This window comes from Lagenorhynchus albirostris, chromosome 5 (genome assembly GCF_949774975.1).
Source record: "Lagenorhynchus albirostris chromosome 5, mLagAlb1.1, whole genome shotgun sequence".
Classification (NCBI taxonomy): Eukaryota; Metazoa; Chordata; class Mammalia; order Artiodactyla; family Delphinidae; genus Lagenorhynchus; species Lagenorhynchus albirostris.
In genome coordinates this window covers 19,693,747-19,764,180 of record NC_083099.1, presented here as the reverse complement: position 1 = coordinate 19,764,180, position 70,434 = coordinate 19,693,747, and the positions used below count along the sequence as shown (strand labels likewise).

The following is a 70,434-nucleotide window of genomic DNA, read 5'->3' as shown; positions in this document are numbered from 1 at the left end:
ACTATAATATGTATCACCATATATACATATAAATCCTAATATATAACATACACCACATAATATACATACATATGTCATTTAATGTACTCTTGTATAAAAAGAAAATGAAAGCATACGTTAATATACATCAAGTAAGGTGGTATTAGGTGAGGTAAATATACAATAGATATAGAAATATCTATAGATAATGCGAATATATATATATATACATAAAAATATTACACCTATGGGCACATGTTAGATGGTGCGTATTAGATACCAGGATCGGCTCTGAAGCCTCATTCCACTCTCTTTCACCAGTTGTTGAAAAGCCTGTGGCCCCCAGAAGTAGGAACCTAGCGCATTGACTCGTCTCTCTTTCTTCCCCACAAATTCAAGCTTGAGAGATACCTATCACTCCCGTGGCAATGGAAGGGAAGTCCTTGATCAAACTAGCAGACTGCACCGGGTCTGAGCCAACACCTGGTACTTCTATTTCAGAGGAGGCCGAGACAGCGCAGGCCACGGGAAAACTCCCTAGAAGTTCAACTTCTCCTGGCTAGGCTGGGTCAAAGTTCCAACTTGAGGAAAGGGTCTTAAATCTGCTCAGGACGATCGTCTGGCACCGAGGCGGGCTTACCTGGTGCGGCCAGGTTATTGTGGCTCTCAGTACTTGGGGTTGGGTGGGGAGGTCCTCCAGACTCGTTTCCCCCTGCGGCTCCTCCCCCCTGCCCCTCAAATCTGGCCCCCTTCGAAACACCTCTCCGGGCCTCCGCAGCAGATTCTGGGGAAGTGCAAAAGGAGAATTAATACGATTCTCCTGTTATTCGACTTCCATTCTCAGGGTTTTTAAGTCTGGCCTTTTCTAGGCTCTATTCTGCTCCAAGAAGAGTTAGATTTTGCCAAACACTCCCGCACCCAGGAATCTTGACCACTCGGAAGGACTTTGAGAACGGAAATTTCGTGAATTTTAAGAGACATTTTGGGACAGAAGTTGGGCGAGAAAAGGACTAGTGCTACGCTAGAAAAAGCCATGCTTGAACCCTCCGGCCCCGGCACAAAAGGTCTCCTGGGATGGGATGGAGGGAACACTTTTCCTTAACCTGCGTCGGGGAGCCTCCCTCCTGCCCTGCAGCTAAGCCATTCGGGCGAGTTTCTGCGCAGTATTGAGAACATATCCTAATGTCTCTAAAAACTTGGTGGAAAGAATTTGATGAATGTGTCTAATTGGTTTAACCCGCCAACTATTCAGGAGAAGAAAAGCTCCGTCATTAGCCTTAATTAAGTTTTTTTTTTAAGTCTCTGGCTTTAATGATCATAGAAACTGCAAAGTCCAACACCAGCATCTGTGTCATTTTAATTACCCTGTGTATTTGTTGGGGATGGGGCACCATTACCCAATATTTCCCCACATCCTTTCCAATTCATAGGGGAGCCCCGCAAGCAGGGCAGGCTCGCATCCAACGTAGAGGACAAGCACAGCGTCTGGAGAGTTGAGGCTGAATCGCTTGGCGGGGCTTCCAGTCTTTTCTACCACACGCGCCCCCGAGCGCCAGCTATTTGAAGAATCTGGACCACCGCCTGAGGAACGATTTGCCATCGGAGTTGTCCTCGGCAAATGTCTCACCAGACAAACACAAAAATGAAAAACAAAACCCTGCAAATTGCAAATAAGTGTTCTGAGAAGAGGGCTGCTGGAAAGCTTCTTCACACCTGACCGTACTGGGAGGCTCGCGGTCCCCTTGTCATCTGTCCACAGGACTCTGCACTGACTGACAAGAAAAACGAGCTTGCCGCATCCCCTCCCCAGCGGGCCGGGGCCGGAGGCGCGGGCGTTCATTCAAAAGTTTCCTTTTAATTCCTACAGTTTTCCTGGTTAGGGAAACAGGAAGACAGACTTCCTGGAATCCGGTAGTTGGTTTGAGGTTCCACACCCCCTCCCCAAACAAATCTTTTACACACATAAAAACACACACAAAAGCAATTAGAGCCAATGTCAGAATGTTTAAAACTCATTCATTCTTCGTGTTAATTAAACTTTGACGATTCAGCTTGGATGGGCTTGGGACCTCAAGGCTTCCCGTCCGCACACTTGTATCTCAGGAACTTTGTAGCTTCTGCTTCTCAAAACTCTGGCCTTCACTTCACCCTCTACTATTCTCTCGGTCGTCTAAGAAAAAAAAAAAGCTGAAAACAATACAAATTCTTGAGCACTGTTGGAGCCGTAGCAGGAGCTTGAGTGCTTGAAGCACTTGACTCTCTAGAGTCAAAGGTTTTCATTCAGTCAGGTGCTAGAGGATTTTTCAGCAGCAACACCCTGACAGCGTTTTAAATTTTTGGTACCCTTTTGCCTCCAACTTCCTAAGCCAGATGAATGGTCTTATTCTCCAATGTCCGGGAGACCGTTGTTATTCAAAATGGAGTTTAATATTTTTTTCTCGAAATGGAGAAAAGGGATCATGAGGGAATTAGCGCCAAACACCAAGAGAAGTGCAGCCAACACTTCTTTTTTTTTTTCCCCAGAGCAAGGAGGTAAGTGGCTGACTCTTTGGCAAGTGTCGTTAGCCACAGCTCTGGACTTGTGCATCACTCTGGTTCAGGCGGCTCACGTTTGACTCTCTGAGGATCTGAAACACTTTGTTGACTTTGGGTTCAGTGAGGGCCCGAAAGGCTGGCCCCAGACGGCTGGACAGGCCTTGGACTTGGCCGCTCAAAACGTAATTCCGAGAAGTGTGTCCCACAGATCCCTCTTGAGTGGGAGCCACAGAGTCCGAAGAACGTGTTTGGGTGGCGATGGGTCTGGAAGCTGTAAGAGGCGTCATCTCAGGAGCCACTCCTGTACTTCCATCAAGTTCTAGCTGCTCGGCAAATTTCCCCTCAGCCTGCAACCCCTCTTGCTCTGGGCTCTAGGAGGGAGAAGTCATTTCACCCTAGCAATCTCCTCCTGTTGCCCTGGGAGAGTTTGAACCGGACAACACCAGTTTAAAACTCTGGATCCTGTGCTCCCTTTACCCCTCCCCAGTGCTTCCAGCACCCTCCCCACCCTTGCTGGGTGGGGGGAGAGCAGGTGTTATGGGGAGAGGGTGTTGTAATTTCGATTTTCATCCTTAGCAGAAATTCAGGCCTGCAAAGTGCCACCCAGGCGGCTAAACCCTTGGGGCATTTCTGTCGCGTCCCCTGAGTGAGCCCAAGACCCGAGACCAACCATCTTACCCCACAGTTCAGGGAATGGTACTACCCTAGTCCCTTCCACCTCCCCACCCCGCCCCCCCGCTTTCTGTCTTCCGACACATACACCAACTTATCCAAGACAGACAACTCAGGATAAACAGATCCCCTGTTTAACAAGATAGTTCTTGCTTTCAGGTTTATCGGGATTTCCAACCTTCTATTCCTTTGTTCTGTAATAATGTACTTCTCACCCCCATTCTTGGGAAGGGAGGGGGTCTTTTTGCCTTCACCCACCCCCATCCCATTCTTCCCCAGGGTCTGGATTTTTTGCACCCGTGCTCAGTTACTTAAGGAGCAAAAATGTCCAGAGAGGCTGGGCTGCTGAAGGAGAGACAGAAGACAAGCCCTGGCGGCCTAGGGGGAGATGGGAGGTGATGTGTGCAGCCCGCTCTGGTCTGTTTTTTGTGCACAGAGGTGGCGCCGGGGCAGCGAAGGAGTATCCAGCCCTGGCCAGACAATGCGCGGCTGGACAGCTGCGGTCGCTACAAAGGAGCCCCTCGGCCGCGGCACTGTTTACTTAGTGTCGGGCCTGACCCTGGGGCCGCTGGCAGCCGGTACAGATGCTGATCCCACCCGGGGAACAGGCTTTCTCCCCTCCGTGGTCCGCTCCGGCCCTCGCGTGTTTGCAAACAGCTTAATTGACTTCTCTAATATTCGTCTGCTGGCGTTGGCTTTGGAGAAATTGAAGGGGGCACTCGCGGGGCAAAGGCGCACGGCCTCTGGAGGCTTAGCTCCCCACACACACGTCCAGGCCTTCTGGCTGATTTTCTTCACTTCTCTCCGGAGGAAGCGGAGAGTCTCCAGCTTTTGAAAATTTATCGTCTTAATGTCCCAGCCACAAGGTCCTGAAGAAGGACAGCAAGCCCACAAGCAGCTCCGCGGATGGGAGCAGCCCTTGTCAGAGCCCGCGCGCGCGCGCGCACACACACACACACTCACACACACACACACACACACGCACACACCCAGCGCAGGCCAGGCCAGAGAATTCTCTTTGTGCACGTGAACAAGACATTCATCTAGGACTGCTGCTGGTCTATTCCTTTCCATGCTGTTCTACTGATACACCCTGGAATCCCCAGCCCTGACTTTGCAACTTGCCTTAGATTTAAAAAGGAAAAGTGGAAGTCAGCTAGTCTTTCTTGCCAAGAGTATCCGAAAAACATTTAGAATTTGTTTCTTAGATGTGCAAATTAAGGGGCTATAAGGAAGGAGGTACCTCACTGAACTGCCCCTCTGAAAGTCTTCCCCTTTGGCCAGCCTCTCTCTTGGAAGAGCTGCCAGGAACCCACAACTGCAAAGACAACTAGTGGGGCTGCCCTAAACTCCCCAGACCCAGGGTGTTCTATACCGCACCCCAGTCCACATCTAGGTCTAAAGCTCCTGCTGTCTCCTCTGCACCCCAGAACTGCATACCACGACCTTGATTGTCCTGAGCTTAATTTGGTGAGGCAAGAAGCCAGCCTGACACAACTCCCCTTCCCCCTAATTTCAGCAGATCTCATTTTTCCTAAGTGCCCCTGTAGGACTGAGGGTGAGTGAGGGTGGATTTTTGCCAGGAGCTCCTTCTGCGAGGGGGGCCAGGAGGACGCCTCCTCTGACACCCACTCTGGAAGATGGTTGGAAACCAGGCTGGGGCAGGGGAAGCAGAGTTCCTGGTTCTCTCACTCCTCCTTTTATTCCCCTTCAAGACCGTGTTCTCAATGACGGTCTAGCTCAGATATGACGAGGCTAGTTCCTCCCTTGAAATGGAAACAGAGGACTAAATAAAGAAGAAAAAAGTACTTTGTAGTCTGCATCGTCTATCTTTAATTCAGAGACGCATCTATACTCCAGGGAGCTCTGCCTTTGATCTCTTTGATTTTTTTTTACACCAGATCTGTTATGGACTAAAATTCTTAGGTTTTCCATAGAAACATCTCCATTCCTTCGGGATATTGATGTTTTCTTCTTCCTGGGGGTTATGATATGGTAAATCAGATTCAAAAAAGAAGGGACAATGCCAGCATTCATTGGCCTGGGGGGGGGGTTCTCTTGGCCTTCCCCCTCCCTCCCTCTCTCTCATATTCTCTCTTCTCTTTCGCTCCCTCATTCATTCGTATTCTCTCCGTGTCTCTCTCTCTCTCTCTTCCTCTGTCTCTCACTCTCTCCCCCCCACCCCCCCTTCCCCTCGTCCTCTCTTTCTTCCTTTCCTCCTCCTTTCTTTCTCTGCTTCATTTTCGCCCCGTTGTTCACGGGGAACTGAAATAGGGTTGTGATTCTGGTCTCTTCAAGCCCTTTCAAGCGCCTTCAACTTTGGCGGCGGCAGCAGCAGGTTGCGTTGCCATGGTGACTCTACTGTATGGTGGTGGCGGCAGCCGCCGCAGCTCGGATCTCCCGAACAATGCCGCGCCGAGCGCAGGTTTCTCGCCCTTTTACGTGCACTTTTCCCTTCTAATGGGGCTAGTGGCCTCAAATGGGCGCTGCATCTTGACACGACAACAATCCCTACCCCCTCTCTTTTTCCCCCTCCCCTGCTTTTCCTTCCTCCCTCCACGTCTTTGATCTATTAAAAATCAAAAGAACAAAGTCACAGAGGAAAGTTGGGTTTTGTTGTGGCTGCCACTGCACAAAATGGGGCTCTTCAAACAGAGTGTGGTGGAACCGAGGTCTGACAATACTGATCCAGGATTGGTTGTAACTACAGGTCAAACTGGACAGCTCTATACACGAGGACGCAAATTATAACCAGGCCCGCCAAGGGGCAGCCAGACTTTCCGTCTCAAACTGGCTGTAGCTAGGAGCTTCTGGTGGCCAGAGATGCATCCTGTCAGGCTCCAAGTGCAACATGGGTGGGATCAGGGTTCTGAAGAGACCCCCAGGTGAGGAGCCACGAGGACCCAAAGCTAGAATATAAGCTCAATCCTAAAGCATCTTACAAAGCCCCTGCGTGGCAGTGGACTCTGCCCAGATCTGGACACTCTTCAGCTTCCTCCACAGTGCTTGGCACACAGCAGCGGATCCATAAATAATCACTGGTTGTCCTGCTCCTGGTGCACCGTCAAACCCTCCGCTAGGGGGCAGAAGAGGGGTTTACCCAGCCCGGAGGGAATGGTTAGACACCAGAAGTCAAGAAACAATCAACAGCCATACTTTGTCATAGAGGATGATTAGAGAGTTGGGGGAAATGCCAAACCATCTATAAATGGACACTAAATTCAGCGAGGTTTTTTTCCCAACGTGACAGTAACAATATTATTATAATGGTCAGATGTCATTTGCCACAATATATTTCTGGAGAGACATCTCTGAGCCAAAACATACCTGGGCCATTTTCCCCATACCAAGACCACTGTAAGAACCTCAACCTTGAGATACTTGAAGCATTTCTTTAGATAATACTTTCATCACTCACGACTTAAATATAGTAGCAATATTAATTGAACTGGTTACATCTGGGTCTAATACGCAAACAACATGTTTATAGATTGATTTTGTCCCAATGAATATTCTAGTTAGATAGAAGAAAACACAAATAGGTTTGTATTACATTCATCTCAATTTAAAGTTAATAAGTGAACTTTATATACTTCAAAATTCTACTCAGTTTGGATTAAATATTAAGTATCCAATTCCTTTGGCAACCTCTGGCTTTCTATATTTAAAAGCTCCAATTTAAAATAAAGTTGGGGGCTTCCCTGGTGGCACAGTGGTTAAGAATCCGTCTGCCAAAGCAGGCGACACGGGTTTGAGCCCTGGTCCGGGAAGATCCCACATGCCGTGGAGCAACTAAGCCCGAGCGCCACAACTACTGAGCCTGCGCTCTAGAGCCCGCGAGCCACAACTACTGAGCACACGTGCCACAACTACTGAAGCCCGCGTGCCTAGAGCCTGTGCTCTGCAACAGGAGAAGCCACCGCAATGAGAAGCCCGTGCACCGCAATGAAGAGTAGCCCCCACTCGTTGCAACTAGAGAAAGCCCGAGCGCAGCAACGAAGGCCCAACGCAGCCAAAAATAAATAAATTTATTTTAAAATAAAATCGGGTAAAGCTCCAATTTTCAATAAAATAGAGAATAATATACAGAGATCTTATAGCGGGAGAAAGGAAAGCAAGACCAACTTGAAATCTTTAAAAATCTGAATGATTGGATTGTTTCGGTAGTTGATGTCTAACAGCATTTCTCAAGGAGCTGGTATGCTGCTGATCGCTTGAAACATTTTAGTAATGTCTGTAATGTTTTGGGCTAGAATACAACTAAGAAAATGTGCTAGCAAAGGGACGTTTGACAAGATTAACTTTTTTTCAAACCAGGAAAAAAAGCTATGCATTAGCAAAATTCCAGTCATTTTTAATAACAGGATTATAAGAGAAACATGTTAGTACAATTAGGTTTTTCCTAATGCATATTGGAACAGTATAGTTATTTGTAACATGAGGAGATACGATGGGAAATTTGGGGGTGTTGAAGTGTTGCTAAGGATTTATGAACTCAGAAAGGGCTATACAAACTCTAGTCAAGATCACAGAACTCTAATCCCTAGACCAGACCCATAGTCGCCAAAGGCAGACTAGAAATTTCTGCCTTGGTCACTAAACCTAGAGAAAATGAGATTGAAAACAGTTGGCCAAATCAGCTGGGAGCAAATGTACAGAGATATTCTTGACCCAAGTGACCAGGATTGGGGATTTATATTGTCAAGTAAACCCAAATCTAAAATAAACTATTGCCTAGCATCATAACCGCTTATGGTACGTATTCTCTAACTGGTTAAGCATATCATATAGACACACACATATCCACACTAAGAAAGTTGAATTTGAGGGATTTTCTTTTTTTTATGTTTTTCCTCCTTTATACACATACATTTGCAGTTCCAAATAAATTAAGACAACCATTCCCTAGAACATGAACTGGCTAAAAGTTTCTGGGCCACGTTCCAGCCTTCAAGAAGGACCGACGAAGGGAGAGGTCTATGATGCTTCTTCACAAGCAGATGGCGAAGGACCAGGAAGTAACCATGGTAACCACTACCCAGGCTAGAGAAGGTAATTCTGTAGGGCCCGAGTCCTCCTATCCATTTAGAATGAAGCTTAACCACAAAGGTAGTCAGCAAACCCTTTAACACACATACACACCCCAAGGCTCACAAACAGTAAAGCTACCCAGAGTGACTAGCATTTCAGTGACCCAAGACCCAATTCCCCCCAGTTCTAAGCACCATTAGCTTCATGAAAAATGTACACTGAGAGCTTAGGAAAAAGACGTGTCCTGGACACAACCTGTTTTTCTTTTTCCCCTTCCTCTCATGGAAGAAGCCCTAACCATGAAGATGATTTGGTCATTTTCTGAGAAACTAAACCTTCATCAGAATGAATTCATACTTCCAAAGTATCTTCTGGCTTGGGCAAAGTTTAGTGCACTATTCCCGTCTAGACAGCACCATTCTGCTCTTGAATGTCTATGTTCTTTGGACCTCCCTCTGTCTTCTAACTGTACAACAGGATTCCCTTCATACTGCTGAGACATTAAATTTCCTCAAAATGTGCTTCCAGAGCAGCAGCCTCAGCAGCACCTGGGAACTCATTAGAAATGCAAATTCTCTGGTTCTATCTCAGGTCTACTGAATCAGAAGTTCTGGGGGTGGGGCCCAGCAATCTCTGGTTGTTTTATTTTGTTTTGTTTTTTAACAGACTGAGTCATTCTGAAGCTTGATCGAGTTGAAGAACCATCAGTTTAAAGGACCCTATCTCCCACCCTGATGATGGAAGGGTTACAATTTTGAGTCTGTGTCTCTGAATTCGGGAGACAAATCTGGAAGGAGAGTCCAGGAAAAGCTCCCTGAAGCTGAAAACTGCGAGCAGAGAAGCCAAATCAGAGGACTGGCTTCCAGCTGCTCCTCATGGGTGAAAACGGAGGCAGCCATGTCCTCTTCTCCAAAGACAAGTCCAGAACGGGACAGGGGAGATACTAACCTCTGGTGTGGAGGGAGGAGGGATTGGAGGGCAAGAGGCTGGAAGTTAGCTTCTCCAAAACAGAGACAGGGGTGCTCAAATACCTCAAAAACTGCGAAAAGCAGTTTGAGGGTCTGGCTTGTGTACCTGAGTGAGAGTAGGAGTCTGAGTATGGGGTACGCGTGAGTGGTGTGGGAGATGCGAATCAAGCGGGTACACGAAGTGGGAGCAATGCCAGGAGGCATGTGCGGAGTGTGGAGGATGAGGTGTGAAGGCAGGAGAGCGGAGAGACCGATGTAAAAGGATCAGGGAGGTGCAGAGGTCAGAGGGTAAGGGGAGTCTGGGGGGTTGTGAGAGGGTGTGTAGGAGTACGACGGGGTATGGCGCGAAGGGGGGTGAGGTGGTGAAGAGTATGAGACAGGTGAGAGGAGTAAGGAGAGTGCAGGACATATGCGGAGCTTGTGGGTTTGCGTGGAAGGGGGTGAGAGGAAGAAAAAAGTCAAAGGGCTGGGGGGGGCACTGGGGAGAGCTGGGAAGGAGCGTGAGAAGGAGAGGGTATGTGAAGGACTGAGGCGGTAGGAAAGGGTGAGAGGGTGTGAGGTGTCGGAGAAGCTGAGTGGGGAGGTTGGAGCCGGCCGGGGTGCAGGGTTGGTCTCACGGGCTGCTGCGGGGGGCGGGGAATGCAAATGAACAGGGATCCGAAAAGCGTGAGCGCGCGCGTCGGGAGCCAGGAGAACCTTACTCCCGGCCCCTCGCTCCCCCACCAGCTGGCACTGAGATAAATCCGAGAGGGAGCCCCACCTCTCCGCACGCTCGCTGTACCCACCTCGCTCGCTCCCTGGGGGGATGTGCGTCTGAGAGTAACTGATTGACGCAGGCGCTCCGCTGAGCGCTGCTGGCAAATTAAGGGAACTCCTGAAATGTCAGGTGGGAACGTGGTTCCCAGACCGTGCAGGTGTGGGCGCTTGCCCGGGGCCCGGGGCTTGGGCCCCTGAGCGCCCCTCCGATGATTTTACCGCTCCCTCCTCCTTAACTCTGAATTCACAACTTTAACAAAAAAAAGAAAGAAAGAAAGAAAGAAAGGAAGGATTAAAATGGGGGCCCAGACTGCTCGACGTCCGGGATTTTCCACGACTGTCCATAGGAACAATCTCTGCTTATCCAGGTCTTAAATCTCACTTCTTGGGCGAAGCTTGGCGTGGCCCCTTCCAAATGCCCTCTGGCACCCAAGCCCGGCTCAGCATTGCCCCAGCCTCGCTGTTCTCTTTGCCAGGACTAGGTTATTAGGGCCTGATGTCGGATGCAATAGGCGTTGGAAATAGGAGCACAATTTATTTGGTCAGAGGTTGTGTATCAAGATGGAGGTGAGAAGGACTCTCTTTTTCTGTACCAAGAAAACCTAGACTTGTCACCAACCAGGTGGTCTCTGAACCCCGACTTTAACACAGCCTGACTATTCACATGCACGAACACAATGCCTGGAGGTGGCATATTTGGGCTATTTCAACTCAAGTTCGGTCGTTAATAGTAAAATTCACATGCCTCCAAACCATCTGTGAGATTTCACGCGCTGGGTAGAATGGAATTTAATAGCAAGTAATTTTTGAGGATTATTAAGACAATATAAACCATCTCTGCACATATTAGTGGAAAAGAATTATCTGTGAGGGGATAGAATGGGAGGAAATTCTGGGGTGCTATCTCCAGCACCTGAAACCTAACTTTTCTTTTTCACTTTAATCTCACTGCAGAGTAAAATAAAAACTTTCACAGATTCTGGCAGATGTCATTTTATAGTTGTCAGTAAGAATATTATTAACAGAAGTTAATGAATACTATAGAACCATCTAAAAGATGTTACAGTTTTAGTGTCAGCCAAATGCAATCATCTTACCTTTAATGAATGTGAATTTCATATGCAAATAAATTTTCAGCAGAGATTTTCTGAACTACTCAACACAGAAGAATAAACCAGTTAACCTTAATTTCTCAAATATAGTTATAAACTAATTTTACATATTTTCTTTTGCTCTAAGGAAAATAACATTACTATAAAAGCTCTATTATTCTCAGAAATGATAAAAAATTTTCCTCCTTCTCCATTAAAGTTGTGTTATTCACTTGAATAAGAATGGTTTTGGCAATTATGCTGTGTCTTCATTTGTATCAATAAATTACTATATGTTGTCTTGAACACTGCCAGATAAAACCACCTACAGATTTCACAGTATAAATATTTAATGGTATTTTAGCTTTGGCCAGAAATGCACACTTTCTAGATGTCGTCCAGCAATAGATCGAATTGATCATCTCTCTTCAATTTGATTCATTATACTTGAATAACTAAATGAACACATAGACTAAATAATTTTTGATAACTAGAATATATGTGAAATATATTTTATATAACAGATATTTTTTCTAACTAGATGTGTTAGATGTTATCTATTTAAAACTAAGCAAACTGGAAATTTCTTGAATTCCTAAACTGATTTTTACAACAACTAGACTTGAACCTAAGTCTTTTCTATTCATTATCATGGGTTGTGGATTCTAGGTCCCAATTCACCCATGAGCCTGAACAAACTTCATCTACAACATGTACACTTCTAAGTACAACTATAGGATGGCTGGAAACATATTGCTGGAGGCTAGAAACATGTTACTGCCTTGCTTCCTCCATGTCATTGTAGAATATCTCAAAAGACAGAGCCCTAAAATGTGCATTTCTATATCTTTAATTTCTAAAGTCTCTAAAAGATTGGGGAATGGGTGAGAAGGGCAGGGAGAGAAAAGAGAATACCTAGAGTCGTTTTACTTTTAAATGAAACAATTTTTTTAAAATCGTTAAAATGATTATAAGTTTAAGAAAACAAGTATATATCCTCTGAGGACTTAAGTATGATTTCTATGTGTATCCAATTTCCTACATTTCTAAGCCTAAAGTCAAAATACACATTCACATTCTTTTCTGTGAAACTTACAGAACTGTTTTGAAATGGCTCAGACCCACCACATTATTAATTAAATAATAAGGATAAACTAACAAATCTACCTATTCATGAAAAAATTCTTAAGGGGAAATTATTCAAAAATAGAGGTAGTCTCCTTCATTTTCTTCTATATCACTTATGTCTACTATTCTTTTAAGCCTCTCCTGATTCCAATTCTCTGCAAGGTGCTTGTTCTCAAATATACCTTTCTCTTTTGCATTCTGGACTTGTTTATACCTTTCTGCTACTTTTGTGCTACACCAAAATTCTATGTGGAACAAAGCTTTTGTTAAGCAAACTTCCCCCTGCTCTGACCCACAGCCTACCAGGGAGAGAAAGTAAATTCTGCCCAGAGACCATGAGAAGGGGCTTCCAAGGAGAACTGGTGACCCACCCTCCTCTCTACCTGCAGACGGCTAAAAGAAACATGAAAGAGACCTGGCCAGTGTTTGGAGAAATCATAGAGGCTCTCAGACATTAAAATCTTCATACCCGGGTCGTGGCATGAGTTGGTGCTGCCCTGGTCAACTCCACCCTTTTGGAACAAAGTAAGCACTCCTCTCACCCAAAGGAATGACACTCCTTAAAGAGAGTATTGCAAATGACCCTGTTCTTTTTAATTTGTCCTCTGCATTTCTGCAGCTCTATCTGCCCCAGAAATTAAGCCGTGGAAATTGGTGAGGTTTTGCCACCTTGATGGTAAAGAAAGGAATGTGGAAAATTCTGAACCCAGCTAGAAAACACAGCCAAGGGAAGTTCATTTTTTCCTCTATGTCAAAGTTCAGAGAAAGGCAGCCCAGCCCTCTAAATCATTTCTGATCTACAATGCGGGGCTTAAAAAGAGGGTTTAAACCAATTTTAGACTTTTACAAGATGTTCTTCTCCACCTGCTAAAGTATTTAGTTTTATTGGAGGAAGTATTCAGAACCATAAAGCTCAGGAATTGGGAAAACTTCCCCAGTCCCACAGGGTTCCCAGGGGCCCCAAGAGCTTCTGGACTCTCATGGCTCCTCCAGGAACAATAAATCCTCCAGGATCTTCGGGTTCATTTCCCAAACCTCCCCATTACCAACTGTCTTGAGCATTAGTCCCTCAGTTCTCCCCACCATTCCTCTCCCTCCATCTACTCTCCATCCTTGTGGAAAAGTCATTTGTAAGACAACTACAGTCTTGTGCCATAGATGTGATCAAACTAGAATCTGTTGATTCCCCCAAATATAAACTTTCCGCCACTACCAATTTTGTTTCCTGATTATATTATCGACTTTTTTGAAGGAAAAAAAAAAAAAAGACCAGAGAGAGATGTGTATCCCACACCCAAATTGTCTTCTATTTAACCAGCAACTAGCAATCATCCGACATTAATTTATACGGTTTGTACAAATACCTAAGCTATTTAAAAGGCTGCTCTGGGTCGTGTGTGGCAGGGAACATCTATCTGGTGAATAGGCAGTGTCACACGGTAGCATGCTCCCTTGTCAAGGCCGATTGTGTTTTAGGCAAACATTTGTGCAAACATAAAGGCAAAGGTCAAGGACTGTTCAGTCCCAGTATGTGCTAATTCACCTAGCGAACCAATGGGGCAAAAGTTGCATTTTATATGCTCGCCCCGCCAGACCCAAGCGCAGGAGTCGCGCCTGCTGATGAAAAAATCGCCTCCGCTCCGCGATCAGCTAGCTCTCTTGTCAACTTCTCTCTGGCTGCCTAAGTCCATTTCTCTGGGCTTCCTCGGCAATAACTGGCAAAGACGTGTTTGCCAACATGTGGATCACCTCTGCCCAACCTTTGGCGCAGCACGTGTTTATTCCACTTTCCTGAGTAGGGGGTGACCTAAAAATAATAAATAAAATCTGGCTCACGGCAGATGCTTCCAAGTCGCTGTTTAGTGCTTGAATGAACGACCACTCTGTCCCGGTGCCTAAATATTGGTGTCATGAAATATACAGCAGACCAATAATATTATTCAAACCACAAAACCGAATCCCAGAGCCGCGGGTTCGTGACAGGAAAGTGCACAAAACTACGCATTTGCAACACATGTTTGTGGAAAAGGGCGCGCGCGCGCTGGGAGCCGCCTTTCCAGTTTCTTTGGGGCCACTTTCAAACAGTTCAGCGAACACGGGGCATCGCTTTCCGGTGAGATATGCCTCTCACTAATACATGTCTACGCCATCTCCCACAGATCATTCCTAGTTATTTTTCCAACCTCTGGGAAAAAAAATACAAACGATTTCGAGTGGATGTCAGCTTGAGCAACTCGGAAGTGGAATACTTTTAGGGTTAAACAAACGCGCGCGCGCTCCAACCCTAGGGTTTACTTTGCATCAATAATCATCTGGCGAGAACCAATGGCTGAGTTTTTCCAAACCGTCCATTTAAGGGAAGAGTTTTTTCCGCTGATCAACCCGAGGGTCGCAGCTGTGCGCGTCCACAGGCAAAGAGTTTACACGTGCAAAATTCATTCCTGCGAGGCGGGCCCCTGGCTCAACAGCGGAGCGGAGCGGCGCGGCTCTCGCCCGGGGCTAGAGGCCAGGACTTGTTGCCTCTGCCGCCGGAGAGGCTCTCCAAACCCCGGCACTCAGGGCTCCAGGGCTTCAGGGACAGTGATGACAGGGCTCGAGAAGAAAGCGCCTCCCTGTAAAACACCCGCAAAACCAGAGCAAAGTCGCGGGAGGCAACCAACCCAGGAGGGAGCCTGGAGTTAGTTTTATCTTCCCTAAAACCAACAGGAAAACTCTCCCCGAAGTGCATTTTTACTGCGTTCCAAAACCAAAGAGAAAACAGGAAAAAAAAAAAAAAAAGTAACTTACCCCGACCTGCCACAATACTACATTCTGAGCGTCCTTTTAACACTTTGATTCTTCCTTTAGTGCTGCAGCCTTTTCTTTCCTCTTGCCAGAAACCAACTTTCAAACTAGCTGCAATGTAAAAATAAAAATAAAAATAAACAAACAAAACTAAATAAAACCGGCTTTTACCCTTCTCCCATCTTGCCAGCTAGAATCTGCCTCAAATACTTCTTCATTCTTTCTTTACCAAAATTTGCTAAACACCACCTGGGCAGCTTCACAAGGCTTAAAGTTTGTGTGGTTTGTGTGCGCAAATGTGCTAGTGTGTGTGAGTGTGTGTGTGTGTGCGCGCGCGCGCGGGGGTGAGAGTTAGTTGCTTTTAAAAAGATGTCGTTGTCATTCAGAGTAATAAAAGTGTGGCCCCCATCTTTGGGTGTGAATTCTTACATGCACCTCTCATTCCAGTTAACTTTTTTCGAGCTGAGAAAAGCTGCTAGCTTACTTTCGGGAGACTTTGCTCGTTATTCATCTGTTTAGTCGCCTCAGAGGCACAAAAGCGGATCCGCGGCGTTATGAAAAATGGCCTGGGCGCGGAGAATGTCACAGTGGTCGGCGTATTATTTTAGCCTTCTTAAAAAAAACTCAGGGAAAGTTTGCTTTTGATGAATTCAATAAAAGCGAAACTGCAACGGAAGAGATTTTCAGCTAAAATCATACAGCATGGGGCAGAGCTTAAAACAGCCAGATGGCCAAAGGTAGAGAGACCCTCTCGGTTTCAAAACCCAGATCTGGAATTCCGCCGGCTGGACTTCTTAGTTTATTTAATCCCGCGTGTATCTTTATTTTTTTTTCAATTGATTTCCCCCGCTCTTTTTTCCACCTCTCTTTTGGTTCCCCACCCCAGAGCTGCTGGTGAGACCCTGTCTTGGGATTTGCAGAAGTCACTTTGCAATTTCCCCTTTGATAATAGAGTTAAACTTTCCAGCGCACGCAGTCTAGAGAGAAGCTAACTTGGAAGGCGGTAGGCCTGCTTGTTGTGGCCCATCATCAGGTTCTTGATTCAAATGCCGCAGCCTTTGACAGCTAAGGTCTTTGAATATAAGGACAAATATTCATCCCACCCCGCCTGACCACCCCTCACCCCGCACCCCACAATCGTGGAATATCAGAAGAGTTTGGCTCATTCCTCAGCTTTGTGCCCTCATGGATTCCTCCCTTGCGATCCCAACCCACATGGAGTTAGTTAGAGTCCCAGCAGATTTCTTAAAGATTCCCTAAAATATCCTTGGGCGTCAAAAAGGAACAGACTGGAGTGGCCACAGTGGCTCCTTACCGACTCGGAAAGGGACTTGTGAAATTAATATGCATCCTATATGAACCTTGTTCTTGAAGTCAGATGTTGGCTAAGCAGAGAAATGGGGTGGGGCGGTAAAAACAGATGATAGGACTTAACACCTGGGGCTCTTCCTCTCGAGATGGGAGGTGGGGTCGGAAGGCACCCAGGACCCCATCCCTCAGAGTCAGCCCTGACAGGATTTAGTTTGGTTTGCAAGTTAGGCCACCACCTCCGGGAAGGCCTCCGGATGGACTCTGTCCTAGAATCACTGCAACTCTCTAGGCTGAGGAACTGGTTGTGAAGGGGCAGGTTTTCAGAAGGATTTAGCGAGTTGGGCCTGGCCCATCCTAGTCTAAATCCAAAAGACAACCCCTCAAATTGCAGGGGGTTTGGGGCATGGGTGGGAAAGAGGACAGAGAGATCAGGGAGAGCAAGGATTAGTACTGGAGACTTGACTTCAGCGATCCTGAGGGGGAGGAGAAGGGGGAGGCACTATCTGAACTGCCCCAGCCTCCCCAAAGCCGAAGGGGAGAAGCAGCTCAGGCAAGGAGAACAGTGGGTCCTTCGGGGGCTCGCTGATCCTGTTATCTGCTGTGCCGCTTCCTAGCTGAGGGATCCTAATTAACGTCCCAGCCCTCTGTTTCCTCATCTCTAAAATGGACATAAAAGTACTATCTGTTTCAAATGAGGGTTTTGGTTCGTTCGTTTTATATGGGACTGTGAATGCAAAGCGCTTAGAGAAAGAGCACGATAAACATTTACTAGTGTGTTGTCAGTGTTCCTTCCGCTGTTGTTTTTATTATAGGCTGACGTAGGCATTGCGGTGACAACACCTCGAAGCATAGGCTCCAAACAAGCGGGTCTCCGGACCCACGTTCTCACTCTCTAGGCTCTAGAGATCCAGACTCAGGCCCCTGGCACCCTACAGAAATCTCGACAGTCCTGGGATCGGACCAGCTCTCCCCACCCGAGTTGATCTAGCCCCAGTGGGTGCCTGGTTGTCTCCCTCCTTTCCTTGCACAGAGCCGCAGAACCCCAGGTATCTCCGGGAAGGCCTGAAGCATTCCCAACCCTGGTCTCTCAACAGTGCCCGCACTCTAGAAAAAGCTTCCAGCTTTTCCAGAACCGGGTTGGAAAAGGCCTTTTGGAAAAGACAAGGCGCTCACTTTTCTTTTGGAAGCGAAGGGAATCAGCTGGGGAAGGAGAACGGCAGAAAGACTCGGGGGTGGCTGAGAGGGTCAGGCCAGCGCGCCCAGCTCACTCCAAGTTCACACCTCGGAGCTTCCCGCTCAAGTATTTTTCGCAGAGGATGCTGGGAGGAAACCTCTGCTTTCTCCCCAGCTGACCTAAGGGGCGGAGGGGGTGGAGAGGTGCGGTCGGCCCCAGAATGGAAGCTGAAGCCCCCAAATGCTCTAGGACCCTGCAGGAAAGAGGCACAGCAGCAGATCGGAATCCAAAGCACAACTCGGAAATACACTGTCATAATCAATGTCCCCGTCTTGTGGGACAATCGAGCTAAAAATCCACAAGACATGAGGCTGGCTCACATCAACCAGCGTTATGGGGCACGTAGATGGCAAGCCCTTTTACCTCCGCTTGGAGTTCCCCACTCATCTGTGATGTTTGAAGTGCACAAAGGTGATGCCTGGTCTCTACCTGGTCTGAAGAGGCAAGGAGAAATAGAGTTCTGTCGGTGCTTTGCCTACTTTGGGCATCTCGCACCTCAGACCCAAATTAGAGCACTGCCTAGCATTCAAGTTAAAAGTGGTGCAGGTCCTCAAGAGAAGGGGTTACTGTAAGTTCAAATCCATCCCGGGGCCTCGGGCTCTCGCTCCTGCGGGGGAAGCTGAGTCAAGAGTCCCTGGCTTAGGGCGCAGGCGCCTCCATCCTCTTCACTCCCGCGCTGCCGCCAAGGTTCTTTCCCAGGCAGGAGACAGAGTTTCCAGCCGAGCCCCACGTCGAATATTTACACCCTCAAGAATGGCAGTGGGAGAGAGAGGAATTCCAGGACTGAAGTTTGTGCCTAGGTTGCTCGGAAATAGGGGGAAATTTATTGGCTTTGTCCTGAAGATTTCTGTAGTTTTAACTCAGAAAAACAAGCTGCCTGTGGCCAATAGACGTTTGTAGGGGAGGGGGGTTGGAGCTGATTTTCATAACTGTCCTAACAGACCCCTGACCTCCTGGGCTGAAGATTTCTTGTGATCAATGAATAGGCTCTGCTTTGAGCTTTGCAATTATAATTAAACTACTGGAGACTCTGTCCACTTAAACATGTGTCCCGCTCCGAGGTGATGAATCATGGTCTGTCCAAGGCACTCGCTTAGCCTCCCTCAGCTTTTAGGGCATCCCATTCAGACAACTCCGTTGGGCCAATGTTTGCTTAGGACAAATTCCACCCCCCACTCCCTACCCGGCATCTCTTTCTTTCTCTCCCTCTCTCTCTCTCTGTCTCTCTTAATTCTCACTTGTTCTTGCCTTTCTGGGTTGGGCAAGTATCCATAGAAAGGAACTTGGGCGCACAGGGTGGATGACTTTCCCGCCCGAGGTGGAGCTCTCACATTAATTGTCCCAATAAATTGAGATATAGTGTGCATAATGCAATGGAACAATATGATTATAGTCCACGTGTATGACTTAATTAAGCTATTTGCAGCTTGATGCTGCAAGTCAACGGGTGTGCAAGTGGATTAACAATTGCCCGCTCCCTTATCCTCAGGATGGCGCATAATTACTTTACTAGTGGTACATATCAATTTTTGATGATTGCGGAAGCCATGCTAGCTTCACCAAGAAACCGTTTAATAACTCTCCGTTGTGTATTAAAAAAGTAGTATTTGGAAATATTTTGAAGCTGCTCCCAACATTTTTATAGGTTCTGATTGTGGCCTTTAATGGGCCGCTGTTTCATTCCTGATGTATATTTTATAAAGGGGCAAAGGCTAAACTCTTAAGTCCCTGCTCTGAGAGGGAATTGGAGTCCCCCACCTGCTCTCCACCCAGAGAAAGCCTCTCGCTTCTGCTCCAAGCCAAGTTGGCTGACTGGTACGTAATGGATCCATGGAAAGGCTTACAGCTAGGGCTGCCGCCCTTTAAAATCTGCTCTTTCTGACTCCACTTCTCTGTCTCTCTCTCTCTCTCTCTCTCTCTCTCTCACACACACACACACACACACACACACACACACACACACAATCTCTTTCTCTTTCTACTAAAAGATAATCCAGAAGCACTATGAGCCCCCTTCTTCCAGGACTCTCTTCCCAGCTCCCCAAGCACCTCTATGTCCTGAAGGATGCATGTCCCTCATGCGCAAGACTAAGGAAAGCAAGGCGTCTGGTGGCCCAGCAGGGAAGTGTGTACTAACATGGGTTGATAAAATTTGCAACGGGGCTAATAAAATTACCCAACTTGATGACAGAGATATTGACATTCAGACTTCCCCTGCTCTTTGCCCTTTGTCTGGAGTAAGATGGCGTCAAAGCCCCAGCTCACTTCCATCGTGGCTGGGGATGGTGATGATGATGTGCGTTTGTTCCATGTGATTTACTATTTGAATCAAGTCAAGGCTGATCGTTTGACCTCTCTGGATTGAACTAAATTCATCACTTATAATTTTATTTAAAAGCCGTGTGGCCATCAATCATAACGAGAGCGTGGGGAGGCAACATTTTCCAGGGAAATGTGTCAACTTCATGGACACATGGCGCTTACACCATCCCTTTCCTGTCCTGGACTGAGCAGACACATACCTAGGGTTCCCTCTGAGGACACAAGGTTAATTCAGCTCCTGATGGGTGATGACATTTGAAAGGAGGAGTCCTTTGCTTGCCTAGGACCAAAGCTGAGTGAGATGATGCCAAGATTTAGGCCGAGTTCTAAATGAACTCCCTGCCTTTGGACTCAAGAGATGGTTTACGAACTGTGTGCCCATCCTCAATCCAAAGGAAATTTCAAAACATTCCAAAAATTCCTGTGAAATCAGGATCACAGTTGATCTCCCTCATTCCTAATAGTGCTGCTGTAAATCGCTTTGAAACTGCAATATATCTCAGCTCTCCATCTTTCTGAGTATCCATGTTATTGCCTTCTAGTGAATAAATGTTACAGTAGTCTCACTAAAAATTTTAAGAAGAGTAAAAATTTCCAGTGGTCTTTAGACCCAACTCAACATTAATTCTTAAAACTAAGGTTACAGAGTCCCTGTTTCGAAGGTTTCCTGGTTGGGTCTATTTGTTCTTCTACCTGAAGCAGGTGATGTTTCTGCAGAAACATCTGAATGACAGCAGGAGTGAAGGACAAATCTGATAAAGTCTAATAAAGCATGAGCATTGAAATGTCATTAAACTTGCAAAGATGAGACTCAAAATCACCAAAAAGGTAAATGTCTTCATTAGCCTGATCTCCGAAGACTGTTGAACATTTCAGTAATTTATAATTTATGATTGTTTGACAAATATTGAAAAGTATGTAAATATGAGCTGGATAATGTCTTTTCTGCGGGAGATGAGGAAATGACCCAAACTGTACGTGCCTGCAAGATTACACACAGGACCCAGCTCTCTGTATCAAACTGTGCCACCCCTTTAGCCAACATATTGTGCAAGTGACAAGTGAAATAGTGCAGATAAACCAATGGTTTAAAACGTAATAAAGACAACAGCCATTTGCATTTTTTACATTTTATTACAAAGGTAATTTACTATGACACATTTCTGAATGTAATTTATGAAAACATGTTAAAGCAATTACATAGTGTATACAGCCCTCCGAGCTACAAAATTCAGATAAATAATAATATTATAGACCTTTAGAGATGTTCACTATTGAAAACATATCCTTTATTTCAAAAATGGGTTGTACAGAAGAAAATAATGGCATTATAATTTAAAATTAAGAATAAAATCTTGAAGAACAATAGAAAGTAAATGAATAATATTCTTTGCTGGAGTTGCAAATTTAAATCTTTACGATGACAATTTGCTTATTTCACAGGGTTTATTATCAACAATTTCTTTTTTTTCCTTCCTGGACTCAACGTTAAGTGCAAAGTATTAAAGGATTTGGGGGAGGGAGATACAAGAGGAATGTATGTTTCCTCTTTCAAACTTCTCAGCTCATTCCTTTGCCCCATTTCGCTTTTTTGAAGCACAGGATTGTGCCATCTTTGAAAAGTAAAGAGAAATCCACTCCCTGAAGGTCAGTACTGTCTGAACTGATCCTTCAAGCAGATTTTCTACATCAGCCTGTCATAAGTTATCAAAATGGGAGAGGATTCCATGGGGGACAGGAGGAGGAAAGTTTACATAATAGAGCAGGAAATAAAAATGAGAAATGTTTCATTTCAGCTCCCACTTCCCAGACATTAATTTATTTCATAGTAACTTCATATTATGCTTCATATTATTTCATAGTAACTTCATATTATGCAAATCTGGGAGTGCAGGATTAGATCCTTAAGATTCAGCCTCCAACTATACTTATCAACTTTTTTGGGGGGCGGGAATCTTCCTTCCTTTTGTATTTATAGGTAAAATGCTTTTCAATCGCTTTAGCTTTAAACGTCAATCATAAAAGCAAGCCCGAAATGGGCCCTTTTCCTGCCTGTGGGGGGCATGCCCTGGGTTTATTCCACAAACTTGAGACTATCTGCAAGGCCTGTTGTACGTTTGCTTGAACGAGCCCTAGGGGGTGTTAGCTGCTGTGACAGACTTACAGCCACAATTACCCTCCCAGCCATATTAAATCTGTCAAGAAACAAACAACAACAACAAAAACACCTTATCACAACTAAATCAGAATTTGTGGTGCATTGGAAGCATATAATAATTGTGCCGAGTCCTCTTTTTCAGCTGGGAAACCTAGCAGCCCACAGTAACCTTCAAAATTTCCCCCATGCCTCCCGGTTCGAGCACCCAACACCCCACCCTGCAAGTAGATGTACAGGCACTGGGCCCCTTGGAGCACCCCCACAGAGTGCTGTCCAGTTACCAAACGTGGACCATCGCCTGAATGTGGCCACCTTTCTCCAGAGCAGTGGGCAAGTGAGTCCGGGTATAGTGACCTGGACTCCCGAACTCCCTGCCCACGAACTTCTGCTCTGCCCCGCCCCCCGCTCTACTGAGCAAGCAGCTGACCGTCATTCCACCTTCAGGCGAAGCTGGCGCCGGGGATACTTCTCCCGCCAAGCATCCCTCAGGTTGACGTCGCTGACGGACAGACCAGCAGCTCAGCGGGCTTTAGCTTCAGGACCCATCCCTCACCCCTACCGTACCCTTTCAGCGCCTTGGGTCTCCCTTGTACCCTGCTTTAGAGCTGGGAATTGCCCAGGAATTGCCTCCACCAGCCGTCCCTAGCCCAGCCAAGGCTGGGGCCTAAGCCTGTTAGTCCCTGGCTCGAGCCGGGTCTCGGCACCTCCTCCTTGCCTCCAGAGCCGGACTGGGCCAAGGAGGTAGGCTGTGGGTTTGTTTTCACCAGGGTTAAGTCAGTCCTCGGTTCCAGCCTTTGTCTTTCTTGGAATGTTTAGGGGCTGCATATGCTTTTGTGTTGCAAACAGCAAGCGGGGTCCCCAGGAGTCCCTGACCCCATGCCTTGGCGGGAGCACGGTTTCCCTGGACGACTGTGGCTGGCGAGGGGGAGGGGGCACCGGGTGGTAATCTTACGCAGGCACGCTGCCACGCACCCCCGAGCCAGCGCAGACAAGCAGCGCCTGCACACACACAAAGAAAAGTTCCTAAAGAAATGAAGAATGAATGAATGAATGAATTGCACTGATGGTGAACTCCCTGAATTCGTGGACTAGAGGAAGGAGGGAAATATAATGAGGGAGGGGATCAATAAAGAGAGGGGGCCAGAGAGAAAAGAAATAATACCTGCTGATGTGTCAGCTTCAATGGGCAATCTTATAATAACAAATGAAACAATGAAAGGACTGCACTGTTTCCTATTAAGTGCTCCATCCATGACCCCGTTTATATCTGCAATAGCCATGTGTTGATGACTTGGAGTATATGCAAAAACAAACTTTCCCGCGGTGTTATTTTTTTTTTCTCTCCTTCTACTCTGCTTGTCAAGCTTTTCTTTCCAAACAGTCAGATTTTTTTTTTTTAAAAAAAAGGCAAAGCAGAAGAAGTGGGAAAGAAACCTCCACCACCATCGCTACCCAAGAAATGATAAATAGCATCGAATAGCTAATCGCTGGAGGGCGCGTTTACCAATTCATAATCATTTATTCTTGGTGATGTATGGCTCTTACTCTTAAATCTGAAAAGCTTCTATTTGAAGGTGTAAATAGCTTTTTTTTTCTTTCTTGCAGTAAACCTTCCTGCATTAGCAGTGATTGATCTCATGTACAATTCGTCCCAGAGTGCTATTTTACAGGGGGAACACTAGCTTTTGGAGATTAACTGGGGCGTCTGTTACATATTAATGAAGCCGGGAGATATACTAACGTTTTGGTAATTTAGTTATTTGTGTCTATAGCTATCGTCGTTATTTTCTTTTAGACCCCTGCGGTTGTTATCCATCGAATTAAAAAGTGGTCCTCAGAATTACTTTTTTTCCACTGGCAACTAAACGCCATTTAATGTGAAAAACAAATGTTGACTTCTCTCTTGAAGGAAGTGTGTTTCTTGGCAAGACATCAAAGTGTTTTAAACTGTGTTAGTGGCTGATGTTAGTTTTTTTTTTACTGGGCAGAGCCTGCGCTAAAGTAATAACTAACGGGAGGAAAAAGAGAAAATAAGTCTTGGCTTGCTTCTATCTTAGAAAAGGTATTCGATCTTCTAGGAGAGAGGGAGAAAGTGAAAACTCTAGGGTGAATGTGTTCCTGGCAAGAGGTTCCCCAAAACACTTGGAAATCCAAACTTAATCGATGTTGGGAGTGGGGTGGGGGAGGAGGAACAGAGGTTGCTCATTGATTTGCACCTTGATAATTAATATCCCACCAAATGAGACATCAACATCATTAATGCCTCTGTATTCCCGGAGACAGACTTTTAGTGAACTGCAATCCCGAATAAAAGCCACTTTCGACAAAAAGTTTGCTTCATGGCCCGGGATTAAATGGCCCTATTTCTCTGTTTTCTTGAAGGATTTTTATGGGGAGGGGCGATTTCCTAAAATGCTCTGGCTTCCCACAGAAGATCTGGGGGGATTGCCTGAGGGCAGGAAGCCTCTCCTGGCACCCCGCAATTTCCCGGGTTCTGTGGAGGACGTAGGACCACTGCCGATTGCGGAAGTAGGGATAGGAGAGGAGAAAAGGGGTTGCGAAAGGCTTTGGTTCGATGGTGGATCGCCCATTTCTACCTCCGGGAACTGCCTGCTGAGTTCAGGAGAGGCCAGGAAGCGGCATAACATCCCCGAGGGACACATCTGCCCCTGGGTCCTGACTATGTGAATCTCAGCCCCTTGGCCCTTCGGATTGCCTACCCAGGCCCGGTGCGTCTCCCCTCCTCCAAAAGGGAGTCCCCTCTACATTCCCCTCCCACAGCCTGTTACCACCCTTCTCCCAGAAGCCCCGATCTGGAGCTCCAGATGACTGGGGCCTTCCAGCCCAGCGTTTGCAGTGAGGGCAGCTTCAAGACGCAACAAACTTTCTAGAGCCGCGAAACACTGAAGCGTGATGACGCCGGTTGGCCGGGGCGCGCCCCTTTTGTTTTCGGGGGGCGATTTATGTTCTTCATAAAAATGTGGTTTGGAAAAATAGAAAGGGCCTTGAAAACGTTGTTACAATGAAAAAGGGACAAATTAGAAGACATTTTCCGTGATCAAAGGCGGAAGGGAGAGCGCGCATGGGCATTCACAAAGCTTGACTTATTCCCTCCCCTCCTTTGCAAGCCAGGGCAACAAGCGTGTCCCCCATTGACAAGGCGCCCTATTCAGACTGCAGGTGCGAAGTGGGCCGGCGAGCCCGGCCACATTATGTCAAGGTTGTTGGAGATTAGTGTTTGGCCTTAATAACTAAAGCGCTTGATTTACATTGGAAAAAAGCCCCCTCAGCCGTGAAAACAAAATCGTTGAACGCGTGATCATTGCGAGGGCGGCTGATATCCTAATACTCACATTGTTCTCTGCTGGGCCCAGGCGCGCCCTGGCCTCCTCAGGAAGGGCAAAGCCTGGGTTGCTGGCCTTGGACCAGGTCTCCCATCACACACCCTGTCCGGGTTCTGGAAGAAATGGTGATGGGTAGAAGTTTTACAGGGGCCTCAGGAAGACAGAGTGGGAGCTTCCCTGGGAGTCCAGATCTGGTCCCTCTGTTTTGGCAAAGCGTGGTATGGGAGAATCATGGCGGCTCCAGGGCCTCAGGCCCAATGGTCAACTGTCTGAAGGCTCAAGGGCCTCCAGCATTACTTTGGTGGGAAAGCTGAGGGACTTGTCTTGAAGTGTCATGGGCAAGAACAATTCTACTCAAAGGTGATGATCCTTTGGGAGTGACTGGAGAGCTGAAGGAACTTAGGAAGGACTAAGACACACCGACTAATCTGGGCTGGCTCCAAGAAGGCCAGAGTGTTCAGGCCAAATCTATTCCTCGAGGGAGAGCCCACTTCAGAGACATCCAGAACTACGCACAGCCTCTACCTCACTCTCTCTGCACTTTTCCTGTTTCATTTTCCCAGAGATTGGGGGGGGGGGTCCACCTTGGCCTTCGTTCTGCTTCCCCTCGTGTGGAGATTTTAGGGCAGATTCCACCCCCCCCATACACTACTGTATCTGTGCCTCCCAGACTTCCTCCTCCCCCACCCATGAAAAGGGATGCAGAGAACAAGAGATCTGTGGTTGGGACCTATGAACAGCCATTTCTATATGGATATGTATCTATTCTAACTGCAATATAGTTTGTAAAAGTCAAGCTACTTAAGGCAATTTCCATAAGATCTGTCCTAGAAGAAAAGGTTCAGTGGGGACAAGGTGAGAAAGCTGTTAACTATTGTCTGGCCCTGAAAAGGTCGTAAGTCAGAGCCTTGGTAGCTGACCTGTCAGGGGAAGGTATAAAGGCTTTATTCATGCAGTGGCTGCAGTGTTCTCAGCTCTCACAAAAGTGTTTTTATGATTAGATTCTCTTACCTCTTTTCTTAATTAAAAAGCTGAACCATTAGAATAGCACCTGCATCGTGTCTCGATGGTGCCTGCATACTAATTCCAGAGCCTTTACAACCAGTAATTATAACATAAAATCAGAGATTGAATAAAACAGAAGGATTTTGCTCCCAAAGCCCTGCTAATCCCCTTTTAAAAGGGTCTGGTGAAATAATTCAGAACAGTATCCGGAAGTTGGATTACCGTTCCTTTTTTAACTTTTTACAATGAAATGATATTTCACACTTAAAGGAAGCTCTGTTTTTCTACAACAGTTTTTTTTTTTTGGAAGAAAGTTGGTAGGTTTTTTGAATTATACAAAGCATTTGACTGTGGATTCCTTGCTTACTAAATGCAGTGCCAGAAAACGTAGGGGAAATTTGTATGGCAGGTTTGAAACACATTTTCTCAGGTAAAACTGGCTGCAGTGTGATTGAGAATTGCATACGTGCACCAGGCTATTCTTCTCACTTCTTTCAGAGGAAATAAATAAGCAGATCTTTTGGGGTCAGATGCCTATTTTTCATGACTTAGACATATGCACATTTCAGGCAAAACACTCCACTAAGATGCTTTTTAACACTTCATGAATACGTTGATGAGTTCAAAGGCTAGATGCCTCCGTTAAACACCGAGCAAGACCTTGCGGTGGCACAAGCCAGGGACCTTGAGCTGTCTGCAGTTTCTCCCCAGTTCTGGCGAAGAACATTATCCTCATCTGGCTAATCTGATCTTGCATGGGCCAGCCGTCAGTCACAGACAAGAGAAAACTGGGTCATCCTGATTTTCTGTATGAATCATCTGATCATATTGTGGGTGGCTTTTTCCTCTTCTTTTCACCATCATTCCACAAATGCGTGGCACAGCCAAAAGCATAGAAATGTACCCAATTTTGGTTTCTTTCCTCTGCAGACATTTCTCAAGGCTGCCCATTTATTATTGAGGTTCAGAACCATGCACAGCCCTGGTTGACTTGTTTTGAATTGATGAATACTCTTGCCCTGCATGTTGGCTCACACAGAGTCTATATTGGATCTAAAGAAGTCAAAAATGCAAGGCAAGTTTCAAGTTCATCTCCCTGGTCCTATTTACATTTTATCAACTTGCAACCTGAAGTAATTTTTTTCTCTCTCTTTTTTTTCTACACAGCTGTTTTGGATGTTTGCAAAGCCACTGGAAGATTCAGAGGCAAACGCCGAGACCTCTCTTAGTTGCCTACTGAGTTTCTCTTTTTCTTAAATGGTTTTGGGGTCTGAACTTGATAATGTTCCTAGAAAACTCTCAGGCATTTTCCTCATTGAAGATATCTGGCTAAAAAGGCAATGGCGTCCTGATGCCCAGACAGGGAGTTGGTGACAAGTAGAACATGTTACTGTGGGATTCTCAGTCACTTGGTGACTAAGATGTTATTAATTTTCCCAGAACAGAGATTCAGTATGGAACAACTATGACTATGAAAAAAAAAAAAAGATTCTGATGCCTTACTGGAAAGAATGTGTTTTTGTGTAACTTTTGCCCCAAACCGCTCTGCCCTGGGTTGCCCACCTTTGCTCCCCACTTGCACATTCCCGCCTTTTACACCTGGGTCTTGAAAAGCCCAAAAACCAACACCGGACTCAGAGTAACCTCAGAGACTTATGGTAAAAATAAATCAACATCTGGGCCATCTTCAGTGTCAGTGTCTTAACAAGTCATGGGGGTGACATGATGATGATCGGGTTTCTCCTGCTTCGTTCTGCACCGAAATAAACTCGATTCCCTCTCATTTTTCTTGAGTCTTTCAAAAACAAATGGCGTCTCTGCCTCAGTGCCCCACTGCACCAGCATCTGGAACTCTCAGAGAACATAAACTGTTTCAGGACCCTCAGCTAGCCTAGGTGCTGCCTGCTGAGGCACACCCTCTCTGGAGCTTGAGGTCCCTGGGTGCCACGCTTTCTAGGAGGTTCTGGAAATCTGATTCAGGGAGGAGCTAGGGGACGTGTCTGAAAGATGGAGTCTTGTGAGTAATAATAACAACAACCTTAACAGCAAGCACTTAACGGGTAATTCTAGATGGTTTCAAGGATTATCCTGTTTCTTGCTCAAGACAAACTTGTGGAGATGATGCTTGGAAATTCTCTTTTAGCAGATGAGGAAACTGGAGCACAGGGAGGTTTCATCCCTCATCCAGGGGCACAGGGCCACAGGTGGACAAGCCCAGCCAATCTTCCCATCACACCCGCACTTTCTACCTAGTGCTCGCTTTCGAAGAAGCCAGTGGAAGGGCTCACTGGAAATCATTAGCAGGCTAAGGCGCCCCCAAACTGCCCTCGGGGCTGCCACTGCAAGATAGGAGGTGGGTAACTTCTTCAAAGGACATTTGAGGTGTTCTCTGGGGTGAGCTAGCCATGGGCACTCAGGCGAGAGTGACTTCACCCCTCTGCCAAAGGGCACACCATTCAACTTTCTGCCAAAAATAACTTTTCGAAGGGAGCCCGAGAACTCTTAGGGGCAGCAGCGCGCAGGTGTCCCAGCGCACTTCCCCTTTCCTCTCCTCATCCCGTGATTCCTCGGCTCGAACTCGAACTTGGGAGGTTCCCAGGGCAGCGGCCCTCCTCACACTGTCCTCTCGGCTCTCGGGGATGGTTGGGCCACGACTCCCCGGTGCCCCTGCGGCACAGTGCGGTCCCAGGCGGGGTGCGAAGGCGCAGCTGGAGGCGCGGACGTTTCCTCTGGCAGACGTTTCCTGGGGCGGCCGTGCGGACGGGAGACAGCGGGATCAGGCGACGAGCCTAGAAGAGCCCTGGCCCGGGGTGCCCGGGGCCCTTCTCATCCCCACCTGCTCCTACCACAAGGATTCCGTCACTGAAAGGGCTTTCCTGAGTGCGCTCTCCCACGGAGGCCGGGCGGGGGAACCCAAACAGCAAGAAAGGCTCCTCTAACTGGTCCCGGACCCGGAGGAGGGGGACCCTTCGGCGAGAGGGACGGGAGGGGGCGCGCATCCCAGGACTAATGGCCAAGGACCTCCTCCCTCGCGGCGCCCAGCGACTCGGACGTGTCGCGGCGGTTCCAGTGGCCGTCCCCTCGGGGCCGCTCTTTTCACACCCGCGCGTCGCCCTGGCACCTTTGCGCGCTGAGGTCCCTCCCGCAACCTTCTCTGCAGGCCTGCCGCCCTTGCCCTACAAGCTGGTTCTCCCAGGTGTTCTCGAAGGGAACCTAGCATCCAGACCCCAAGAGCCGTCGTCTTCCCGCTCAGAGCATCCCAAGCCCCAGCCAGGCCCTGGAGACCCAACTTCTCCCTCTTCCGGCCAGGCGGATGCGGCGCCTGCGCAGTAGGAGCAAGGGAGCCCGGCACGCGAGTGCCCGGAGGCTCAGTGACCACAAGGGAGGGTGCAGCAGGGCTCTGGTGGTTCAGGTGCTTCTGATACGTCTGAAATAATTTCTCCAGTGGCCGGGCTGGATAAGAGAGCTTCTGCATCAGATGCTAAAACTCACTGACGAGCCCAGTCTCCCAATCGGGGCTCAGACAAGAGTCCTGTGGGTTGGAGCCACACAGTCTTAGGACTTGGCTCTTCGCAGCTCTCTGAAGGGAGTAGGGAGTCGAGAGGACTGAGCATCCGCTACTCCCAGAGAGAGGAGCGTCCAGCTGGGAAGACTCCTGCGGGCAACTGTGCCCAAGGTACCCCATTAGGGCTTAGGGAAGGCTTGGAGCCAACCCGCCCTTTCTTTTTCTTTGTTTTATTCCCGCCAGCTACCAGACATTTCTCTGGGAAGTCAGAGGTGGTTTGCGAGAGGGGGCGCGGTGCCGCGGAAGGCAGCCTTTCTCGGAAGACACTGCGAGCATGGCTTTACATTCTTCTCTTCCGCAATGGAAACCGGTTAATGAGTGCCAGTGTCATTGGGGTGAAATTGGGATCGAGGGAAGTCTTCTCTACGAAGGCTGCTTAGGTGGGTCCCTGTGTTTTTGTTGCCCCGAACAACTAGGCTTTAGAGTTGTCTCTGCGAAGCCCCGAGGGAAGGCAGGGAAGAAGACGGGATGCTGTGGAAGGGCCCCACATCTCTCCCAAGATGATGAAGCAGTAACAGGACACTCGGATTCGAAAGGGGAAGGGGAACATCACATCGTTTATTTCCAAAGAAAATAGCAAAACGGAGCTCCATGTACACAAAAGCCTTTGAAGGGAAAAGGAATCACAGATTTTAATTCATTTTTACATATTTACAGCAAGATTAAACCACAGCTTTCAACTATGTTTTCATTCAACAATCACTTTCAGTAAAATACATAACAACTTTTTTTTTCTTTCAAGTTAGTTCATAATTTAAGGATGCTAAGGGGACAGGTGATAAATCACAAACAGTGTGGCTAGAGAGGGTACCAAATAGTATAAGATTTCGGTCAGGCTTTCTTGGGTGTGTGAATTATGATTACAAGACATTTGCCCGTCCGTATAATTCACATTCATTGCAATCATTACATTGTCCCATAAATTAGCAATATAAACAAACATATGGGGACCTCAAGTAAACAAATAAAAATCAGTATAAGAGACAACATTTTGTAGCAACTATAATAACAGCATGGGTTACAGCTTGGGGAAACTTCTTTACAAATCATTTAGTCAGCACACACGGGGTGGGGAGGCTGGAACATCCTTGTTTATTTAAACCACCTTTAAAACTACATCAGAAGGTTTGGGGAAAGCTGGACGGGTGAAAGTTTCTTTCTTGGGCACAATATGAAATTTAGAACTGCACATGTGGATGGGAGGGGGGCGTTTGCATGCACTTTGGGGTCGTGGACCTTCTGAACTCCAAATGCCAAGATTCTGAAGAAAACAGGAAATTATAAAAATGTCTCTCTCCCTCAAGCCACTCTCCTTTCTATTAATGGCAGAAAGAGCTTGCTGATTGCTGCTAGTGGGAAGAAACACACAATGGGTCTATTTTTAGCAGAGATTGTCTTCGAAGGAGCAGGAAATAGTAACAATTGCTTAGCTGCAGCCTTGGTTCCAAGGATTCGGAGCAAGAATATTGGGAACTTGAGGGGTCTCTAGGTGACCTGACTTGGACTAATTGAGTGCAGACCAGAGAAGAGAGAAGCAGACATACAGTGTAGGCTTAGGGTGTATACCCTCTGCCTGCGCTGTCTCTGCATTCTTTCCCTCCTGTCCCAGAGCCTGGGCAAAGGGCCCCTCAACATCTGCACACCTCCACAGGCTCTGGACCTGATGTCTCTGCATTGCTTTTGTTTTTCCCTTAGCAGGACTTGGCCCTAAGTTATCAGTTAGTGTAATGTGCATGTATTTTTTTTAAAAAGTTAGATTTTATCTCTTTAGAAACGGTTTGAAAGTAACGGGGCAGAGGGAGTTTGACAGAGAGGAGAACAAATCGCTGACAAAGAACCTTTTACGTTTCATCAGCGTTGTTAGGACGACAAGCAGGAATGTCTCAGATAATAACTCCCACTTCAAAGATTTCTCAGCTCAATAGAAAGCGGACCATCCTTTTTATTCAACCACAAGGACTGGCACTAAAGAAGACTCCACTGTTTGATTTTTTTTCCACCGTGTTTATTTTTCCCCTATTCACTGGGGTACTTGGATAAAATAAACAACAAGACAATTAAGGGAACATGGACTTCTAACTTTCCTGCCATCTTCCCTATCCCCTTGGCCTTGGGCTCTGGAGTCTGTGCCCAGGGCCAGAGCAGGCCTGAGGGGTACCATACACCCCACCCTGCGGAGAAACGAGTTTGGGGGTCTGTGAGAAACTTCCGGGATAGAGGGGCAGAATGGGCTGGACTGGGGGCCAGAGTGAAAATGTCCCAAAGGCACAGTCTGAACTCCCCAGACTCATCCAGGGTGGCTCCTTTCCTTCCCCCAAGTCCCATTGAAATTCAGGCCTCCAACACGCTCAAGATGCTGAGAGGCACTTGGCACAAAACCGAGCTGGGGATGCTCATTTGTTAAGCTTCCGAGCTCGTCCTAAAGTTATTTACTTCTGACCCTGGAGCCTCTTTGGGGCGCAGTCGAGATGCACGAGTCTGTCTCCTCCCTTTCCTGAAAGCTTGCCTGCTGCCAAAGCGCCCCCTCCCCGCCCCCATCGGAGTGCCAGGTGAACCCCTAAACGCTGGCGAGGCAGGTCCTAAGGAGGAAGTATATACTGGAGAGCACAGTGACAGTATTAAATGGCGTGAAAGCAAAGGTCAGCGCAAATGTATCTTAATAGAGTGTCTGCAGTGAAGTGTGCCGCCTTTGAAGCGGCCGCTCCCCGCGCGCATTTCCATGGCGAGCCTAACGCGGCATGCTGATGCACCGTCAAACTCACACTTTCAACCCCAAAACCCGACTCTTTGAACAACCCGAGCTTGATTAGACCTTTCTCCTTTTCTTTCCCCTCTTACAAACCATTTCCTCGCCTTTAGAAACTCGCCATCAAACCCAAATGCGCCCTCTGATCACCGCAGAAAGCAGAAACAAAGGGAGCTGAGCGGCGATTCAAGCGGCCCTTTTCTTCCCTCACATTATTATCCATTTTTATTATGATCGGGAACAAGTGCCCATTCGCGTGGGTTTTGTTTACCGGAAATTAAATGAAAATGATTTAGTCCGCGTCAAACAAAAATATATACTTGTATACACAAGAAAAAAGGCCTGTTAGACGTAAATATTATGTCCTTAATGAAAAGCCTGGACGGGCTCCAGGCTCGGCCTTTCAGGATTTCAGTGCGACTTGCCCATTGCCATAGAAATCCTAACTTACCATGAAGATGCACCGTGGCGAAGAAACATTGCTTTGTGCGCGGGCCCTTTGATGTCGCAGGCGCAAGATGCGGGCGCTCAGCTGCGCAGGGCGAGATTACCTTGCGAGCAACGCGGTGGACATCTGTAACAAGCAAATGAAAAATTAAAGGCGATTAGTGACCGACTATGCATTTTTATTTTATTTCATTATTTTGGATGGGGGTGGGGGGTAAAATGGGGCCTAGAAATAGAAGAGAAAGAAAGGAGTCCTGTTTGGAGAGGGGGAAATTTTTTAACATCTTCAGAAGCAAGTTCCCCAGATGCCCTCTGCACCTTGGCGGTGGGACGGGTGTTTCCCGATGGGAAAGAGTTGTTTGCTGCCGACCGTGGGCCCTTGGCTAGGAGACCTCTGGGCCCTATTGTAGTGGCGGCGAGGCGGGAAGGGGATTGCAGACACCCTTCCACAAGGACGGATTCACTAAGGATGTATTTGGAAGATTCTGGTTTTTATTAGGAGTAATGAAAACAGTCCCTCTCCAGTTAGGACGTTATTTATCTGATGGAAGTGTGCGGCCACGGGGCAGGAGTGAGAATCTTCGAATGGTGTCTGAAGAGGAAAGAACAGAAGAAAATCCAGCAGAGTGGCAGAATCAGGGTTTGTTTGCTGGGCTCAGCTTTTTAAATTGAGCTCTTTGGGGGCTCCCCCTAGGTAGGAGTACCACACCCCTACTTATCTCCAAATTCTTAGGGGAGTGGGATGGGTCTACCAAAACTTTTTCTCCCCTCCGTTTTATTCACGTCCCCCCCCCCCAAATCTTAGCAAGAATTTGAAGCAGCACCATCCTCCCTGCAGAGGGTGACAGACTGGGAACCAGGCCCTGATTTTTTTCCCCCCTTGGCAACAACTGCACAGATTTTTTCTCTTCCCTGCCCCCAACATCTGGTTCCTTTTCAGGGGATTTGGTACCCAGCATATCACATACACATTCAATCTAGACCCATTGGGTGTTTGCCTTTAAAACATGTATTATTGCAGTTCATCTCTTGTTCCCCTCCCCCCCCGCCTTTTTAAAATTTAAAACTAAGACCAACATGGTGCGATTTTTGACAAAGACCATCACAGAATTGACGTGATTCATCCAGACACTGTAGCCTAAGCTGGATCCCTTTGCTGTGGAGGTCTGGCCTCAGTGACATCATTGGCCCATTCTGCACCCCCAATGCCAAGCACCCAAAAGATTCCACAGGCAGCTCCTCAACAATTGTGGGGTGTGAGGAGAGGGTGATTGTTCTCAGGAGGCCTCAGAGCATTGAATCTTAAAGCCCCTTTACCGCTCTTTTGTCTGTAATTCCTGTTGTTTGGACTCCCCTCTTACCCCCAGTATATAATGCATACAGAGCAGACAGACAGGCAGACAGATGTCTCTGTGTGCTTGGGCCAGTCTCTGGGGGAGGGGCATAAAATCCCTAGGGAAGATGCTGAACCTCCCCCCTCTTCCCTATCATCTCCTTTATTGAAGCGGTTGGAAAATTTTGCATCTGGGATTTAAATAGCTGGGGGAGGGGAAGTGTAGGGAGGCAAAAGAGGAAGGAAAGAGGACGGAAGACAACGGCTCAGGAATTCCCTCTGCCACCTTCCCGCCACAGGAACTTCCGAGGAGGCTCCGACTGGGAGCTGGGAACGGAGTAGTTGTGGCTATCCGGGAGGCCCAGGCCTCGAGGAAAACATTTCCCATTCTGTGAACCACACAAGGACTTTGCGGTGTTACTTTTGCCGACTGCAGTGGCCAAGATTGTACAGAAACTCTCCTAATATGTTTTCTTGTTTACCTTCTGCCTGTCTCTTTCTCTATTTTCTTTATCCCAACCCTGGTTTCAAGCTACCCAGTCATGAGGGCGTCTGGGGGGGGGTGCTGGATGTGACTGTAGAATCCATATGGGTACCATATTGATATTTTAAGACAATGGACATTATAGCAGCATATTCATTGAGCTCTAACAACTATTAGTGGCGACCTTCCTCCCTTCCTGCCTTCCTGCCTTCCCTGCTTCCTTCCTCACTCTCTCTTCAAGCCTCAATAACCCGGCCTAGACCTGGCAGTCAGGGTACGCGGAAGCAGCAACCGCAACAGCAACCCTGGTACCGAAGGCGGCGGCGGCGGTGGCGGGGCCAGGTGGCCGCGCGGGGCTTGGGGGCGCTGCGGGGGCAGCGGGGGCGGGGCCCGCGCCCTGACACACGTACCATTCGCTCAGGTCGGCGCTACGCGCCGCCACCGCCGCCGAGGAGGCCACCGGGGGCTCGCGGCCGAAGTCCGACGAGGGCGACACGAGGGCAGACGGTGTGGCCGAGTCGTAGCCAGAGCTGGGCGGTGGCGGCGAGCGCCCGTGCACCTTCATGTGCTTACGCAGCGAGCTGGGGTGCGTGTAGCACTTGTCGCAGCCGCGCACTTTGCACGTGTAGGGCTTGTCACTCGTGTGCACGTGCGAGTGCTTCTTGCGGTCGCTGCTGTTGGCGAAGCGCCGCTCGCAGCCCTCGAACTCGCACCTGAAGGGCTTCTCCCCTGGTGGAGGCAACGCAGAGACATTAGTGCGCGTGGGCTGTGGCCCCGGCTCGGCCTCACTACCCTACCCCAATTTCTCTGCCATTTTTGGGAAGAGAGCCACCAAAAAATTCAGAAACCTCTTTCCCCGGCGCCGCAAGCCCGGCACCCCCTTTCCCCGCTCAGAGCGCGCCCCCTGAGCTCCCTCCTGCACGCCTCCCCCCCTCCCCTTCTCCCGCCGGGACCTGGGGGGAGGGGACGGAGCAGGAGAAACAAAGACTCCATCTTAGTCGAGTTTCCTTCCTGGAAAATCCTGATCCACTCCGGTTGTTTTCCTCCAGATTTTCTCCACCTGGAGCCAGAAGCACCTTTGCCCGGAGAATAGAGTTGACTGAGGAGCTCGCATCTGCTCAAAATTGCTGTTCCAGCCAAATGCCTTTGCTCCCCACTCCCCGCCCAGCGGTCCACCACAAACACATCCTGGCCCAAATTGTTTCTTAACGTAGGTTTTGTGCAAACGCCAAAGAGATGGAATAATATCAGGATGCGCAGCCGATGCACACGGCATGTGCATGATGTGCATTCGTGCTGCAGGGAAAGGTACTCTGAGCAATTCACTTCAGACGCGGTTTTTACGGGGACTAGAGCCCCCTCCCCCTTCCCCTCTACCCCCTGAGGGCAAACATTTAGTAGCATTCTTCAAATCTTGCCTAAACCGTCCGGGATCCCTCCAGATACTCGCGCCGGCAATAATATTTTATTACGCTGCTCCAGCGGCTTCCCGGAGACTCCGCCGCGGAGAGCCGGCTCTCCCAGTCCGAACTGACTGTGAGAGGCCGGGCGGCCTCCCTAGACCACCCATGGCCCACGGTCCGGTCTCCCCAGCCTGAGCCGAGAAACCGGCAAGGCAGGTTCTGCCCGGGCCAAGCGGGATCCGGGGCCATTCCCGCGATCGCACCCGTGGTCGCGGTGGCTTCAGGATGAGCGCAGCTGCTGCGATCAGGCGAGGCCTGGCTCCGCGGACCGGAGGGCAAGCGGGCAGCCGGGGTAGGCCCGGGAGGGGCTCTGATCAGTGGTGTGATGCCCTGTAGAGCCGCGGGAAGGCGCGAGCGCGCGCTAGGGTGGCAATATTGGCCGAGGACAGAGTCCCAAGCCGGGAGCTCACCGCTGGCTGGATTTGCTAGCGTGTGGGGGAGGAAAGGACCCCAAGAACCCGGAAGCCCAGGTTCCTCTGGAGCTGCAGATGCTAAAGGAAGGAGAGAAAGAAATGTCCGGGTGCTGCAACAAATGGATGCTACCGGGCGCCCTGGGTTGAGGGAGAGACTACCAAGCGTCTGGCTAAGGAGGGAGAGATGCCCGGCTGGTGGAATGTTGCCTTTGGGGTTGCTTCTCCCGCCGCTTCCAGGAAAGATGGGTGCTTTGGGGCAGGTTTGAATAAACAAAGGCCCTACTCCCGAGTCCTCTTGAGGCTTAGGCAGAGCCAGAGGTTTGCGCACAACCCTCGCCTCCGCACGGCAGCGGGTTAGAGCCCAGGGCTCCCGCACTGCGCGGCCGCTGCGTCCTCCCGCTGCAGGAGTATTGTTAGTACAGTGGAACACTGGACAGTGCTGGCATCTGCCGTTTCTCGGCACACCGGTACAGTTTTATTTAGAAAGATGCACAATAAACCCTATGTCCCTATGTGCCCCTCGTTTTCTCCCCTCTGATCCCTGTTAGCATCTGCAAAACTAAAACTTTTCTTCCTCCCTTCCTTCTGTCTTTTCTTTCTAAAATCACTAACAAGAATCATGTAATTCAGGACCTGCAAAAGAAATCAAGATCTGCTAAGACAACAGAGGAGAAATCGAATTTGAGGTTGATTGCCACCCCCCAAGTATTCCCCCGCACACACACACACATATCCCATCTTGTGACCGCCTTGTTGGACATTCATGTAAAACAGAAACAATGATTTCGTTCCAGACGAGGTACTGAGGTGAAAAAAGCAGGGCACTGAAGGTGATACGGGCAGCCTGGAAGTTCCAAGGCCCCTGGGAGGCCAGGTGAGGCCGCGCCCCCGCGCCCTCCCGGCCTCTCCCCAGCAGCGGGAGGAGCCCCGGACTCCTCGTCTAACTCTGCGCACCCCCCGCCCCACCCAACACGCAGCCTCCCGCCCTCTCCCTCCCACCAGATCTGGGCGCTGAGCCCTAGGTGGGTGGGTGGATGGATGTGGAGAAGCAGGGTTGGGCCGGGACCCCGCAGCCCGCCCTGAGTAGCCTGGGCCTGAGGCTGAGTCCTAAAAGGCCCGGAGTCGCCTACTAGAGCCTCAGCAGCCGCGAGAGGCCCCTGACCCGGCCCGGCGCCAGGCGCGCCCGACAAAGTTGGCAGTGGCGGGGCGGTTCGACTCGCGCCATTTTCTCGCACTTGTGGCTGGGCCGGGCTGTGCGAGCATTCCGCCCCGGCGCGATCTCTCCTCTGCCTCGGATCCCAGCCCTACCTCCCTCTACCGACTGCCTGGGAGAGTGGGGTGAGCCCGCAACACAGGGGTCCCGGGAAAGGCGGCAGGCCCGCGTCTCCCTCGCGGCGGCACCATTGTTCCGGGATTTCTGTGACCGCCGCAAAGCGAAAGCTTTCGGAGTGGGATCGGAGCCGCTGCCCCCGAAGCCAGGCCTGGGATTCAGATCCCGGAAAATCTCAACTCCTGAGAAAGCAGCTTTTTCGCCGCTTCCGCGACTCGAGGAAATGAAACGCCATTAATATTTGAAAAGGCAATTATTTTCCTGTTGAATCGAGAACCGTCTTCATGAATAATTTGCAGTGAGGTCTATTGCCATTTGAGAAACATTTTGTTGTTGTTGTTTTCTCCTCTTTTCATTACTTAGGAGGAGGGTTTGAGGGAAACGCCCAAGCAGGAGAGGCTCTGTAGATTTTTTTTTTTTTAAACTCCGGTGATAATGAATCAGGACTGCCAGTGGAAAGGGAAAGGATGCACTTAGAATTCTGTTCTGAATAGACGCAAACCTGAGCCAGCTCGGGCGCACTGAACTTGATTCTCTGCTGTAGGTCGATTGCACTGAGAATTTAACCATTTTCTGCTTCACGGACTTCAAACAGTAGGCCGGCAAAGAGCAGTAAAAGTTTGTTTAAAACCCCCCTGTCATTAAAAATGAGTTCCTACTCTGGCTCAGGACTTCTAGTCTACCTTCGTGGTGCGGGCCGCCAGCTCAATGAATAGGGAGCCTGAGGGCGGAGATCTGGGTCTCACTTCTCTCCTTCTTCCCCTGGATAAAAATCGGAGGGAGGGAGGAGTGGGGGGACAAATGCTTGCGAGAGGTTGTGGGGGGAGGAATCCTGGAAACAGCTCAGAAAAACTATACATTTCCGAAATAAAGTAGGAGACTTAAAAGTGGACTTTAATCTGGCCTCCGAGTGTGCCAATGTCCTAGCCAGGGACCTTCCCCAAGACTGAAGGGTTCGGGGGGAGAAGGTGGGATTTAGCAAGCTTCTTTCCCGGGTAGTGCCAACCTGGGTGAGTTCTTTGACTCTAATAATTGAGGATGTTTTCACCAAGAATAGACGTGCGTAAGGCAGAGTGCCAGGGAGTAGAAGTGGGGCACCAAGCTGGAACTTATTTCATCCCCTCTGTCTCCCCCATCGGTCCCCTTCTCCCGCACCCAAAATGGAGGAGGGGAGACGTTGACTTCTTAAACTTTGAGGAAGCCAGGGCAAGAAAACCCTAGCTAAGAAGAATACAAACATCGGGCTGCTAAACTAATTAATGTAACTTCACAGGCTGTTCTGGGAAGTGTGAAAACTTTCTCCTTGCAAGTGCATCAATTAGAGATGTTTCTGGCCAGAGGAGTTCAACTTTGCAGGCTTTTGAGAGGGCTCCTTTTCTTTCTGTTAACTAGAAGTAACAGATGTGGTTGACACATGTCCCCATTTCACTTAACAGCGCAGTAAATGACATTTAAGGTGAATGAGTCTCCTTGGGTCTCTGCTAAAGCAAAAGGGAGGGTTTGTGAAACGTCCCGAGTGTGGGTCACCAAGGCTCCAAAACCGGGGCAAAATTAGCCCACGAGACCCTCAAATCCTAGAGAAGTCACTAAGGGCCTGGTGCGCTCTCCATTCAGGTGGCAGTCAGGTTGTCAGGCTGACTATTGGAAGAGTGTGCCTCACACAATTCCAAAGGGACAGGGAAAAATTAAATTGTTCCTATGTCTTTACAACTTTGGGGAACAGTGCCCTTTAAAATACCTTAAAATCAAACTCCGTAAGCAGGGACCACACATTTGCACACACAGAAACCCGAGCGTCCCCTTCCCAACCCCCAGAACAGAAACCTCATACTATCCTTCCCACACACAGCCTCAGGAAACTTCTGTGATTCTAATTGAAGGGCATAATTAATATTTTATGAACTTGGATCATGGAAACACCAAAATATCCCCCCTCCCCGCCCAGGTGGAACTTGAGGAAATCCAGCTCCGAGGGCCCAGAAGAGGCCCCCTGCCTCCCCAGAGGGTCCGAACGAGACAGACAGTGGCGAATACTGACCTGTGTGAGTTCTTTTGTGTATTTTGAGATTTTCTGATCTAGCAAAGACTTTGCCACACCCCGGGAAAGGACAAGGGAAGGGCTTCTCGCCCGTGTGCACGCGGATGTGATTTACAAGTTTGTATTTGGCTTTAAAGGGCTTGCCCTGGCGCGGACACTCCTCCCAGAAGCAGATGTGGTTACTCTGCTCAGGGCCTCCGACGTGCTCCACGGTGACGTGCGTGACCAGCTCGTGCATGGTGCTGAAAGTTTTGGAGCAGAGGCGCGGGGGTGCGGGGCCGTCGGCCGCCAGCCACTTGCAGATGAGCTCCTGTTTGATGGGCTGGCGCATGTAGCGGAAGAAGGCGCCGGGACCGTGGGGTGCGGCGAGGTTCATGGTCAGGTTCATGCCCCCGTAGTTGTGCAGGGCTGCGGCAGCTGCCAGGGCGTCGCTGCGGGCCACAGGTCCCGGCGGGAAGGGTTCGGGCCGTGCGTACATGTCTCCGGGGAGCCCCAGACGCAGGAGTCCGTTCAAAGTACAGCTAGGGGAGGCCTGGGGAGGCTGCTCGTGAAAGCCCGGTAACACCGAGGGGCTGGAGGCGGCAGCGAGCTGGGGGCCATGGTGTCCGGAGCTGCTACCTGTTGTTGAGACAAATAGCGCGAGTGAGAACGGGTGGCGAGGGCTGAGCGTCCTACCCGGCCCCAGGGGGCAGGCCCAGCCCAGCCACACCACGGCCTCGGCGGTCAACGCCGGCACCGAAAGCCAGACTGCGGCGGCTGCGATCCGGGCGGACAACGCGAGGCCAAGCGCCTCCACCGCGGTCCGGCTGGGCGGCTGTTCGGTAGAGCCCCCTGTCGCTTCATGAACAGGAGAGTGATGGTGGCGGCGGGGTGGGTGGAAGGGGTAGTGGGGTGCGCAATGCTGAGGCTGTGGGTTGCTGGGTGCCCCTGGGCTCTGCTCCAAAGGGGTCCGACTGGCGCTCCGAGCGCGCTTTGGCGGCCAACTCCCCAAGGCCCTCGGGGCCGCGGCGCCCTGCGGGGGAGTGGAGGTGGGGGAAGTGGTGATGTTGTAGGTGGTGGTGGTGCCCAAGAGCCCCGGCCATATATACGAATTTCAGCGCCCAGCTCGTCTGGGAGAGGGAGGCCTGCTGCATCCCGGCCGGGACTCCCCGGAGCTCCTTAGGTCGGGGCGCTCACGCCACCGTCACCTGACGGCGGGGAGGGGAAAGAACAGCCATAGACAACTTCTGCAAAGTTCCCCCCCACCTCAAGTTTTGGGTTGTGACTTCTTTTTCTCCCTCTCTATCAGTCTTTAATGCCTACTTGAAATCCTGTACACTACAGAGGCAGCAGCGGGGCGCGTGAGATAGTGAATAGAGATTCGGGGCCGTGGCCCGGGCCCGCCGAGAGGAACAATCGCCTAAGTCGCCCATTGGCCCGCGTCCCGGTCCGACGTCAGCGATGACAGGGCCCTCTGCACGGGGACACACACACACTCTCTCTCTCTCTCTCTCTCACTCACACACACACACACACACACACACACACACACACACACACACACACAGTCACAACTGCTCCCGTTCCCCTCCCCACCCCCCAGCTCGCTCTTCTACTGCTCATGCGCTCTGACCCGGGCGCGGATTCTTTTCTCTACTCGTGAGCCCCCTCCCCCTTCTCTCCCCGAAAGCTGGGCAGATCTGCTCTGCCTCGCCGCTCTTGGAAGTGAGCGGGGCTGGGTTATGCCTCCATTCCCCACGGCTTTGGGGAGGGGGCGTTGCGCTGCACGTAAAGTCCTTCCAGGCTGACCGGACCCCCCAGCCCTGCTGGGGCCGATGGACAGCACCCGGAGCGCGGGGACTGCGGCCTGCTTCGGCAGCTTGTCCCGGGAGTCGGGAGGAGGCGAGGGCCGGGATCCAGGGAGGAAAGGCGGCTGCAGACTAGGAGGCCGGGAGCGGGGGCGATCCTAGGCTAACAGCCCTTGCGCCTAATTTTGTTTTCTCGCTTTTCCAAATTTTCTCGCGTCGCTCAGCTTTCTCGCTCTCGTTCTTTCTCTAGCTCTCGCTCTCAGTTCCACGAAACCCCTGAGCACACTTCGCCTTCCTACTTGGATCCTTTCTTCTCCCCTCCCCCTCTGTCTTTTCCCCACTCCATTCTTCCCACTTAGCCTTGCCGGCCCCTCCTCCCGGGCGCCTGGAGCGCCCAGAGACTGGCGGACCCAAGAATCTGGCCCTGAGCCGAGCCCCAGGACTGGGCCGGAGACGGTGATAACCTGGGAGAGGCTAGCTTCGAACCCACGCCGCCCTCCCAAGAGGGCCTAAGAATCCTTCCCGCCGCAAATCACACCGACCAGCGGGCGACGGGCCAAAGAAATAAAGGCGAGGGGAGCGCAGCGAGGCGGAGCGGGTCCTCTCCCCAGGTCTCTCTCCCACTATCAAATTGCGGTCCTGAGCTCTGTACTCTGCCGCCGGGCGGAGCCTTTGGAAAAGGGAACTTAAGAATCGTTTCCACTTTGAGCTCCCTCTGGCCACTTGTTGCCCGCGGCCGGAGTCTCTGTCTCTACTCGCTTGCCTAGAGCCGAGGCCACGTTTCCCGGCCCAGGCTGTGAGAGCGACCTCGGGCCACGGCCTCCTCTCGCGGGATGCCCTCCCGGGCTGCGGGTTCCTCTGTCTTGGCGTGGGGATCGGCCGGTGGAAGAAACCTTCAGTTCTGGACCAGCCGAGTGTGGCATAAACAGGGGGGAGTGTCCTTTGTTTGTGCCGACCGGCTACGGCCGGCTGCATCGCCCGGCGATTTAAAGTGCTGCTGGCCCTCAAGCCTGCGTTGCACTCAGTAGCCGAAAATGCCAACCTAAGTCCTCTCGGGGCTCCCCGGCAGCCATAGAAAGTGCCCTCAAAGCAATGAAAGACTTGGGTTTTTAAGAGAAGTTTGAAGGATTGAGTAAAAGACCCCACTCCCCTAGCAGAGGTGAGAAGTTTGGACAGATTACAAGGAACTCTGATGAAGTTGATTGAGCTGCCCCAGCCACCTCCAGCACCAAGAACTATTCTTAAACATTTCCTGGTCAGTAAATAACGGTTTCTTTTAAATTTTTAAAAATAATTAACTTATTTATAATGGTTGGCAGATTCTTTGAGCCTTTCTCCATTTAATGCATTGTTCCTGGCTCAGTGCCGCAATTTAGCGAGGGATTAACTTCCACAACAATTTTCCTCGGCTTTGACAAGTCCAGGTCTTTTTGCTCCTCCGGCCGGAAGAGCTTAAGCAAGCTACCAATAGATGCTGAGTTAGCATTAAAAAAAAAAAAAAAAGTTGAAGGAGAGCATTTGACAGCTGAAGCCCTTCTGCTCTGGAAACCAAGGGCTTCCACACAGCAGTGTTGAGACTAGACTTGGAGGATTTGTCTCCTTTCTTGGCTTTCACCCTCTCCCACACTCTCGCTTTCTGCGGTTTATCCCTTTTGCCCACAGGTGCCTCCTCTGTTTTCCTGCCCTGTTTTCCCTTCCTCAGAGCGCTGGTTTCAAGGCTTCTCACCACGCAGGTGTCTTTTGAATGATACAGTTGTCTGGGCAAACCCATGAGGGGTTCTGAAAACAACAAAGACCAAAACAAAAAAACAAACCAGCATATTCCTCTTTGGGACCCCTTGCCCAGCACTTTCTCCTAACCATTCATCAACACAGAACTTAGTCAGCTCCTCCAGCAGCATTGAGGCCTAAGTGCGGGGGCACTGATGCAGTAGTCCAACAGTGAAAATATTTTCTTTTCCATCCAAAAGTTGGCAATCTACAACCTACTGTTCAGGACGTTTGTCAAACTAACCATCTAATTTGGCTTCCATGAAAACTCTGATTTGCACAAAAACGAACCCCTTAATATATACACCGTGACCACACCTGCATCAAAAGCTTTGAATAACAGTACAGAACAGGAGTATTCAAGTTGTTTTAGGTTGTGGACCCTTTTGGAAACCTGGTGAAGCTAGTGAACTTTAATAATCCTGTGCCTTTTGCCCACACGCATAATAGAAGAAGCTATAACATTCCATTAGAAGGTGGCGAAAATAAAGATGCGTTTTTTCCCATCCAAATTTGTGGGACCCCCCGCCCCGAATTCTAAGCACTGACTCCACAGACTCCAGGGATAAGAAGCAGAAGTTATATACAATAGACTGTTACTGCACTACCGTCTCTCTTGATAAGTTTACCCTTGAAAAGCTTTGAACACGTGTATGGCTTTTTGTGCCAACAGTGAAAGGGCAGATACATCTGATTCAGCCAAATTCACCGACAGTAACCTGGCCCCATGGAGCTCCTTCCCAGATGCAGACTTCTTTTGAAGCACTGAAAACATCTGGACCCATCCCGGGTAGATGCTTCTTGAATAGTCAGGGGTCAGTTGACCTAAGGTCACTAAGGTTACCTAATCTTTGCAAGTGCCTTGGAGCCACGTGGTTCACACCTTGGTCGGCTGAACACAGCAACGGGACCAAGCGTTCTCCCAGAGGGACATGTCCTCAGGGACAGAGATACCATTTTACTCACTAATATTTATAAACAGGGAACTCTGGGTGATTACATAAGGGTCTTCAAGGCGTATCTCTGAAATAAGCCCCAAAGCAGTACCCAGCTAATCACAGATGACAGATGGGGCACCGATGTCAGTGAGGCATATTTTAGCTTTCAGGGCCGTTCCTTTGAGTCTTCCAGTGCCCAGGTAGCAAGGATTCCAGGTTTCGTTGACTATTCATTGGGTAGGCTAAGTAGTGGTGCCCCTCAATGGTGCTCAGAATTTTTCTTTCAAAAGTTATCTCACCACACTTACCCCTAATACCAAATGTTTGGCTGAAGCATTCTATTCCTAACCATGCTGGGGGTTATAGCATTGTTGAGTCCACATTTCTGCTTGATTTGCAGAAGAAAAAAAAAAGATACATTTGCAGCTCAGAGATCTTCAGCAGAGTTTCAAGAACCACTGGGGGTTTTCATGGGGGCCTATTTGGAGCAAGTTCCACCACCAGACTCCAAACATCCCTCCAGACCTCGAAATCATGCCCTAAGCACCTTTGTTTACAATATCATAAACTAAAGTGATTTCCTAGTCCTGCTGTATAGAAGTATATTTGGTGGCCCTACCATCTGTTATAGCTCCTCATATCACTGGCTTAAGTGGGGGAATGTCTGACTTCCCTTCCTCGGAAAGGAAACAATGCGGGAGATTTCAGATCAATAGCTGGGATATTTTTTTGCATTTTGATCTTTTCAACAATGCTAAATGATGATTATCTTGTTGCAGCTTATGCCCAAGCCAGGATCCCAGAAGCTGAGGGCCACTGCACAAAGCCTGACCAAGCGCAAATCTTGTTGCCTGAATATTGTGCATCTAGGTCTGCAGTCACTTGTTCAATCCTTTCTTCCCTGTTTCTGGCCAGGGTACCATCCAAAACAAGGGGGCAAATCCCTTCGTAGGCTATTCACAGACAGAATTCAAGATTCCTACAGTGAGAGGTTGTCTCTAGTCTTGCGGGAGAGAAAAATAACAACTTAAGCCCCAGGAGCCTTCCGTAGGTCCATGCCCACATCGTACAGAGGAGAAGGGGTCTGTCAGGATTTTGAAGATAAAGGAAGATATTCCTCCCCTCGTCTATGGAAGTTTGGGCTTTAATCATCATTAATGGAAGTACGTATGAAAGAAAATATGCTCGGATAAAATGCTCGGATAAAATTTAATTTCCCAGCAAACCATCATTTGACAACTGATTAGGAAACATTGTTAGAGGATCTTCCAGACCAGCACTGAGGAATTAAAACAACGGAATTTACATAATAACCACATCTCTCTAGAGAATTTGCCATCAAATCATCCCAAAATAATAGAAGAGAGTCATTTCCTAAGTTGTCCATTTAACTTTTATTAAGAAGGTTGCATTTCCTACCAACAAGGGAATACCTTGGAGGCAACCATCAGCTGGTGGTGTAGTTGAAATGAGGGAAACTAGATGCCTGAAAGGGGAAACACCCAACCCTAAATCATATGCTTATTCTAAATGGAATATTAAATTAAATTCTTCACAATGAAGGTATTCCTGACAGAGCGGCTGTCAGTCACTCCCTGTTCAGACACCACATTGTGGGAACATCGTGGCTGCCACATTGCGGAAGGCTGGTGTCCCTGGTAAAGATGATGCATATCATGTAAACCCCATCACCAAGATCAAAGTCTGCTCCTTTCATGTAAGCCAATACATGTCAAACCTCATTCCAATCAAATCGTCCGGAAATGAATTCAAGATGAATATGTCATAGAATAATGTGACAGTGGAACTGCAGAAGGTCAGGGGTGGTTGTTTCAATGAGAGAGTCGTCAAATATTAATTCTAGAATGTCCAGATGAGTAGACATTGAGGGGGATTAGCTGGCTGCTGGTGGGACGTTGTGTCGCTGATTTGTGTGCAAATGTATCAAACACCAAGGTGTTGTTCTAAGTTTCATTGGAATTCAAGAAACACCCCCAAACTCACAACCAACATAACCAAAAGACCAAAAAAAAAACATACAAAAAATAACTTCCTACTTAAAAAATAACTTCAGCAAACCAATATTCAAAAGAGGATATTAACTTACTTGACTCTTTCAGGGCGTTTCGGTAAAGCCGCATTCGTTTCCTCATCACCAGAGAAGTCTTGTATCTCATTTTCTGACTTTGAGCCTGTTTGGGAAGAAAAGAGAGACAGTCACTAGTTAAACGATTTCCTACATGCTCGTATGGCAAGACTGTGTGGCCTGAATGTAAGAGTGAAAGAAAGTGTTGGTCTGAAGATCTTTTCAGTGTTTTCTTTGACTATTTTCAAATTTGGAAGTGAAAGAAGAGACTTCTGCTGGGAACTACCCATATTTACTGCAAAATAATATATCCTGGTTGATAAAAAAAATATTAAAAATCATCATTTCCCAACTAGATTTTTATCCGTAACTTATTTGTGGATCTCCCTTACAGGTAGAGTTAAGCACACTTTCAGTCAGTCAGTGTTCAAACGTCTCTCACTCCAGAATTTAAACTTTTTTTATCTGAGAAGCCCCCATCATTTTCTTTAAGTTCATTAATTAATTGAGTTTAGTGAGAAGGGGGGCTGGGTGTCCTCTGGGAGGTTAGCAGGTTAAAAATTGAGTTGTAAGTGTTGGAACTGATAGGAGAGGAATTTCTTTGCAGGCGTGTAGCTCCTGTTGTGCCCAAGGTGGTGTGGAATCCCTAACCCTCGCGTGGCTTCCACCCCCTCACCCATCTGGAAACCATCGCCGTTGGTTTTTGAAAGTGAATATAAAATTCACCGGTTTGGGGTGGGGGGAGATTATTTCTATCAATTGGTCCTGGCTGTCCACATTTTTTAGTTAAGCAGCTTAGAAATAACCCACCCCCACCCCCAAAATATTTGCATTCCTTATCAAATTCACTTTTTGGATAGAGCTATCCAGCCTTTGGTCACCTTAAAACCTTAAACTCATCTTGGGGACTTCTGCATCTGTCAGGCAAGGCTGAAGGCAGTGGAACAGCCAAACAGAGGCGATTCACCCAGCCCCAAACCTCAATCTGGCCTAGAAAGACAAACAGTCATTGAAAAGGTCTCAGGCTGGACAAACACAGCAAGCTCTCTGTCAATGAGGACGTCTGCCTGTCTTGACACTCCAGCCCACAGAACAAGCGGTTGTTTAACTTGTTGAACCACAGGCCAAATCCAAGTGGGCCTCTGCTATCTCAAAGACTTTCCAGTTCTCTATGCTCAAAGATCTCTTTCTCTCTCCCTCAACCGCCAACCCGGGCTTGAACTAGCTTAGGTATTTTCACCTTTCACTCCCCTTTCTTTTCTGGGTCCAAGCCTGAGGGGTGGGAGTAGGGGTTTAGACTCACCTTTTCTCAGAGGGTTTTATTTATTTTCGATTCTTTCTAACCAAAAGGCATCTGTCCCCAAAGGTAAGAAGCTCCTTCCCACACAAATCAGGAAAGAAAGAAAGCCCAAGTTTGCATTCCTACAGAAGGGCAGCGTGCTGGGTGTCCTTGCTCTAAAATTTCCTCATGGCAGGATGTCTGGCACAGGAAAAGTCCTGGTTGGTTGGAACTAATAGAATTTACTTTTTTGCTTCAGAGGGAAATGGGTGTGAGTTTCCCTAAAGAACTCTGTCCACACCTACAATGCTGCTCGAGCCCTCCCTTTAAGAGGCCTGGGTCCCTTCTATCCCCAGGTCCTGACAGTCTTTTGTGTATTATAAACCCACAGGCATGCAAACGAATGTCTCAGAGGCTGGACTTCAGGCAACTGGGACCAACCTTAAGCTGCTCCTGTAGCAGCTCCATCACCGGCCTGTGCATGGAACCTGGGTAAATATCTTTTCCTTTGGTTCAAACTCTGACCCCACTTAGCAAGCCAGTCATCTCGCTGAAGGAGGGGTGAGAGAATCTAGGAGCAGCCCCTGGGCCCCTGGACCTGAGATCCTTGCCAACCCAGGGATATAAAAGCCCTGAAAATGTTCAGCTTGGTTTCCCCCGAAAGATTGTTCCTGACTTGTCTCCTCACACCAGCCCTGGGCACTGAATCACCGGTCAGGAGCACAACCTGGGGACTTATTGGAATCTGCCTTCTTTCCCTTGAGACAAGAAAAGGGTGCCAATGAGCTTCAGTAATTGATCGTGCTGGGGGAGAGCTATGAAAGTGGGCCAGTGGGTACAGGCAAAAGACATCATTTTTCTTTTGGGGGAACACCAAGCCTGCACATTGTGGGGTCGCCCTAACAGGCGCAGGCCTGCCCAAGGTCAGAGGTCATCTTCAGCCTGCTTCCCAAGCCAGCGACTTCAGTCCCCGAGACTTCCCCACTGCTCCACACAGATTAAGCCGCAGGAGCGCCGGCAAAGGCATGTCCGCCTCTCGGCCACAGCTCGGCCGGCGGGGCGGGTGCGGAGCAGGGGCCCTGCAGGCTGTCTGGGAGCTCCCTGGCTAAAGGCAAAACGGCTCCGGCCTCTTCCCGTGGCCTGCTGTCGCCAGCTGCACCCGGAACCTCCCTGGCTCCCCTTCATCAGGCCCTCAAATACCAGGAATTTGGGCTGTGAGGCTGGGTTGTGCGACGGCCTTTTCTCATTCTTCTGTTCCCTAGAGGGAAAAGCTGAGGTTCCTCCAGCTGGGGCCTGAAGACTGGGCGACCTCCGTGTGCCCAGAATAGGATCTGCGTTAGTGGGTTGCTTGAAAGACCAGCCTGGACATTTAACCATCCCTTTGAACACCCCCCTACAAACCGCCGGCGGCCAGACAGAGGAAGGGAACATGGTGCCTCTTCGCAGGTCGCTCTGAGGCCAATGCTGTCGGAAAAGGGGTAGAAATATGACCTTGCGATCCAAAGGGAGTTTCCTGCAGACGGTGCAGGCCAAGTTCCAGCCCCTCCAACGCCCCTTCTCCATTCCAAAGACCTTGCTGGCTCCCAGATGTCCCCATGGACCATTCATCAACCCCAAACTTTCCCTTTGGGGCAGTTCTAGCTTTGTTTCACAGCCTGACTCTGTTCCCGCCCCACTTGTCCCTAATATCCAGGGCCTCCATGTGTCTAGGGTAGTGGCCAGAATCCCAGGTAGCTGCGGCCTTCTCCTTTGAGAGCTAGTCGTAGCCCTCGTTCGCATCCGGGAGAAAGAAAGTCAAATCCCAAACCCACAGCCCGCCGCGCGCAGAGAGCGGGTCCCAGCGGTCAGCGTCCTGAGGCAGGACCAGACTGCAAGAAGGCGAGGATGTGGGCCCGCAGCTGACCCAGCCGGCATCCCCAGTCAGGTAGCGGTGGAGAAGCTCCATCATCTTGCTGCCAGCCGGGGTAACTTGGCTCCTTTGACCCTGGAGAGGGGAAGCCGAGTCTTTCCCTGCCATCCTTGCGGGGGCAGGACGGAGAAGCAGTCTGCAGGGGCCCCCTCCTGCGCGGGCCCAGCACTCAGGGCAAGGGAAGCTCTGGGCCACGACTCCCCTTCTTGGGCCAACGGTGGGGCACCCAGGCGATTTACAAAGAGGGGAGGGAAGGCGGGCAGGCAACAAGCTGCCCTTGGTCCGCGTGCCAGTGGGAGCCCCATTCGTCCCCCTTGCACCGCCCCCCAGAAGAAGGGATGGACTCATCTCCAGCGTAGCCTCTCGGCGGAAGGGCCCCCTCCTCCCCTCAGTGTCAGCGGGGTGGGGCCTGTACCCACGGTTGGGGGGCTACGGAGGGAGGGGGATGGGGGAAAAATCTAGCTGGGCCTCTTATCCCAGTGGGGTTTGGGTGCCTCCTACCCCGCTGCTGGGGGTACAGGTCCGGTCTGTCTGCCCCCCGGACTCACGCACTTACCCCACTCCACCTGTTGCCGGGATCGCCTCATTTCTGCACATCACTTTGAGGTGCCTGAGGGGGACCACAAAACCCTCCAAGCCTCTCTTTTGTGGTTCCAGCGAGGCGGGCATCTTTCATTTCTCCTTTTCCAGCTTTCGGGAAGCAGTTAGGGAATGTATGATGAAGCAGAAATGAGCCGTCAGGATGATATTTTAATGGCTTATATGTCACGTTGGTGCATGTGGCTTTGAACTGGAGCCGCTTGCGTTTCCTGCAGAGAGCGCCGCAAATCCCACTTGATAACTTCTACAACCCACAACTTTTTTTTTCTCACATTCACTCTTACTCTGTATATTTGGACGCGTTTCCTAAAAATACCCTCTTGTCAACGTTCCCCTTGGATATTCCACGAACAGGAGAGGAGAGGACTGACTTTTCTTTTTTGAAGAATTATTTTCCCTCTCCCCCTCCCAACGGCGTCTACCCTTCTCCCCTCAGGTCCCCTCCCTTGTTTTTTTTTTTTTTTTTTTTTTGAAAGGCAGGAGAGGTGGGTTCAAGATTTGTTCTCCCTGGTGAAAGCAGTACAGCCTCTAGAGAAAGCTTCTCCTTGCAGATAAGATTTTTACAACTGCAGTGGAGGCAGGATCCAAATTTCCCTTGTAGGCAGCAGGAAAGACTCTGAGTGGCTCCGATATATCTTTTTAAAAAACAAAGTATATAACAGTTTTTTTTAAACCACCCCTCAAGCCCCATCCCTTTGCCTTCGTTCCCCCATCCTTGTTCCACTCAAAGCTGGCAGGGAATTCGGGGGCTGCTGCACTCAGACTTGTTGCTGGGGACCGAACATTTGATATTTTTTTTCATTCTCAAATTTCTATTTCCCAGCACAACAAGCGCAAATGCTCAGCCAGTTTCCTTCAGACACCAGGAAACCATCCCAGCTAACAGAAGTCCAGTTTTGAGCAGGGAGAGCCCAGGGAAAGGGCAGCTCAGCTCGTCAGCCCCAAGCGAGAATCTAGTCGATGAAAAGACCAGAAAACCAGAAAGGAGGACAGGCCGACGCTGACCCTGCCTTCTTCCAGCCTGTGCAGCCCGAACAGGCGACTGGGCAAAAAATGTTCATTTTCATTTTCCTCTCGCCCAGGCACTGGTGAGTTTCCTAACGGGGCCGCCTGTGAAAGGATGAGTTGAGTTCTCTTTGTCTGAGAAAAGAGTTTAGGGCTGTGATTCAGCTGCAAAGAAGCCAAATGAAGTTAGAAACAAAGGGCAAATTGAAGGATTCCGACTCTTGGCTTTTTGTGTTTTCCTTACTAGAAAATAATTAGACCTAATGAATATGCAGACGCTTCAGCTAAACCCTCGGCCTGGGCTGCTGGGTTTTAAACAGAGCTGCGGAGAAATGCAACCTTCATCCCCCAACCCCCCGCATCCTCATGCATTTTTTGAAATGCATAAATGTTGCTCGCCTTAATTGATTGAGTCACAGGGATTTTTTTCCTGCTTTTAAGTGCCATACTCCTCTACCTTTCAACAATCATTTTAATATATAGTCAATGGCTCTTTGTGGACGGGACAAAAAGCAACTACGCGCAGTTGTTGAATAGACTTTGCGCTGGGCAAAGACAGGTTAATCGAGGGCCGCATCGCGAAAACAAGCGAGTGTTGTATGTTTGCACTGAATCCAAATGTCTGCATTTTCCTAACTAAATCAAAGGGAGTGTTATTTCTTTTTCTGCTCACTCATCTGAAGGTAAGTAAATTTTCTCTGGCGATCAAAAGCCTGGTCGGCAACAAAGACCGCGCCCGCTTTTTCCACCGTCCTGGTGTGGTGAGTTACGGAATTTCAATAACTGTGACAAGGGTGACTGATTTGTGAACTAGAAAAGGTTTGAATGTCACAAAATTTACATTGGTCCTATCTATCGCAGATTTAAATACCAAAAAAAGTATTCGGGGATTTCTAGGGAGCTTTGGGCAGTCCTGAAGAACAATGGCGTGTTGGGAAATTTACAGTTTTACCTGAATGAAAGGGGCCAGGGTTGGGAACAGGAGTGCAGAGAGAGGGGTTAGTGGGGGCAGACACGGGAGACTAGGGAAAAGGGAGAAAAGAAAAGAATAACACAGGAAAGGAAAAAAAATAAAAATCAGCAACAATGTTTTCAATTTGCTAAAAAAAAAAACCCCACACAAAAACAAAAAACCCTGAACCTGGAAAGTTGGAGCTCTCATCCACCTGTGCTTATTTTTTGGGGGGAGGAGGGAGCAGGAAGTCTGATTGATTTGATAACAGTGAGAAAATCGAGGCAACCGGTTATCCTCAGAAATCACATTTCTGGTAAAGAGAAAGTGGTGTGTGCCTGTGTGCTCCCGAGATCTTAAATTATAAACAGGAGGGGGACGAAGCAAGAGGGAAGCGAACTTCAAACGGAGCAAATAACAAAAGCCTCCTTTGCTGCCCTTCAAGGCGGGGACAGGGGGAAAGAAAGAAAAGAAAGTTGCTGAATCGGGACATTCTGGAAGTGCCTTAGCTGTGTTTACCAGCCCCATCCCCGCCTCCTGTTCTCGGAGACGCCCGAAGTCGCTAATCGCTCAGCTAAGAGCAGGTCTGAAGAAGGACAAGATAGAGAAAGAGAGATGGAGAGGGAAAGGGAGAGGGATACGGATAAAGAGGAGAGAGAATGTATATGACTGCGAAAAGGAAAAGAAATTGTGGCAAAAATTTTTTTCCATGAGAAGAGGGGAAAAATTTGGCTAAAAAAAAAGTTGCTACTCCTGGCAGCCCTGTTTGTCAAAAGGGGATGTCAAGCGCTTTACAATACCTGGGATTGATGAGGCGGGCTGGCCAATGAAAGGCGCGCGGCGCCTCGGCGCGCCCTCCGTTGGCGCGGCGGCTGCGGGCGGGGGGAGCGCGGGCACACCAATGGGCGCCCGCGTCGGCAGCACGTGACGCCTCCCCCTGCTCCCATTCATCAAGGGGGGGACGGTGTCGTCCTTTCAATTCATTTATCTGCAGGAATGATTGCTGCTATCAGTCTCGCGCTCACCGCCCGGCTGAGGAGGTGAAAGTTTCTCCCCAGGAAGATAAACCGCAAAAGACAATATTGTGCATGATTTGCGCCTTTTCTTTGGCTTTTTCTTTCTTTCTTTTTTTTCTCCCCCTCCACCCCCCCTTTTTTTTTTTTTTTTTTTTGCAAAAAGCAGAGGGGGAAAAAGGAGAGTGAAGGAGCGAGGAGGCGAGCCTGAGAGAAAGGAGAGAGAGAGAGAGAGAGAGAAAAGAAAGGGCGAGGGGCTAGTAGAGAAGTGAGGAGGGGCGTACGGCGCGAGGCGGAGAGAGGGCTAGCAGTCGCTGCTCCGGCGCTCACATTCCTCTATGCTACAAATCCGGGAGGAAGTTTTTTTGGGGAGCTGAGATGCTCCATGCCTTTCCCTGGGCAGCCTTGACGCGGGGTCCTCTCGGCAGAGACTGAGCGGCGAGAAAGTGCTAGCCGGGCCGGCAGGGTCTGCTCGGCGGGCGCCGGAGCCCGCCTTGCTCGCGGCCCGCAGCAGTCAGGCTTCCCCGCGCTTGGCCGGGCGGGCGCCCCGGCGCTCCGCGCCGCTGCCTGCAGGCTAGGACTTCGCGAGGTGGGTCGACTCCTCCTCCCTCCTCTTCTTCTTCCTCCTCTTCCTCCGCCTCCCGTTCCTCCTCCTCCACTACCTCCTCCTCCTCCTCCTCCTAATTTTCCCTCCTCGGCGGGCGAGGGTGGGGGGGGGCGGGGGAGGCCGGGGCTCGCCCCGAGCAGCCACGATGCTCCTGGACGCCGGCCCCCAGTACCCCGCGATCGGCGTGACCACCTTTGGCGCGTCCCGCCACCACTCGGCGGGCGACGTGGCCGAGCGCGACGTGGGCCTGGGCATCAACCCGTTCGCCGACGGCATGGGTGCCTTCAAGCTCAACCCCAGCTCGCACGAGCTGGCCTCCGCGGGCCAGACGGCCTTCACGTCTCAGGCTCCCGGCTACGCGGCTGCGGCGGCCCTGGGACATCACCACCATCCGGGCCACGTCGGCTCCTATTCGAGCGCAGCCTTCAACTCCACGCGGGACTTTCTGTTCCGCAACCGGGGCTTTGGCGACGCGGCGGCTGCAGCCAGCGCGCAGCACAGTCTGTTCGCTGCTTCAGCCGGGGGCTTCGGGGGCCCACACGGCCACACGGACGCCGCGGGCCACCTCCTCTTCCCCGGCCTTCACGAGCAGGCGGCGGGCCATGCATCGCCCAACGTGGTCAACGGGCAGATGAGGCTTGGCTTCTCGGGGGACATGTACCCGCGGCCCGAGCAGTATGGCCAGGTGACCAGTCCGCGTTCAGAGCACTATGCCGCGCCGCAGCTGCACGGCTACGGGCCCATGAACGTGAACATGGCCGCGCATCACGGCGCCGGCGCCTTCTTCCGCTATATGCGCCAGCCCATCAAACAGGAGCTCATCTGCAAGTGGATCGAGCCCGAGCAGCTGGCCAACCCCAAAAAGTCGTGCAACAAAACTTTCAGCACCATGCACGAGCTGGTCACGCACGTCACAGTGGAGCACGTCGGCGGACCCGAGCAGAGTAACCACATCTGCTTCTGGGAGGAGTGTCCGCGCGAGGGCAAGCCCTTCAAAGCCAAATACAAACTGGTCAACCACATCCGCGTGCACACGGGCGAGAAGCCCTTCCCCTGCCCCTTCCCTGGCTGCGGCAAGGTCTTCGCCCGTTCTGAGAACTTAAAGATCCACAAAAGGACGCACACAGGTACGGAAACGGCTGTCCTTGACACCCCTCGTTCCCTATCCCAGGCCTGGGACCCGAAATCCAAAAGTCAGCGGCGGGGGCGCACAAACCCGGCCTCGGTTGGGTCTGGAAGTCAGATTCCAGCAGGCAGACAGCGAAAATGTGTGCTGGTTTTTAGTTTGAAGCTTGAACTTCTGGTAAAGTACAGAGAGGATCGGATTAGAGGGATCTAGGGTTATAGATTTTAAATGAGAACTAAAAAAAGGCGGGGAGAGCTGAGAGACAAACCCTGTTTTGCGGAGCCCTTGGTGCGCGCGAAGCCGGGAGAGGTGGCCGGCTCCCGGCGGCGGCGACAGCGGAGGCGCCAGCCGCTCCAGCTGCAGGCGAATCTAAACGTTTGCTTTCGGCCAACATCCCCTCTCCACGCACCTTAGTGAGGACTTTGCCAAAGGAAGGAGCTGAGGAAATTGGAGGAGATCGGATGAAGGGGCCCAGAAAGAAACAAAAATAGAAACAGAAAAGAGGGGGTGGCGATGGTGAAAGGAAGTCAATCGGGCCTGAGGGGGCTTATGCATATTTAAAGAGCCCCGATTTTAGTAGTGACTTGTTTGTGAGCAGGCTTGAGGAGTCGGGGAAGTCAGCAGAAGGCGGAGAAGTCCGCTTTGTCAATTAGATTCTGTGAGGACTTTTCGAAACACCGAATGCCCTGAGTTGGCCTTTAAAAATAAATAGACCGGTCGGGCGCAGTTAAAAGAAAAGTTCGCGGCGAGCTCAGGGCTCTAGTGTGGGTTGGGCAGGCCATTCTGGGCCTCTTGGGCCAACAAGGCCGGGAATCCGGTCTGCTTCCCTGTCCTGGTTTGCCCGGGTGATTTCTGAGTACTGCGTTTGGAACTTGGCGTTTTACGCCGGAGCCAGGGAAGAATTTGCGGCGCCGAGCTCTCGGCCCGGATTATCCTATAAAATGTGAGTGTGTATAGGGGTGGGGTGGGGTGGGGGCGGCGACGAGCGGGGTGCGGAGCGTCGGGGAGGGGGTAAGGGGAGGAGAGAAGAGCAAAACAGCAGGAGAATCGGCCCGGAATGTGAAAATTATAAACCTAGAGCTAGGTAGAAGCTGCCTGAAGTCGTCTGTATAGCCCCGGGCCTAAAAACCAGCAGCCAGACCTGCTGCTACTCTGGGATCTAAAAAACTACTACGACCACTAATAATAATAATAATAAAATAATAAAATCTGGATCTAATTGGATTAAGAGTTAAAATAGTTCAGATGTTTAAAATTCCAATGCAGATATATGACTTTGTTAAAGATCCCGGTTTTGAGCTTGCAAAGTGTTAACCCTGGGCCGCTGCCTTTTTAATTTTTGTTTTTATTTTTTCCTTTTGTTTAATTTTTAGAAAAGAGCCGCGGGGTTTGTTCTAACCAGACCTGTCTCTTTCTTGCCTTTCGCACCAGGGGAGAAGCCCTTCAAGTGCGAGTTCGAGGGCTGCGACCGACGCTTCGCCAATAGCAGCGATCGCAAGAAGCACATGCACGTGCACACGAGTGACAAGCCCTATCTTTGCAAGATGTGCGACAAATCCTACACGCACCCCAGCTCGTTGCGCAAACACATGAAGGTAATCGCCGCGCTCTCGCCGCCCGCCTTGGAGCCAAGAGCCCGCTCAGCTCTTCGGCCGGGGTCGGGCGGCGAGTGGCAGCCGGGCGGTGGCAGGAGCCGGCAGAGGCGGAAAGGCAACGATTCCTCTCTGCTGACTGGGGCTGGGCAGAGAGGGCGGGGGCTGGGAGAGGAGATGGAGCCACCCAAGACCGTTCTAAATTTACTGTTTAATAATAAAAATCAAAAGAAGTGAGCACTCTAGCAGAGGCCGCGACTGATGGGGAGCCAGGACAGCCCAAGCGGGATGATGCTGACGAAGCTGCGGCCATGGCGGCTTGGCTGGCAGCGTTGGGCAGAGAGTTGGGGTCTTGCACGCGGTCCTGAGCGCTGACTCCCCTAACCCTGAGCAAGCAACGTTCAGCGGCTGCCGTGAGGTCCATCTCAGGCTCTGGCCTCACATCCAGCCTCCCCCTCCCTAGATATTTTCTTTTGTTGAGTCCCCAGGGCACTGTCCCTCCGCAGAGCCCAGCCTCTGCAGGGCCGAGGCGGGGCAACCAAGCCCAAGTCCCGCGGGTCCGGCCTCCCTGGAGTTCAAGGGGATCCAGGGCTCCTGGGGGAGGCAGCGCGCGGCCTTCATCCCCCCAGGCGGCCGCCGCGGCGGGTCTTTATCTCCATAAAAACGCGACTTTATTCCCGCAGGTCCACGAATCCTCCTCGCAGGGCTCTCAACCTTCGCCGGCCGCCAGCTCGGGCTATGAGTCCTCCACGCCGCCCACCATCGTGTCTCCCTCCACAGACAACCCGACCACCAGCTCCCTGTCGCCCTCCTCCTCCGCGGTCCACCACACTGCCGGCCACAGCGCGCTCTCTTCCAATTTTAACGAATGGTACGTGTAAAATCAGAAACAAAACACCGAACAAAACCCTATTTAAGAGACTGAGCACACACACACATACAAAATATTACTGAAAGAACCCTGAGCATCAAAAGAGTCCCCTCCCCACCCCCTAATCCTATTTTTTCTAAACCTGCCGATAGACCCAGGACCGAGTAAGAGAGAAGCACCAAACCTTTACATTTTTTTTTTTCTTAGTTTGGCAAAGGCTTGGTAGCCAAGGGGTGGGAGGGGGGTGGAGAAGAAGGCGGTCGCCTGACCAAATGCCGCCAACCCCGAGGGCCAGTTTCTCCTGGGAATCTGAAAAGGCTCTCTGGGAGTCGGCTTTTTTTTTCTTTCTTCTTTGCATTCTTGTAAATACAGAATTATTAGCTTAAAACTGTACTGTTGGATTCTGTATATAGTTATATCTTGGTTGGAACGGGGGGGTGGGGTGGGATCGTGGCGTTGTGGTCTTTGCATTGGGGAGGGGGGAGGGGCTGGGGGGAGGGCGGAGGGGGGAGGGGTGGGCGGCCGAAAGCCAACTGTTTGTACTGAATGGCAAGAATGTTCTAGTAAATGTGTACCAAAATGTGAATTACTTTGTACGATTACAGTCTCCACGTCGATCTAACAGAATATTATTGGTATTAATGTGCTTTTTTTGTATAAAGTGCAAACATTTCGTCCCAAAGTCTAAGTACTTTAGTGCAGTAAAATGTTGTTTTCACGTCCTGTCAAGAATTCGTATAGTACGAGCCTGGATCTGCGTGTCAAACTGTTCCATTTGTTTATGTAAAGTGATATTAAAAGAAGATATAAACTATAACTGTCCGTTGCTTTTGGCAAAAGATACAACCACATAATGTATATAATTCCTAGTTTCCATATTTATCCGCATGTAAAGGGCTGGTTTATTCATGTTACAGCTATTCAATATTTATGGCTAGAAGAACTCGTATGTACACTTTAGTTTCCAGAACTGTTTGGTAACCTTTCGTACGTTATTAAAGATTCTTAAATCTCAGTGATTGTGGTAGGAATTTCTTCTTCATCCCCAGCAACCTGCTGCCTCTTCTGCCAGCCTTAGTGGGTCTTGGGAAAAGCTCACCAGTCTTCCCTTTCTGTCATCGCAGGTCATATAAACGTGATAAATGAACGCTACCCTGCTGGCTCTCCGAGAGGGTGTAATTAGTATTTATATCAAAATTTATGAAACAAATTTTCGGCCGCAGTATAATTTAAATGACCTTTGCAGACATAGAATAACAACCATAAAAATAACAGAAATAGATTGCGCAGGCGACATCAATATTAATGTAGGCGAATTGTCAGACGCTCAAGGACTCGCTCTGCAGCTTTGCAAATGAACTTGCAGCCAAGGGTTCTGCTGTCCCCCAAATTAAATTCCCCGAGTTGAAACCAAGTTGCAGATTTACAATATCATATTTTAAATTGCTGTCTTCAATTAAACCATTTATGGCCATAATTAATTTTCTGGATGTCGATGCATGCTTTTCCAGGCCTTCCTTCTTTGTACGAAAGTAAACCTCCATAAAGCATTTTACTTATATTTCTTCAAACGTGATGCTAATTTAAATTAATTACTTCCTGTGATACGTTATTATTCCTATAATTTTGCCAGTTATTAGTTCTCTCAAAAATACATATAGAGAAGAGAATTATTTTATGTAATTTGATTATCTATCTCTTTTATTTATTTCTCATTTACTTAAGAAATTCGTTCCATTGGCTGGCGTTGATACAGTAAATTTGTAAATGAGAAGACAATATAAAAAATCTAAATTACTTGTGCTTAATGACTGTAGCAGAACGCCTTTTCTCTAAATCAGATTGTCTTTCTTGCAGTTTAGTTTGATAGATTTGCAAGCTATGCTGCTCCCTCGAAGTTAGCTGCGCTGGTAGGAACGTGAGCTTCTTTGTCTCTGGTTGTAGCTTGCATGATCGCCCCATTAAGCAGACAGCGTAGCCGGAGATCACAAATCAGGGCCTTGGCTGTAGTTGCAAGGGTGCTGATGTGTCAGAGCACAAGACGGAAACTGAACCCACTGTAGGCAAGTAGGAACCGAGACTTGCATCTTTAATATACAATGTTATGTGTGACTCTGAGAAGGAAAGCAAGACGGAAAAACCCTCAAGAGTATGAGAACCGCTTAAGATACTCATATCTGTTTCGAAGTGTACCATTGACCAATTACAAAATCAAAATGTTAAATTCACTTAAAATTTTTTTGACTCGTCCTTTCATTGCTTGCTATTTGTATTTGTCACTTTTAGGCAGCAAAGTTTTTCTAGGTAAGGAGGGGATTTGCTACACTTTCTGTAGCACATCAAAAACTAGAGACAGTGGTGTTTAACTTTTAAAAAATTGTTTTTGTGATCTATAAGAGTAAAGATTAACCTTTCATGAAAAGAGCGCCACCTTGCAAGGTTTGGTGAGATTTAAGGAAGTTGAACACCTAAGCAGAAATTGTTGCTGGTTCCGAAAATCTGTGAGACTATAAGCTGGCCCCAGTTGGCTCTGGAGGTTTAAAATTAACTAACAGCATAGTAGTTGAAGTGATTCCAGACATTAGGGCCAATAATTAATAAACATAGAAATAGCTCATCTCTCTAGGAAAGAAAGGTAAACACCTCAATTAATAATCCTTCCCTTTCCTTTAGAGATTAGAATGTCTGGGAGTCTGATATAAGTATAATAATAATAACAACAGTACTTTTATAACTTTGTTAGTATATTTAGGAAGATAGTCAATGAGTGTATTTTTCCTTTGACCATTCCTGAAAGCAGTTTACTTCAAATTTGGAAATATAAATGCCTCATTATTTGTTATGTACCTGATGCCTTTTTAAACTTTAATAACATAGTATAATAATACAATATCATACTATGATATATGATTTAAGTAGGATATTTTAAAGATAAATTTTAGGGATAAATGTTTACTTCAAAACTACTTCATATTAAAAAATTTTTTAGACATTGAATGCCAAATAATTTTTTTTTAGAAAACCATTTGAGGAGTACTGTGTGTGTGTGTTTGTGAATAACCTCACTCACCAGAAAGGAACTTTTATAGTAGAAGCCAATATTTATGCCAGTCCCCCTTATGCATTCTCTTCTCCAACACTTATCCCAAAGAAAAAGTCATTAATGATGTAGGTTGCCTAAAATAATGCTTCAAACTTAAATGTAGTCTATTATTTTGCTGGTACCTTTAATGTTTGCTTCTTGGGATGTATTCTTTCTACTTTTCTTCATGGGCTATTAGGTTTTGAAATACATGAATGTGAACAGCGAAATATATTGTTAGACCCTATTTAGCAGGAGCTGAAGATGCTGCAAATGGCTGGTTTGTGTGTGTAGCTGTGGATTTTGATTTAGGCAGAAAGCCGTCCTGGTTCATATTTTGACTGCATTGTTTTCTGTCACTATCAAATTATTAGAACAGCTAACAAGTTATTAAAAAGTTATATTGCGTCAACAAAAGATGCCTGACTACAAGCAACTGTATTTGAGAAATGAAGAGAAATGAGTTGTGGTATGTGTGTGTGTGTACATTTATAGAGTAAGCATGTAAATATACAAGCTCCATTTATATGGGGGCTAAGTAATTTTCAAACATATCAGATCCTTTGTTTTCTTCTTCAAAAGCTACCCCCAACTGCTTTAAGCGTTTGCAGCTGATGATTTTGATTTTTTAAAGTCAAGCATTCAAGTTAACCTTTAAGAAGCAAACCACCTCCAAAAGAAAGATGTAACCTTTCAATTGCCCCATATGCTTATAATTTTTTTTCTTTTTCTTTCTTTCTTTTTTCTTTAGCTGACAGTGTAAATAGCACTAACCTTCTTTGCTCATGGGCCTGGCATTTAGATGTTTTTATTTGTTGATGGTGAAGTTTTCTCAGAACTTTTAAAGGGCTGGCAACAGAACTACATTCCCCAAATACCTTGCCCAGCCCTGAAACCTTCCTGATGTTCCCTTTTAGAGGTCAAGCTGTCATCAGTGTCCTGGTCCCCTTGTGAATCAGTATTGGTGGAGTTGGTACCTGAGCATACTGCTTTCCAGGAAGCAGCTTGGGGAAGGCTCTGGTCCTTAAAGAGAAGCACCAATTTATGATGGGCCGGGAGTAACTATATGTGGTCTGGCAAACTCAAAATGAAGGCACTGAGCTTGTGTCTTTGATTATTTGTGAACTAGATATGAAGTCAGCAGATTCCCAGCTCACATTTCTTTCTTTTTTTTTTTTTCCAACTCAAAATACTAATTACAAATTTATCTTGTCCTCTCTAGGTACAGAGTTCTCGCTTGCTCCTAGCATCAAGTGTAGTTCTTAGAACTATGTGTTCATATTAGGAAAACAAAGTGTTGTTTTTATAAAATTTGCCACAGTTCATATTACTCTCTGGTTTTAGAATTCTTGAAAACAGAGTGGCAGTGGAAAGATTTATCTCATCTATGCCAGGCAAACCTGGTTCATGTTGCTATAGGTTCATATTACTCAGGGTGCTGAGGGTTTTTTTTTTTTCCCAGCTTTTTACCACCCTATTCACTATCAGTAATATGTACCCATTTAAACTGGTTAGATGTAGAATGTAAGATTTTATAAGAGTAACTATACAACAATCTCTTTTTTTTCAAATGATAATCACTAGTTTGGGGCAAGAAATAAGAAAAAAATGGTAATAACTTTCTATAGCATGCCACATTTGAGCCTTTTCCTCAAAGTTTATTGCAAGTATAATGGCATAATATACACAAAAAATGAGCAGTGTTCTCCATTAATCTATGCAAGTCAGGTTCATTCCAGAGTGTCTCACCAAGTAAGAGGAAACACGATCAGCCCAAACCAGGGGCTATTTTTACCATGCAAGCTGAATTCTGGCATTAGTTCCTAACGTTTATTGCCACTTTAGAGCAAGGAGCTAAAACAGTATGAAGTTTCCAGTTGATGCTATACTGGAGGTGGGTTTTTCAAGAATAAGAAACTGAATTTAGCTATCTAGTATGGAAATGACATTGCTTGTCAATGATACTAGAGACTTCCATTGTCTGTCTCTTGTCCACAAAATTTTGACTGCCTCTGATATTGCGGGTCATCTTTGTAAGTTTATGCAGAAGAATTCACGGGTTGTGAAACTTACACAGTGATTTTCACCTACAGCATACACAAGAATCAACTATTAAGCATGGATATAAACAGATGGGAATTATATCTCTCTAAAAAAATAAAACAACAGACGTTCGAAGGCCAGCGACTTTAGCAAACTCAAAAAAAAATTACGATTATTTTGCTTCTGTCTTTTGTGTAATAATCCCCGTTAAGCTACAGAAAACATAAGGACATAAGGAAGGTGAGAGAAGCTTACATCCTAACTCCTTTTAAATTTTTTTTCTGTCTATCCGGGAAAATCCTAGCCTCTGGCACAGAAAGCTGAAAACTGTGGAGGAAGGTAAAACCACGAAAAAGGATAGGGGTGGGTGAGTCTGTGCGTCAAGGGAGATTCTTGTTCTGGAGAATTTCTTGAAAATATATAAACACTGGCTTTGGAGGTGAGTTTGTGGCGGTGGGGTGGAACAGCAAGACTTCCCCACAGCCCCTCCACTGAAGGCCTGGCGGCCAGGGTTTGAGGGGCCCCTTGCGCCACCCTGCAGCCCTGCGGGGCGCTTTCGAAGTCGCTGCCGCGGGCTAGGACTGTGGCTGGGAGAGCAGTGCGCAAGCGCGGCCCTGGGCCCGCGGTTCCACGTGCTAATGAATATGCATGAGGCGCCCCCCCCCCCCCGCCCACACGGGCCGCGGGGAACAGCTCTGAGGCTCTGGCCTGCGAAAGCTGCTGGCCCGGCTGCCAAAATAGTGCGGCGAGGAAGCTGCACGTGTTTGTTTTGAAACCGCACTGGTTTAAGTGAGTTCACAAAGCCAGGCAGACAGTGTAGGCTCCAGCCATCGAGTGGGCCGGCAATCTCCTATTCTTTAAGGGCCGCCCCAGTGCACTACGAGCCCTGCCCACTTAGGAGCTGTCCTCCTCCTGTCCCCTTCCAGGGAGCTGGCACCCTGGCAGTTCTTCTAGCTCTTTGGAGAAGACGTCCCCTCCAGTCACCTGGCCCCCCTCCAGTCACAGACCCCACGCCTGAGGTGGGAGGGCAGGGCACTAAGGGTTTTCCTATCGCCCACCCTCTTTCTTTGCTCTGATCCAGGCTTGAGTGTCCCCTGTCTTTGTCTGTCTCTCTCTTTCTCCCCCTTTTCCTTTCTCTCTCCGGGTTCCTATTCCTGTCTCTGGCTGTCCCCCAGCCCCTACCCACTCATGCGGGGGGCTATCAACCGCTTGCTTGAACGCTTGCTCTCGGGTTTTCTCTCGACCCTTCCCAAATAAGACTCATTAGCTCGCACATGTTTAAGAGCTGGTATAGTCCTGTTGAGTTCAAACGTGCTTACATGGTGCTAACGTGACAACTGGTAGAGGAACTGCCCTGGCCACGAGACCTGGGAAGTGTAGGGTGTGGTGAGGGAAACAGAGTTCAGGCGCTGAGCTATTGCTTTCTCCTCCTGGTGACATTCCTGGGGGTCTGCACATTGCATAATATTTTGTGGTCAATGTACTGACATTTCCAGAGCAAGTGCCTAATATGTCTGGTAGAGTGACCAACACCTGTAAACAAAGGGAGGGGTGGTGGAGAGTCCCTGGGGCACTCTATCCTCACACCACTGTCTATAGAGTTATGCTTTTGGGTGTCTTGATCAAAAATCCTAGGTCCCATGACATCAGAAAATGGCTGCCAGACAGGTTCCAATCCTCCTCTGGATTTTACTTTCAGCTGGAGGGACAGACCCATTCCATGGGGCCCACGCCTCTCACTTCCCTCACTGCTAACAGGAGCGGCCTTTTGTCACTGCTTGGTTCGCACTGCAGCTAATCCAGGGCCAGCTTCATTCCTGCCAGTTCTGAGATCCGGGGGCCATAGCATCATTTCACCTGACAGCCACCACTCGCCACGTCTTCAGCTTTGAACCTGGAGGTGTGGCAGAGGGGTTTTGAAAACGTTCCTGTTAGGAAAAGTCCTGTCTTCCCACCCAGCATCCGAGTCTGGGAGCTCAATAACCTAGGGGTGGCCCGAGAAGAGCTGCCGGGGACCTGGCCCAGGGAGGCCTGGCAGAAGCCAATCCGCCTGGGACTGGTCCCAGGGACTCGGTGGAAAGGGGCTGGCTCACCAGAGTTCTCTTGTCCGAGGTCCCCGGAGGACAGAGCACCGGGCGTCTAGTTAGGGGCGAAGAGACCTTCCATCCACCGAATCCCCGCCACAAGGGCCACCCCACAGGAAACCCATTCCCGAGTTGGGTCCTTTTATGTTTTAATATGTTGGGAGAGGGGGGCGATCTAGACTCTACGAACTCCACGCTAATTATGAAGACCTGGGTTGGGCTCGCTCAGGGCAGCTCTAACCCAGCGTGGGTTCCTGCGTTCTTGCCCAAAAGGCCAAGGCCCAAAGAACCCTTTGCATTTGGCGGGGGGCTAGAAGGAAAGGAGGGGCGGGGGCGGGAGCAGGCCGGGGTCTGCAAGCCGGCAGCCCGGCGCGGCGAACTTGGGGCTCCCGCGCTTGGCCGCCGCGTCCGTGCCGGCGACGCGGTTGCCCTCTCCGGGCCAGAGAGCGGGGACGCCCCTTCCCCGCCCCTGACACCCCCAGCGCCCCCGGGGTCGGCGCCAGAGTCCCTGAGGCCCGGAGGCTCTGACTTCAGGCGGCGAGGCGGGCTCTGGGGCCTCCCCGGGCCAGGCCGAGTTTGGTCTGCGGAGGCGATAGCGGGGGCGGGGGGCGCGGGCCGGGGCCAAGGAACGAGGGACCCCAAACCGGACAGGCGTTTTCCTTCCCTCCCCCTTTCCCCCGCCCCAGCCGCGCCTCAGTCCCTGCCCAAACTGCCCGTCTCCGGTAGGACTGACTGTCTGCCCGGCCTCACTCTGCTACCAACCTTGCCCGAAATCTAGACCCCAGACCCGGTAAGTCGCGTTCTTTCCCCCACCCCGTCCCGCCACCTTCCCGGCGGAGTCGGCCCGCGGCTGCGTGTGCGCGAGGGGCCCGAGGCGCGCGCCGAGAAGTTGGGCTGACGTGGAGCAGCCGCGCCAGCCTGGCCTCTGCGGCTGGTGTGTAGGAACGCCGAGCACCCCAAGGTAGTCAGAGATGTCGCGGGGCTCCCCAGTGAGGAGGGACCGAAGAGGGTCCAGCCTCGCTCTCCTGGATCCTCTTTGTCCCTGTGGACAGCCACTAAAGCTATCTTTCAAGAATAAGCTTTCTGCTGGTCTCTACAGTGTGTGTGTGTGTGTGTGTGTGTGTGTGTGTGTGTGTGTGTGTGTGTGTTGGGGGAGGGGAGCGGGGGAGGAGAAGTGCCCCTTCCCCTAAGCAGTTTCTAATCCCTAAGGTCCCCAACAAAGTTTACTTATGGTTTCCATTTGAATTCTGTGAAGTTAGTATTATTATTACTATTTTAAGTGAAGATTTCTAAGAGTCACAACTTCTCAAATATACGTGCCTCTTGAGGGCATTTCGACAATTACCTTGTCCACTAACTCCCCTCCCTTCCTACTGGAAAAAAATAAACTTAATTTTTCAGTAGTTGCCTTAGGACAGGTCGTTTACAAGTCACTAGTGTGAGGGAAGAAAGGAAGAAAGAAAAACAAGCTTGGCATTTCTCATTGGGACTCCGCGCGCTCTATTACTGAAATGTGCAAGATGGAATTTTTTTGGGGGGGGGAGGGGGAGGCAGGGCGCTGGAAGAGTGCTTTTGAACCGCGCTGCCCTGTTGCACGGGGCTGACCTTTGGCTGACACGGCCACGGAGCGGGCCGTTCGTTAACGAGGATTTGATACATTAGACATTCGAGCTGGGCGTGTAAACCCACACTCTGAATCCAGATTTCGCTCAAATTAGTGTACGAGGAAATGATCTTTTTAAGTCCTGAGGCTTAACCAAGTGTCAGGAGAGCCGATTGCTGCCTGAAAAGGGCAGCGAAGAACACTGGGTAAAAGGCACATTCCTAGCTCCTTAACAAACAAACAAAATAAAACCCCTAAATCTTCTTTGAATAATTCCTGAAATCCTCCAAGTTGCCACTTTTAAGTAATGCTTATAAATAAGGCTAATCATCTCGTTCTAGTGAATTCTGTTGTATTAAATCCTAACGCGAGGCAAAGTTGTGAAGACAGTGTCACAGTTAATGTATATATATATATATATACACACACACACATACACAATATATTATACATATATACATAATATACACATGTGTATAATTTTTTTCTCTTTTACTCTCTGGAGATGCTAGAATGTGACAATTTATATCCGCCAGGCAGTGGGGCACATACGGAGGGGAGAGTCACAGATTTTAAAGCCGTTTACAAGTTGACGCGTCTCGATTTAATTTGGTTCGACTCGTGTCCAGACTTCAGAGCCCAGAAAGGGAAGGCAGGCTGGCCGCAGGGACCCCGGCCTGGCGCGCGGCGGCGGAACCTGCAGCTCCCCAGCGGGCTGGAGTTGGGGACTCGGCTGCGCAGTGGCAGTGGAATGGGAGGCCAATTGGAGGATGCGGCGGCTCCCGCGGTATTTACTGATTTGGGAAAGGTATTTTATTTAAGTTGGCAATAGAGCTCCAACTTAAAATTTAAAAAAATCCCCCCCCAGAAAATGTTTTTCTTCTCTTTCTCCTAATAACAGAGCCCGCGAAGTGCTCTGAATTGTAGAGGGGGAGAATCGCTCCTGCCGGAGTTCCCAGCCACTCTTGGGGGGAAGAGGGGAGACGAAGGGAAATCGTGTTCTTGCTGTGTCCCGCAGTCCTGCAACGGCTATTTCCTTCAGCTACCGTCCTGGGGGAGGATCGCAGTGACAGAGGCAGTTTTCTGCACCTGAGTGTTGGCTTCCGCTGCTGGGTTTTGCTGGCGCTGCCCAGAGGCCGTTGCTGGGACCAGAATTTATTCCAGGCGAAAACGTACGCGAAGCAGTTTTCGGCCTCAAATCTTTGCTCGGGGAGTCTCTGCCTCCACTCCCCTCTGTCCTCTGGATGTGGATACAAGGATGGAAAATTAAGCGAGAAAGACACTATCTATCATGAAAAAAAAAAAAGAGTTTAAAAGCAAGGATTCTAGGGGAGAGAAGTGATTCTCCCAGACCTGCGATGAAGAAATCCAGACAGGGCCCACGAGAGCTACAGGATTCATTCCAGACCGAGTTCTATAGACCTAGCCCCACTCACAGACTGACGGCTCGCCAAACTCGGGTCCCCATCTTTAGGACAAGGGCAACTGAGCGGGTGGAACACTTTTCGGGACAGAGGTCCTGACCCCCTTTGGAGAAACCACACCTCTCCAGAATCTTGAGAATGGCCCTGGCTTGGGAGGGTTGCAAAAGCTGGTCTTAGGGTGAAGAGGAGAGTTGGGGGAAGAGGGAAATGTTGGGAGAGGAAAGAGAGAGGAAAAGTTGTGGCTGGTCGACTGCGAGATCGAGTTCATTTCCCCCCAGTGGCGGGTCCCAGCATCCTTCTTCCCCAGGTTTGGAGCACCAGCGAGCGGTGTTTGGGGGAGAAACTCCCCGGATCACCGACGTCCAAGTTGTGTCAAGTTTGAGGTAGAAAAGGCGGGTCTATTTCATTTTAAGTTCCGCTTTTGGAGTCAGTGGAAACAATCTACCGTTGACTTTTATAAAGAGTGGAAGGGAGGAAGCGCCCGCCGCTTGAGGACTTGTCCGAGTTTCTTTGGCCCTCTGTCTAGACCGCCCACCCACGTCCAGCCCCGCGAGTCTCCCCCTGGCTTGGGGCCTCCACACGCGGTCTCGAGTCTCGGTGCCCGCGTGTGTCCGGAAGCAGCGGGCACTGCGGTTCCGCCTGCGGCAGGACTTTTTGGTGGGCGCGGGGGCAGCCCCTTTCGCCCCTTCTGGGGTTTCCTCCGGCCCTGCCCCGGGCTCCCTCCCTGCAGCCCCAGCTGCCCGGGGCCCGGCCACCCGGGGGCTGCTCTGGACCTGACGCAGGCAGCGCGGTCGCTGACGTCAGGGGCTCCTGGTGGCCCGAGCCCCGGCCACGAGGCACCCGGCGCGAGCGTCATTAATTATCAGGCGCCAAATATTGCGAAGAAAGCTCAAGCTTTTCAGGCGGGAACTGATTTTGAGATTTATATGTGTATATATATATATATATATATATATATATATATATATATATATAGGTGTCGGGAGCGGGAAAAGAAGAGAAAAAAAAGTGGAGTGAGAAACAATGATTTGGTTTCTCAAAGCATAGTTAGCAACTTCGCACCCTCCAGCGTCCAGGTCCGCCCCCTGGGTGTACCCTTCCGTAGGTGTGGGCTCCTCATTTTGTACCTGGTTTGGGAGGTTCTTGGTGGACGCGCCAATATTTGTTCCTGCGAGACTCGCATCTGTAGATTCAAGCTTGAGGAGTTCAATCATCTCCAGCACCCAAGGGGATGAGATGGGGATGGGCATTGCGTCCTAAACCTGGATATAGGATGTTCATAGCACCCATTCCATTGGGTTAGGTCCTTAGCCAGAGATCTGATATTATTATTGTTGTTGTTGAGTAAAAAGAGGGGGGAAAACCCCACGTACACCGATAGGGCCAAGATAAATGAGCAGTGCAATTCGGTATCAGCAACGAAACCTTTCATTTGTAGCATCGAAAGCAGCTCTCCTTTTTTCTTTTGTTTTAAAAGGAATTAGACATATAGTATCTAGCTCAAAATAGAATTTTAAGCGGCAAAAACTTCTTCAAAATCACACCAGGTCTTGGTTCTAGCTCTAATACATTTTCAAAAACCCTTTCTCTGAGGATCACTGCCGAGTAAACAGAGGGCACAGCGGGGTCATTGTGAGGCGAATTCTCTCTTGGGCTCTTCCCTGCAAAGGGAAAAAAAAAAATCATGCAGTATGATAAATTCCACAGGTGATGGTGAAGTGATTTTCTGAAAAAAAGAAGAAAGTGAAATTAGAATTAAACAAAAACCCAGCCATATTAAGACAATTTTTATGTAAGTGGAAATAATAATCCACAAATTCAAACGTCTTAAATATTATCTTATTTGTCATAAATAATTTCCTTGAAATTGGCTAGTTGAATTAGCCATTTGGAAGATCCTGAATATAAAAATAAAACTCATATATATCACTGCATATAGTCAGTAAATAGAGGCTCTCACAAATATAAAATTATCTTCATACATATGAATACAGAATGTATTTGATAGTCAGAACACAAAGCCTCTCTAGTTATATCTATAGGAGGTTAAAAATATCCTGAAAAGTACTTAAATGGCAGGTAATTTGTTTAGAGTTTCACAGACAGAAAAAGAATGGACTGAACTTTAATTTTTCTTTTGAAACTTTTAGAGCCCTGTAGCCAGCTTTTGATTCAGAAGTGTGATGGTGACCATTTTATTCTGAAATCAGTAATTTATTTTTAACCAGTAATTATATGATAAACGTTTAACAAAGTATATACTGATTTCTCAGAAGTGGACAGCAACTATTTTGTAAAATATGAGGAAAAATGGAGCTCATTCTTAAACAAAGTGTAAATATATTTGTAGTATTGAAATCTTTATAGAGAATTTTAAAAAAGATTAAAAGGTCACATTAATAAATGTACAAAATTCCACAAACATGCACCAATAAAGATTTCCAGGAATTGTGTGTTAAAAGTATTTGAAAAGAGATACCTGCACACAAAAAGAAAAATAAAAAGGAACCTTAGGGTAAATAAAAA

General features: G+C 48.9%; 2 protein-coding genes across 2 annotated transcripts; one reads left to right on the top strand and one right to left on the bottom strand.

Moving 5' to 3' along the window:
* Positions 1–29,806: 29,806 nt before the first annotated feature.
* LOC132520811 (zinc finger protein ZIC 4) lies at positions 29,807–49,605 on the bottom strand. Its single transcript, XM_060149497.1, has 6 exons — positions 49,198–49,605; positions 46,740–46,824; positions 40,138–40,755; positions 35,206–35,622; positions 33,081–33,203; positions 29,807–29,898 (listed from the first exon to the last, which is right to left on the bottom strand). Exons 1-6 carry the CDS (start codon positions 49,603–49,605, stop codon positions 29,807–29,809), a joined length of 1,743 nt encoding a protein of 580 aa, XP_060005480.1.
* Positions 49,606–54,228: 4,623 nt separating this feature from the next.
* On the top strand, positions 54,229–58,091 carry ZIC1 (Zic family member 1). Its single transcript, XM_060149145.1, has 3 exons — positions 54,229–55,210; positions 56,641–56,804; positions 57,485–58,091. Exons 1-3 carry the CDS (start codon positions 54,229–54,231, stop codon positions 57,680–57,682), a joined length of 1,344 nt encoding a protein of 447 aa, XP_060005128.1. The 3' UTR covers positions 57,683–58,091.
* The last annotated feature ends 12,343 nt before the right edge of the window (positions 58,092–70,434 follow it).

Coding starts and splice junctions, on each gene's coding strand:
- LOC132520811 (XM_060149497.1), bottom strand. CDS start 49,605: ATGAATGGTCCATGGGGACATCTGGGAGCCAGCAAGGTCTTTGGAATG. Junction 46,825..49,197: donor CCTCACAGCCCAAATTCCTG/GTATTTGAGGGC, acceptor CTTCCCAAACAG/GCTCAAAGTCAGAAAATGAG. Junction 29,899..33,080: donor CGCCACGGTGCATCTTCATG/GTAAGTTAGGAT, acceptor TACTCCCTTCAG/AGAGCTGCGAAGAGCCAAGT.
- ZIC1 (XM_060149145.1), top strand. CDS start 54,229: ATGCTCCTGGACGCCGGCCCCCAGTACCCCGCGATCGGCGTGACCACC. Junction 55,211..56,640: donor CCACAAAAGGACGCACACAG/GTACGGAAACGG, acceptor CTTTCGCACCAG/GGGAGAAGCCCTTCAAGTGC. Junction 56,805..57,484: donor CGTTGCGCAAACACATGAAG/GTAATCGCCGCG, acceptor TTATTCCCGCAG/GTCCACGAATCCTCCTCGCA.